The sequence below is a fragment of the Pinus tabuliformis genome, chromosome 6, assembly GCF_031772625.1.
Source record: "Pinus tabuliformis cultivar Carrire ecotype Pingquan chromosome 6, CPIR1, whole genome shotgun sequence".
In the NCBI taxonomy this organism is placed as follows: Eukaryota; Viridiplantae; Streptophyta; class Pinopsida; order Pinales; family Pinaceae; genus Pinus; species Pinus tabuliformis.
In genome coordinates, this window is record NC_142292.1 from 1,666,663,988 (window position 1) to 1,666,736,076 (window position 72,089).

A 72,089-nucleotide genomic window follows, 5' to 3' on the forward strand; every position below is an offset into this window, starting at 1 on the left:
GATTTTGATTTCGTTGACTGCATTGTGAAAGTTATCTATAGAGGGTCAAAGTTTCACATTGTCTCCTAAATGGTGCATTGGTTCTTAGGTTGTGAAAAAAATCCTATACTATTTGATAGAATGTAGTTCTACTAATCCATTTGGTTTTGATCATTCTATGACCATTTTTAATGTGTATTTGAATTACTTTGGGATGCAAGTTGTAATTCACAATATAATGAAATATGGGTGTTAGGTTACTAATTTTCCAATTGGGTTGTATTTTTTGTCATATTTATGTTAAGGACACCCTTTCTCCTCTAGTTCAATTCCCTAGTAGTTATTTTCTTAGATGAATTTTAAATCTAGGGTTTCATTGAAGAGAATGAATTGCAAAAGTTTTCTTTAGGGGTTGAGATCACAAACCATTTTCTTGGGCATCACTAGACGGTGCATTGATCCCAAAAATGTCAAAGCACATGTGTGTCATATGACATTATTTTGTTTTACTACTCCATGTGGTATTTATGCACATGAGTTGGTCTTTGCATGTGTCCTTGAATGGTAGTTGGATGTGAGTAGTAACTTGTGATATGATAGAAATGAAACACCATATGGATGAGTCATTGGTTCCATTTGACTTTGTAAATCATAATTATGTTAGAGGAACCCTTCCTCCATTGGTTACATGTTTTGACAATTGTCTTTTTGGATCGGTTTTGGATATAGCATTTCATTAAATAGGTTGCATTACAAAAGTTCACTTTAGGAGCCATATTAGCAAATCGGTTCCCCAAACATTGATGGAGGGTGTGTTCACCATCAAAATTTCCAAATAAATGAGTGTGAGTGGATGTAATATTGTTCTTATTATTCTATTTTAATGCCCCTAAGATTATTTTTGCATTAGGAATGTGTTCCCTATCATTTAATGCAAATTCCTAGTATTGGGAACAAGATCCACTATTTGAGGGATTTTGGATGGGAAAGCTTCCTCCTTTCAAGGAGAATGATTCCCCATCAATTTGTATAAGTACCAATTCGAATTTTCCTCTAGGGGCCAGTATTTCTTAGTATTTTGGTGGAGAAAACTTGTATTTTTGCAGCTCCACTTTCATTTCTAGTAGGGATGTACTTGGATTGATTCAAATAATGAATTTTAGTGGCATTTTTAGCTTTTAAAGCTTGGTTCCCTTCATAGGACTCTTGAGTATCCTTGGGCTTGACCACCCTAGGAGCCTCAGATCCCTTTTGTATAATTTTCTTTTCTTATTTTCACTTCTTATTGACATGCATCTCTTATTCTTGTTTTTCCTATTTCTGCATTTAGTATTGATGCTTCTTTTTTTGTAGAATTGGGTTAAATGATTAAAGTAAGTTATTTTTCAGGTTTGTTTCCATCCCATTTGATTTTTATTTACTTGTGGATTTAGTAAGATTGTCACTCCTGTAGCATTATAGGCCTCCTATAGCAATCACCTGTAGCAAACATGTAGCATCACTTTCCTTCTCCAGTTTTGATCCCCACTATAACTTTGAATTCGTCCAGATGAATAATGACCGATAGACTCTCAATACATGATTGGGGAAGAGAAAATACATCTTATGATTTTCCATTTTACCCCTGCAACACATCTCAACAATTTGGGTTAATGGACATATTTGTGAATTGGATAGCACAATAGTGATTTCCTTGATTGCCCCGTGCAATATATAATGAAATCTTTCAATGGATCTAACCTCTTTGGAATTCAGTGATTGATTACATTATCTTTCCTTCAAGCATGTTAGATTAGTTTACTTTCTTTATTCTAAAATTAAGACTAGGTTCCCTTTTCAATGCAACTTTCACATCCTGCAATTAGGCTAGTGTTTGATTTCCATTTCTACAATTAGGATTAGTGTTTACATTTGAGAAAGTAACATTTCCATTTCTATAATTAGTTTAGTTTAGATTTCATGATATTCACTCCATTGCATCATATTAATGAAAAAAGGACACATTGTATGTTGCACATATAGTGTCAACACCTCTTAAGTTTGTACGAACCTCAGGTTGATAATTTAAGTTGGTAGCCTTGGGAGTTGCAACATTCTTGTTGCAATACTAAGGCACATAACAATGTATTACAAACAAATGAAAAAACATTTTCTAATATTGTTTTACTAATTATAGGGTTCAAAAATTTGATAAATCAATAAAAAATTGTAAGAAATCACATCACAAAGAAGCATAGACGACATAGAACAATGAACTAGTTACACATTACAATCAAAACATAGTAAAGAATGCTAGTAAATATAATAGTACAAATGTCAATACTCGAGGAGCGGGGGGGGGGGAGCAGGGGCATTTTTTAGAGTGCGGAAGAAAAAACAACTGGGTGGGTGGGGAAACAAATCCTCCTCTACACCTTCACACAATGTATTAATGTTAACAATTCCATGAACTATGCAAACATGTCGAAACTAGAAGGCATATTGTAACTGTATGCATGGGATTGGAAATGTAAAATCTGAGTTTCAAAAATAGGAAAGTGAAACATATTGTATACTTTATTTACATGTTTTTGTTTTTAAATTTTGGGAAACTGAAAACAAAATAACAATGTAATATGGATAGCTTTGATTTTGTGGTGTAAATTTTGGACACTTTAAGTTAAACTGGAAAGAAAAAAAATTATTGTCAAATATTATTAAACATAACTTTTGCTTTCTAAAGATGTTAAACAAGTACTAAAGATTCATATAAACTTTAAATATTCAAATATAGATACTCTTGACATAGTTTTTTGCTAAAATAAACTATGTGTGAAGGAAATATGTTTTTTAATATTGCTTGACTAATTATAGAATTTGCAAATTTGATAAATCAATAAAACAATATAAAAAATATGACTACAAGAAAGTATACATGACATAGCACAATAAACCAACTACACATTGCAATCAAAATACACTATATAATCTTAGTAGATAGCATAGTACAAAACATAGAAATTAAACGAACAAATTTATTGAAATACGTTTTTGTACAATCTTAATAGCTACAAATTATGTAACCACAAGATGAAATCAAACAGCACTTACTTGTTAAAAAATCATCAGCATTGCTCAAAGTCTTGAACCATAAATTAGAAGACGATGTTAATATTGGAAGTACGAATATGCGGAAGCATGAAAATGTAGATAGAACTCTACCTCTCACCAATAGTCAATGGGAATTCAGTCTTACTAGTTACCAGTAAGAGAGATATCTACATTTTCCATAGAACACCTCTTGGTTTTGACAACTTGAAAATAACACCATCTCCAAAATACAAATATTGTATTTCTTGACAGTGTAAGAAAACATAATAATAGATCATCTAACCATAATATAAAATCAAATCCCAATCATCTAATAAACCAAAAAAACTATATGGCAATAGTCAAATTCTTCACGCAAAAATTATAAGGTAATGTTTATATTTATTGATAATGCAAGAAATAAGAATTGTACCATCACTAGATTCCTCAACAATGTAAATAAAGAAAACCATCATTGTATATGTATAATCACATTTTTATGGTTTATTGTAAATGTACCATGTATCTTGAAACTAGACAACAAATCAATAATAGTTTATATGTCCACACAATATTTCTCATAGGAAAAATTTTGTAGATTAGGTAATACTTTCTCTAGATCCACACCTATTAGAACACAATATATTTTAGTCTTTTCGTTTGCATGTATGATACACTTTAATCGATGGATAAAATAAGTGATAGTCTTCATTGCAAATGTTACAAGAAACCATAATTCCATTCAAAGTTCTAGTAGTTGTAATTGGAATACTACATTACACAAATACATTCTCAAATAGATTTGTATATGCAGTAACTGTTGTCAGGTGTCCTTAGAAGTGTTGTAAAATAGATATAGAAAACTGAGGCATAGCAACTTGAAATAAAATTACTTCTATCCTTGTTTACACACACACACACACACATAGACACACACACACCCATAATAGTTACAATATATGAAAGTTTACTGTGCATATTCCACTCACTAAACAACATAGTTTTCTTATATTTTTGAATTTCTTTTATGTTTTCAATGAACACATGAACATTGATTTTGAAGTCTGGAAAACTCTTTCTTGTTTTCTGATTATATTTTTAGAAAGATGAGTGAAAAAACATTCTTGCAATTGTCTTTGAATTGAAAGATATGTTGAAAGAAGTTTGTCATGTACTTGAGCCTATTACATATGTGGTATTTGTAAAACAATGCATGCAAACACTATAACAGATGGACAATAACTTTGTAGCAATGAAACATTCAAATAAATGAAAGATTATTTTTTCCCTATCCATTTTTGCATTGTCATCTTTGATTTCTAGTACAAATTACACTATTGTCTATTTTGCTGAAATTGCAATGACACTGATTGTGCCAACTGGAAATAGATATTGACTATGGGACAAATTTTCAATCATCGTATTTAGAAAGAATTGGTCCTTTGTGGAAAAAAGACAAATGTTTTCTTAAATGCTAAAGATATTTAGACAAATAGTTTTTTACAATCGCCATTATCCTATTTATGCTTTGGAATTATTTCAAATTTTCTAATAGAAACACTAGTATTTGCAATAATTTTTCCCTCATGCTATTCGATAATTTGTGTTCGCACAAGTAATGTTATCATCATTCTGGCTTTCTTATCCATCAAATTTGCATGGAGTATTTCTTTTGTCTTATTTTCTTTGTCCAATTTTTTTTAAATGTAACTAAGAAAACACCATGAAAAATGCTCCTTGTTATATTGTTACAGATATCTTAGATCAATAATGGCATAGACTCAATTTCTTTTTTCCTATTCATGAGCATTGAACTGAAATTAATTCAATAAAACAAAAAAAAAATCCGATGTATAGTGAACTAAACCTGGACAAAGCTACCTTTTTTATTTTTTTCTTCCCTATTTTTTGTTACTTTCATTTTATCGCATGAACTATTTGTTTTCATAATAGTTCTCACTACCATCTTGACTCCCTTGTCCATGCCTACAGTCACATCATTTGAATCTAATATTTTTTTCCTGTTCACAAATAATGCATTGTAATCACTGCTTAAAAGGACATTATAATTGATACTAAGAAAGAAATTACTCATGAAGATAGAACGAGATAGCGCAAAGTCATTGCTTATGTATAGTCTAATATCAGGTTCATAGTTACCAGATAGAGTTTGATTTGTATGCATATAGGTAAAATACTAAATAGATTTTAGTTTCAATAGAAAAAATGTTTTATATAAATATTCAAAGTACCTTTTTCGTTGCAATTGTGTTTCTTGGATCTTAATCTCTAAGTTTTTTAATGTTTGTGGAAAAACCTATGAACAGTTTTTGAAACCAACGTTTCGGACTAGCTTAGTGAGTCCATCATCAGGGAAATGTGATTTGTATTTTGAGAAGAGAGAGCGTGAAATTATGGAGCTATTAATAGTTATTTGAAAAATATAGGTTTCTAGCTATTAATCTCTAAGTGTTATATGTTTCCTAAAAATTGAAAAAACCTTCTTTGTAGTTAGAATACATTAAAAAAATATAGTAGAAAAAACATAGAGTTGTATAATGTAATAATTATAAAATCACAATAAATAACACATAAATGCGCCTCTTAGCAAAGTTATCAATGTCTTTAACTATATCTATTGTACTTGTGTTCATTTTCCCTACTTTGACGATATGAATTAGATCAAATATATAGAAATATGAAAAAATGAGGTTCTAATTTCATAGCACAAAAGAAATTCAGACGTAACAGCTACACGATAGTAACATATCTTGTATAAACCTATTTAGAACTCTCACATTATCCAATTTTTTAACTCCACACCTAATTGCTATAGGGTTGTAACGTATATTGTATAAACACTTTATTTGCTCACATATAGAAGAAAGAATGAACTATTTACCTAGAAAAAATTCTACATGTTTTGCACCTTTGTTCGAAATGAGCTTGTAGAGAAAATTACTCACACCATGCAACTACCAAAACAACACTGCACAACCTAGACAAGAAATATATTTGTAGTACAAAATAATCGATAACCAATGAACTTTTACCATAAGGTGACTGCTATAATAGAAGAAAAAAATGTACAGCCAATATAATTTGACCACAAAGCGAATGATACTAATAAAAATTTATTATTGAATAAAAAACTTGATTTTCTCATATTGTTAAAGTTAAATTTAACTTTGTCATAGTTAATGTTTCATTGTGTGAAGTTTTCCTTGTGTGCAACTTTCACTGTACAAAGGAAGCTTCCTCTGTACCATGAAATCTTTCATTGTAAGCTCAATGTGTATTCTCCACATTCACTTTGACATTTAAATATTTAATTATTATATAGATATTTAAAGCATTGATAGCATTATATATATGTGTAGAGAGAATATGTATATACAAAGTCTAGCATGAGTTCTTTAAATTCTTATTTGTTTTAAGAATAGAAAATGTACATGTGTATATGTAAACTAATTACAAAGACTAATTTAGATTGATAAAATTTATTATTAAATAAATTTGATTTGCTCATAAAGATAAAGTTAAATTTGATTTGGTCATAGTCAATGTTTCATTTTGTAGAGCTTTCCTTGTGTGAAGCAAAATATATTAATGTGCTTATATTATTGTGTGTAGGTGTGGAGAAAATAACATTAATACATTGTGTGGAGTGATTAAAGATTATATGAAACCTTAATACCTATTTAATGTCTCTATAAAGCAAAAATTATGTTTAATAATATTTTACAATGATCATCGTACTTTTCAATCTAACTCAAAGAACCTAAAATTTACATGGAAAAATCAAAGATAACAATGTTACATTATTATTTTGTTTAATTAGGATGGTTTTGTGATATGAAAAGGAAAGAGGAAGCTTGTGTGGGAAGTGTGATAGAAAAGTTGTGTGAAGAAATTGGGAAAAAGTATGTGAAAGTAGCTTTGAAATATTAATGTAACATGAAATATTGGAAAATGAACACAAGTAGAACATATACAATTAAAGGCAATGATATACAATGATAATTGTGCTAAGAGATGTTCTTTTATTTGATTTATTCTCATTTAATTATATTACTTTATAGAACCCTATGGATTTTTCGCTATATTTTTTATTTACTCTGTGATATGTAATGTTGTATAGAGAAATGCATACAAAAATGTATACAGACATACAAAACAATATGGAACAATGTTTCTATTCCCTACCCCACCCAAACATTCTTCAACACCAAAAAGACATTTCACTTAATATTGCATAAAATTGTCAATAAAACACCATCATTCCACTCCTAACAGGTAATAGAAAATGTAAAGTTTTTTGTTTGAATCTATTATATCTAGTGACTTTGCATTTATCAAACAAACTAGGCAACTATATTAAGGATCAATATAATCTTCAAGCACTACACAAAGTGTATCAACGTTACTTGTTCAAACCTCTGCACAATAATATAAGCACTTCCATATAAGTCATAATATGATATAATTTGAAACGTGATATTCCCTAAGAACTTCCTCTTGCTAAATAAATTTCTCCTTGTAAATGTTAAATTATCATTATGCGGAATGCGGAGGAAGAAATCTCGATTTATATAGTCCCTTCTCCCGCACTTCCTGCACACCCTTTATCTACAAAAAAAAATAATAGCAATTAGCTTCCCCCCCACCCCCCTCCACCCCCTCATTTACATAAGGGACCTACAACCCCATCATTTTTGGCATCTTTGGACTCTTTAAGCACTCTGCAAAATGCATCAATGTTACTTGTTTCACACCTCCGCACATTAATATAAGTCGTAATACGATATTAATTTAAAATGTGATATTCTCTGAGACCTTCCTCTTGCAAAGTAAATTTCTCCTATAGTGTTAAATTAGCCTTATGCATAATGTGGATGAAGAAAACTTGAATTGATATAGTCCCTTCTCCCACACTTCCTACACACCCTTTCTCTCGCACTTCTCACATATCTTTCTCTTGGAGGTAGATATGGTTATGAAAGGTTGGATATACTTAAAATTTGTGACAGTAGGAGACACCAAAGTTGTGGAAGAAAATGTTTGGCACATTGATTCCTCCCTAGAATTTTTAAATTTTAGTCTTAAGGAGTGGTCAGGTTTTTTTCCCCTTTGGGTTTGACTTCCAGGCTTTCCTTCGGATTAATGGGTGGATGAGATCTTTTAGGATGCTAGGAACACCATTGGCTCATATTTCGCTTATCATTACTCATATATTTCGATGAGAATTATAATTATGGCTCACATTCTGGTCAAGGTGGATCTTAGAGTCCGTCTTTCTAAAGAAATTGATCTTAGGGGTGGGGAAGGGTATATGCAGGAACTTGATTTTGAAGGAGTACCCTTGTTTTTCCATATATGTCATCGATATGGCCACTTGGTCAAAACTTGTCTAGTGGTATAGTCAACTTTGGTGAATGAGGAAAATCCATTTTGTGAAGATATTGTACTTCTCAACAATATGCCTTCTTTGATTTGGGACAATGGTGTTCCTCCTTGGTTCTCGGAAGATCTAGTTTATAAGGATGTCACACCTCAGCTAGATCCTACACACGTGGATGGTGGTTCGATGGACCCCCTGGAGTATTGTGTTCATGGTACCTCTCTTGCTTCCTCCTTTGCTTTTTCTTGTGCTTATAATATTTCTACCTCTATGGAAAATACTTATAGTTTTCCTTATACTACATCTATATGGGCTCCTCCTCTATCCTTAACTTCTCTCTCTACCTCACAGTATCATGCCGTCTGCTCCCTCTCTCTATCTCACTACGATTTATCTTCTCCTGTTACCACCCCTTCAAAATCCAAGTCCTCCTTATCTAGTGATGATTCCTCTACAACCTTCATCCTTGCACTAATGGTCAATTTCAAAATCCCTCTGATTTAGGGTTAGGACAATTTCAAATCTCTCGATCATATTCTAGGGGTTGAGGAAGAAACTCTAATATCATGAAAGTGAAAGAGCATGCCAAGGTTGATAAGGCCACTGGTAAATAAGCATAAATTCATGTGGCTCTTTGAGAAATTGGAACCCCCTCTAATGTGCCATTATTAAAATCCTCTCCTCCAATTGTAGGGGCCTAGCTATTCTCCCCAAAATACTGGAATTAAAACATCATATTGACCCTAAGCCTCCTAGTGGTATCTTCCTCCAACAGGCCCTGGGTCTTGGATCATCTATTGTTCAATGTCTTGATAAACGTTTGTGGGGATGGATCTTTCAGAGCATTGATGTGGCAGGTCACTTGGGGGGTTTGGTGGTGTGTTGGCTAAATCATAGCTATAAATTACTAAATGCATGAATCATGGAGGTAGGCCTTGGCATTAAAAAAAATTCTGAGGAACTTTATTTCTCCTTATCCTTAATGTTTATGGACCCATCCAAAATCACAAACAATTTTGGGAGAATTTTTTCTATAAATTTGTTCTAAAACAGCCTTTCATCATTATTGGGGGAGATTTAAATATATCTATGGGAGCCTATGAATCCTAGGGGGAACATGAAAATATTGATCCTTTGTCAGACTTCTTTATTAATCGATTGGTCAATCGTTCCTTTACTAATGTGGAGCCTCTCAAACTTCACCCTACATGGTGAAACAAGAGGATGGGTTCAGACCATATTTCTAAAGGTATGGAATGATTCCTTTTTGCATAAGTTATCATTGACATCTCTATTAAGCAATGCATTGGCATGGGGGGATCTTAGACCACACCCCTATTCTCCTCAAAATTAAAGGTTCCACTCATAATCTAACTAGCCCCTTTAAGATGAATTCCTCCTACCTGGAGGATGCATCATTTATGGAGATGGTGAAAGAGCAATGGTATTATTTTTCAATTCTTTCTGTAATATCAACTGGAAAACATTTTGTGGAGAACCTTAAGAAAATAAAATAGAAGATAAAGGAGTGGGCTTTGGAGAAGAAACAAGTAGAGTCCTTAGAACTCACAGATACTAAAGACAAACTTAAGGTCATTGCATCATAAGAGGCACAAGGTTATGATTTGGCTTAATCTAGAGACCTCCTCTTTCAATTAGAAAAAAGGAGGAAAGCTTTCCTAGAAATTGAGAGATGGAATGGAGGTTGAAGAGTCAAGTTGTCTAGTTGGAATGTGGGGATAAAAATACAAAATTTTTCAAGCCATTTTCTAAAGTCGTAAGGTGACTAACACGATTTGGTCATTAAAGGACCATTCGAGAAGTGACGTTTCTTTCGTTCATGGATTTGGCCATGTTTGGTGTAAGACACTTCGAAAATATCTTTAAAGCCCAAGAACATGCCAGAATTGTTGAAACCATCCATCTAGATTTCCCATTCCCTAGGTTTCTAAAAGAGAATGAAAATAATGAACTGACATCCAAAGTTTCTAAGGAATAAATAAATATTGTTCTCCATAGCTTCCAAAAAGACAAAACTACTAGCTTGGATGGTTGGGGCATCATATTCTTCTTAGGTATTTATGAAATTTTGGGGAATGATTTATTAGCTGTGGTGGAAGAATCTCCTAGAATCCATCATATGCTTCCTGCACTAAATTCTACAATTCCCCAACCTACTTGTATGACTTTATACCTGTCTCTTTGTGAAATGAATTTTACAAAGTCGTCTCAAAGGTGATTTCACTTTGTCTCAAACTGATTTTTTTTCCTCCATATCTAAAGAAAAAAATCATTTCTCGAAGGTAGGCATATTCATGAAGTGATTAGGGTAGTGCAAGAAGGCTTTTATAGTCTAAAGATGATGAAAATCAAAGGGGAAATATTCAAACTTGATTTATCAAAGGTTTATGATTGGGTAAGTAGGATCTACCTCCATTTAGTTCTAACTCATTTGGGTTTCTATCTTGATTTCATAACATGGGTTGTGAGTTGTATTCAAACGATATCCTTTCTTGTACTAATTAATGGTGTTACTTGACCTTTCTTTCATGCTTAGAGAGGTATTATTTAGAGGTTCCCCCTATCTCTTTTATTATTACGTGTGGTCCCTGAGGGTGTCTGCAAGATCTTAAAGGAAGAAAAACTCAATGGGGATTTACAAGGGTGATTGGTTACTCATGCCCTTGCAATATCACACCTTTTTGTGGATGAAATTATGATATTCTGTATTGGAGACCCACATGAGGTGGAAGTATTAAAGAGAATTATATCATTATTTGGGAAATCCACTGGAATATTAAAAAACATTCAAAAATCCTCACTTCTTGTTTCAAATTTGGAAGAGGCTAAAATTCAACGAATCATTGAACTTCTTCTGTTAGAAATTTATCAACTAGATGAAGGTCTCAAATATTTGGGATTCCTCCTGAAAGAAAATACCTAGAGGATGATGGATTGGTATTGGTTTGTCTTTAAAGTAGAGAAGTCAATCAAAATACATTGTCACTTGTGGCTTTCTTAGGTTGCTCGACTAGTTTTAATCAATTATGTACTCAAATCAATTCTTGTATATTTGTTGCACCTTGCTTGGATTCCTAAAGGTGTAGTGGAGCATATAAGATGGGTGTGATATAGATTATTATGATCTAGCTCGAATACTAATTCCACCCTCCCCTAGGTGGGGTGGGACAAAATAACAAAACTAAAATCCTTAGGCAGATGGGGACTAAAGAACATATTCCTATTTTCACACACCTTTGCTGCAAAATGTGGCTTTCATCTTCTTACCACTCAGAGCCTTTAAACTACGATTATAATTGGTAAATACAGAACACCCACTACAAGAAAAAAGGACATTGGTGAGGGGCAAAAAATGTCATCATAAGCTCATTGGTGATGGTCAAAAGAGCCTTCATCACCAAAAACTGAACGTCACCAAAGGTGGCGCCGCCAAAAGTATAGGTGTTGTGGTGACATTCAAATTCCGTCACCAATAATGATTTATAATGATGGATAGAGACCGTCACCATTTCATATGAGCAATGTTCATGGACCATAGCCTCCGTCACCAAAAATTGAACGTCACCAAAGGTGGCATCGCCAAAGGAATAAGTGTTGTAGTTACATTTAAAGTTCGTCACCAATAATGATTTATAATGATGGATAGCGACTGTCACCATTTCATATGAGCAATGGTGACGGACCATAGCCTCAGTCACCAAAAACTGAACGTCACCAAAGGTAGCGTCGCCAAAAGTATAAGTGTTATAGTGACATTCAAGGTCTATCACGAATATTGATTATAGTGACGAATAGTGACCATCACCATTTCATATGAACAACAACAATTTATTTTGATGGATCTTTCATGGCCATCACTATTGGTGCATATATATGGTGACGTTCGTTGACCGTCACCAAAAGTCGCATTACCAGAAGTATAGGTGTTGTGGTGACATTCAAGGTCCGTCACAAATAATGACTATAATGACAAACAACGACCATCACCATTTCATATCAACAACAATTATTTATGGTTACGGGCCTTTGAGGGTCATCACAATTTATGTGTATATATGGTGACGTTAATTAACCGTCACCATTTCATATTTTGGTGAGGGTCGAAAAATTTCACCAATAGTGATGGCCATGAAAGATCCATCACAATAGAATGAGTGGCCCCAAAGTGGCAGTGTGCAGCTCATGGCCAGAATAGATGGTAATTTTGGGGTTCTGGGCAAATCCTCCATGACGCGTAACAGGTGTAGTGAAGACTGTCTAAGGAAGAATATCACCAACCTAACGAAGGTTTCATAGAATGCAGCTCCAAGAACTAGACCAAGCCAAATGACCGAAGCATAGGGATAGAGTATCGGGTCGTTAACATAGCACCTCGGGTTCTGGTGGACCATCGGATCCAACGCTTTGATCGGATGGTATCACCAACTACAGATGGCATCCGATTGAGAAGGGACCATGCAGATGGCAGCCATTTAACCGCAGGCTAGCCGGACAAGGTCTAGAAGTATTAATGCGTGCGCTACATATACAATGAATGCTAACCCAAGAACTTTTGTACCGTGTACAAATATGTCAGTCTAAAATGTTACATGTGTAATATAAAAGAGACAGAGTATGACATAAATATGTGAATTGATTATACTCACACTTTCGTAGTTATGATGTCCACTTTTCTATTAATTGTATTATTGTAGTTTGATTCATAATAATGACTGCTATCATCAGATCATGGTAAAACATTTTTTTTTATTATTATAATTATCTATGCACATTATTAATTAATGAGTAGGTGTTACAATTTGTATCAGAGCCTTCAGGTTACTACACTGAGGCCTGAATGAATGATATTATAAATAACAAAATAGTTATGATGCACAGAGGAGCATCGAATGCAACAGGAGACAAGGAGTAGGATCCACCCCTTCCAGTGGAACTACAAGGTGTAACCCAGAAGTATGGTTATAGCTAGGAGAAGCAAATGCAAGTACCAATGTTTCTTTATTAGAAACAGTACAGTAGTTATGAACATAGATGCAGAGTCTGCGAGCTGATAACGAAAGATTACATTTGGAACAAGAAAAGATTATGAAAAGTCTATCAGATAGATAGAATCAGAGGAATCGAAACCCCAGTTGAGGAGAAGAGAACATGACAGAATCTCGTAGACAACAAGAGGAATGTCTGAAGTCTAAAGGGGAACAAACCAGTAATGAGGAAGAATCAGATAACATCTCCAGTAAAAAGGGATTAAAAGGGCAGAAGACAGAACTTCAAGGAGAGTTCAAGAATATCAAACCATCAATCTGTAACGATGAGGTAGAAGAAGCGGCAGAGACCTGGTTAATTAGTATGAATAAATATTTCCAAATATATGAATATGATGACAATTTGAGGTCAAGGTTAGAAATTTATCAGTTACAAGGAAAGACCACCCTAAGTCAGGAAGAAATCAAAACAGTTAAAGAAATTAATGACTAGGAGGTCACTTGGGAACAATTTCAAAGGCATTTCAAGGATAGATATTTGACTAAGTGATTCTACGACGATAAAGCAAAAGCGTTTCATGACTTGAAACTAATACAACAAACTATAGATGAATTTATAACCAAGTTCACCTCACTATTAAGATATTTTCCCTACATTCGTGAAGAAAAGGCTAAAGTCCAGTGCTTTATCAACAGCTTACCTGCCTTCATGAAGGAGGAGTTGGAGTTTGATAATCCAAAAATGATGGACGAAGCAGTTCGAAAATCTCGGATCTACTAACAACAAATCAAACAGAAGGGTGAAGTTAATAAAAGTTGGCCAAGTGAGAAAGGGCAATTTTCTTTTACAAATAATAACAACATGAAGAATACATATACCAGATATCCAGGATGAAACGGACCAAATGGATCTACTAACTAAAATCAACAGAGGTACAAACCTCAGAACGAAATAAAACAAAATGAAGTGTCAAGTAAGTTGGAAACTAGTCAGATTCCCAAACCTCCTTTGCAATGGTGGGGCTTTGGGGAACCCCATTACTACATGAATTGTCCTCATAGAGGGAGAGCGGAACCTGTTGTAAATGTTCATGAAGCTTCTACTGTCGGTGATATGGCATGGAGCATACCCGAGATTAACACAGCATTGGAAGATCGCCAAGCATATTATCAATCCTCGATGGTGGAACTCAAAGGTAAAATATCCAATCATCCTATTTCCATTTTAATAGATCTAGGTGCTAGCTTGAGCTATGTCAATCCTAGAATAGTTTATGTATGCCACCTAAAAGGTTTTTAAGAAAACCGTGGCTAGTTCAACTAGCCACAGGTGCAAAAATAAGAGTTAGTGCAAAAGTAGAGGACTGTGAAATAAAACTGGCAGGACAGTAGATTAGGATAGATTTAAATATATACCATTAGGTTCCTATGATGTCCTGATAGGCATGGACTGGTTGGAATGACAGTGGGCCTTATTAAACTGTAAGGATAAGACCATTGATTTTCTGTCAAATGATGGTACCAGAATAGAAATTCAGGGTGTTAAAAGAGAAGTCAAGTTACGACATGTTACAACCCACCAGCTAGCAAGATGTATGGGTAAAGGTTGTCAAATATATGAGGTTCAAGTGGGATATACATACTCCAAAGATAAAATTCCAGTCTTGGAGAAACTACCGGTAATCCAAGAATTTAAGGACGTCTTTCCAGAATATATCCCTGGACTACCACCCAAGAGGAACCTTGATTTTACCATATAATTGGTCCCTAGAGCTACCCCAGTTTCCAAAGATCCCTACAGATGAGTGTTCCTAAGTTAACTGAACTAAAAATATAGCTACAGGAATTGTTAGATAAAGGGTATATCCGACCCAGTGTATCACCTTGGGGAGCCCCGTTTTCTTTGTAAGGAAGAAGGATGGTACTTTGCGGTTGTGCATAGATTTTAGAAAACTGAACAAGTTAACCATTAAGAATAAGTATCCCTTACCCCGAATTGATGACCTCTTTGATCATGTTAAAGGAGTGGTGGTATTTTCAAAAATTGATTTAAGATCTAGATATCATCAAATTCAAATTAAGGATGAAGACATATACAATGCTGCATTTAGAACATGCTATGGCCACTACGAGTTTGTAGTCTTGCCATTTAGACTCACTAACACTCCAGTAACATTCATGAGTATGATGAATGGGGTTTTCCATCCTTATTTGGATAAATTCATTCTTATATTTATTGATGACATTCTGGTGTATTCTAGAGGTATTGAGGAACATAAATAACATCTTTGGATAGTGTTACAAACTTTAAGAGAAAACGAACTCTTCTCCAAATTCAACAAGTGTGACTTCTTTAAGGATCAGATCCAATATCTAGGACATGTCATATCCTCTGATGGTATAGCGGTTGATCCAAAGAAAATTAATACCATCATGAACTGGCCCGTCCCAACCAATGTGGTGGACATACGCTCCTTTATGGGTCTTGCAGGTTGTTATAGAAGGTTTATAAGAAGGTTCTCTAAAGTCACTTATCCAACTACTTCCTTACAGAAAAAGGGAATAGCTTTCAAATGGTCTAAATACTGTCAAGAAAGTTTTGAAAAGTTAAAGCAATTACTTACCACATCTCTGGTATTAATAATTGCAGATCCTAAAGAAGATTTTATAGTCTGCACAGATGCATGCAAAGAACGTGTAGGTGGTGTTTTAATGTAGAATGACAAGGTCATTGCTTAAGAATCTCATAAGTTAAAAGAGAATGAACATAAATATTCTGCTTACGATTGGGAGCTAACTATTGTGGTTCATGCCTTAAAGGTATTGCGGCACTATTTATTGGGGAAACGATTTTTGATCAAAATAGACCACAACAGCTTAACTAGTTTCTTTAATCAGCCTACCTTGAGTGCGTGCTAAGCTCAGTGGAATGCATTCTTAAGTGAATTTGATTTTGAAATCAAAAATTTGAAGGGAAAAGAAAATAGGGTGGCAAATGCATTAGGTAAGAAGCTACACCATATCTATGAGATTTCATTTACTCAAGTTGAATTCATTTTTTTTTATCAACTAAAAGAAGCAACTCGAAAGGAACCTGAATACAGCTACCTTTGGCAGCAAGTAAAATTTGCACAAAATTTGGCGAAGCAGAGAGAGTATAGTATTAACTCTGAAAATTTATTGATGTTCAGAAATCATATTTATGTTCCTAATCAACTCTCATTAAAACAAATCATGTTAGATGAATTTCACAGAAGTCCCTATGTTGCTCACCGAGGCTATCAAAATCTTTTCTCCTCTATCAAGAAAAAATATTATTGGCCTGGTATGAGAAAGGACATTGTTGAGTATTTAGCCAAATGTATGGAATGTGAGCAAGTCAAAGCTGAGCACCAAAACCCTGCTGAGTTACTTCATCCTTTACCTATCCCTGAATGGAAATGGGATACAATAACTTTAGATTTTATAACTAGATTATCTCGGTCTAAAAGAAAAAATGACTCAATTATGGTTGTGGTAGATAAACTAAGCAAGAGATCTCATTTTATACCTGTCAAATCCACGTACCAAACAACCCAAATACAGATATATTTATGAAGGAGATTTTCTGACTGCATGGTATGCCTCGAGTCATAATATCTGATCGGGATGTTAAGTTCAACTCTTCTTTTTGGAAAGCATTGTTCACTAGGCTAGGTACACAAATCCACTTTAGAACAACTTCTCACCCCTAGGCCAATGGGAAAACCGAATGAGTGAATCAAGTGGTAGAGGACATGTTGTGCATGTATGTGATGCAACAACGTGGAAAATGGGAAGAGTATCTAAATTTGGTAGAATTTGCTTACAACAATGGTTATCATGAATCACTTAAAATGAATCCTTTTGAAGTACTCTATGGAAGGAAATCTACCATCCCTGCAAACTGGAATAGTCCTAAGAACAAGATGATATTGGGATCGGATATGCTGGAGGAAATGGAAAGAACCGTGAAAAAGGTTCGACAAAACTTGAAGGCCGCTCAAGATAGGCAGAAATCATACGTTGATAAAAAGAGAACCTATCGGGTGTTCTAGGTAGGAGACCATGTGTATGTGCGAATTAAACCTAAGAGAAGCACATTGAGATGGGGAAAATGTGTCAAGTTGGCCCCTCGGTTTTGTGGCCTTTTCCAAATTCTAGATAGAATAGGACTAGTGGCCTTTTAATTAGCCCTACCCAGCGACATTCAGGTTCATAATGTATTCCATGTTTCCCTTTTAAAGAAATATGTGTATGACCCCAGACATATCATAAACTAAAAAGAACTTCAGGTAATATATATATATATATATATATATATATAGATATATATATATATATATCTATACATATAGACAGAAAAATCTATTTACTTTGGGATATAGTGCTTATGTGCATGTCAGTTATATAACAATTGTGTTTATGGCAGGTTGAACGAGAAGGAGAATTCCTAATCGAACCCCTGCGCATACTCGATCAGAGAGAAGTAAGATTGCGGAGGCGAGCTATCATCCAGGTTAAAGTGTAATGGAAGCACTTCAGCCTAGAAGAAGCCACTTGGGAGGATAAAGACTTTATGCAGGAGGAAATCCTGGATTATTTTAGGAGCAGATGGAAGAATGAACACCGGGGATAGTGTTCCGTTAAGGATGGAAAGATGTGACATCCTTAGACCTTTAAGTTATTTTATGGACATTTTTTTGTTTTTACTATTACGGTTGATTAAAACGGATAAACACGGTGGTTTTGTGGTGTTAGTAATTTTGAGTTTAATTAAGTAATTTTTTAGAAATATTAAAACTATCTCTATGAAAGGTCTAAAGAATTAGTGATGAACCTCATTAACACTCTTTTCACCTGGCAGTTATCAGTTAAGAAGCCGTTATTCCTTACCTACCTTTCTCTTACAAGAGGGAAGAGAGAAGGAGGAAGGGGGGAGAGAGAAGAAAGAAAGGATTCCTTGAGCTGAATGGAGTTTTAGTGGGAAAAACCCTTGAGGGAGACTTCCTGGAGGAAGAAGCATTCATTTTGCAGGCTAGATCTGGAGTCCTCAGGCTGAAGCAATAGAACCGTTGTCTTGAAGAAAACTGATCAGAGGGATAAAGAGGATCTTGGCGGGAGAATATTGGACGTAATTGCCAAATTCTCATTGGAAGGGTGGAGAGGTTCATCTAACAGTGAATTAGACTTTTAATGGAAGATAAGTGTATATGCATGTCTGTGTTTATAATTTTCTATCTGAAGGAACTTAGGCAAATAAATAAGAATTCAAACTTGCTAATATTGTCTGGGTAGAAAATGAATTTACATGGCACTCATGATTGTATGTTTCTCTATTTTCATTTGTAGCATGAAGTGAATGGAACGAGAAATATAGCCTTGAATTGCACACTGTCATTGTGATGCATGTACTTATGAATAGTTAATATAGGTATCTAGTTTGTAGTAATGCTTACAGGTTACTATATTCCAACATAAAGATCAAAAGGTGTAGGATAATACAACCTCTATTGCCTGAGCATGATAACTACGTTTACCAAATCAAGAATCTGTGCATGAGTAAAACGATACAACTAAATGAGTTATGAAATAGCCCTTTGCTATATAAAAAAAAATAAGAACAGATATATAAACAAGAAGTTTTATGAGTAATTCAGTTACGTTGCCATTTCTAGGCAGAAATGTAGAATAAGTTCTACCTGCAGACTAGTATTAGGTATAATCCAACACTCTGTATTAAATTGAAAACCCCCACATCAAGATTATTCCATTCAAAAGAATATGCCAAATTTATTAGTGAAGAACGAGAGTTCTAATCACATATCCTAGAAAATCAAACGATGTTGTTAATAAGCAACCATTAAGAACTTGCACATAATATTTCTTCAAGAAAACGACATATATATAATGCGGGGGCTTCCAGTGAGTAGGAAGACATTCATTGCAAGAACTACTAAATGTTAATCCTTCTCATAACCTAGAATTAATAGCGAAACTGGTACATTATAAATAAATTAGTTATAGAAACTAAACAAGGAAATTTATACACGAAAGGAAGCAAGGATACCAATGACTTAAGGGTGTTTTCTTAGCAACATGAGTTCCAGGACAGTTGTAGTCATGGTACCTGCAAAAAGGAACCCTTAGTAAACCCTCAACAAAGGAAATACAAAATATCTGTTATCAATCTACCACTAAAACAAAAGGAAAACGACACAATTCCTCGCATGACATATTTACTTGTATAGAATGAGTGGCCATGAAGCAGCAGTGTGCAGCTCATGGCCAGAATAGTTGGTAAGTTGGAGTTCTGGGAAAACCCTCCACAATGCGTAATAGGTGTAACGAAGATTGTCTGAGGAAAAATATCACCAACCTAACCAGGGTTTCATAGAACACAACTCCAAGAACCACACCAAGCCAAATGACTGAACAATGGGGACAGAGTACCAGGTCATTAGCATAGCACCTTGGGTTCCAGTGGTCTGTCAGATCCAACGCTTCGATCAGACGGTATCGGCGGCTACAACTAGCATCCAATTGAGAAGGGACCTGGCAGCTGGCGACCATTCAACCCCAGGCTAGCCGGACAAGGTATAAAAGTATTAATGCGTGGGCTAGGTCTAAAAATATTAATGCATGGGCTACATATACAACGAATGCTAACCCAAGATGTTTAATACCGTGTACAAATATGTAAGTGTAAAATGTTACATGTGTAATATAAACCAAACAGAGTATAACATAAATCTGTGAATTGATTATACTCACACTTTCGCATTTATGATGTCCATCATTTTTCTATTAATTGTATTATTGTAGTTTGATTCATAATAATGAGTTCTACATCGATCATGGTAAAACAATTTTTTTGCTGGTTATAATTATCTATGAACATTATTATTAATGAGTAGGTGTTACAACTTTATTACTATTTCTTTCATCTATGAGATATTTTGTGCAGGAACTTAACTTAATATTTTATATGTTTCTTAAAAGTTGAAATGGGTTAATCACTGCAATTTTCTTTTTTCCATTGGAACGTGGTTCATAAGGAAGACTCCGGCCATCCAGGATTGAAAATCTGTGTTTTTTTTAAATAAAAAGGAGAGCTGCTTATAAATAGTAAGACTGCCATCCAGAGTTTATCAACTCACACGTTACATATAAATTTAGCAAATTCCCATGCAATGGTAATCTGCCATCGCACAATTAAAGAACCGAACTGCATGTGGGAAGCCCATTGCACATCGATTTATCGATTGCAAATCAAATCAAATATTTAAAGTGAAAGTATGTTGAAAAGTAAGTTGGTGTGTCCATTTTGTTTTAAAAAAGATACAAGGCGGCCATGATGTAGCATATGATTTATTCAAAATATTTGACCACACCCATGATAACCTTAAATCTGTCCTGATTCATATATATATAAAAGAAGTGGCCATTATTGTTTGTTGTGATTTTGAGCACACTCCACTCAACATTGAATATGCAGCAATGTTATCACGTCTATTAATTTATTTTATATCTTTAAAATTTGGAAATATCTTCCATGCTAGATAACAACACTGACTATTCAGGGTCAAAGGCTACCAACTTAGACCATTATTATAACTTTGTAACACCTAACTAGTCAACAATTCAGCGAGAGATGTGAATTTAAATTAGGGGTGATTGACAGCAAATTCAATCTTTATGCTTATCGTTATTTTCTTTTTCAAATTTCAAAATATGTGATGCTAATATTTTTTAATGGTACAAAATACCACAAAAATTCAATGTGCCCAGGAATATATATTTTTACATTATACAGATAAATATAAAATTAAGACGAAAGGATATGTATACATAGATCAGATCCTATCTTATTCCCCAAAGAAATGGGTATGGGAAGAAAGTCATAATATTCAGCCTTGGACCAAAAACTTAGCCTTGTAACATGAACACTAGTAACTTTATGGTGTAACATGAACAATAACTTAGCCTTGTAACATGAACACTAGTAACTTTATGGTGTAACATGAACAATAGAGTTAATCTCATTGGTAAAAAGCTATTTTAAAATAAATGTTTTACGTATAATTAAAGTTGTGATTTTTAAACAAGGAAACTCGAATTCTAATTGGTTTTTATCATTATTGGTTTTTTTCAGGTAAAATTATTATAAGAGATAGTTCTTTTTATTTTTTTTAATTGATGGTTTGATATCTGAATTACAGTTAGTTTTTTTATTATTAGAAAAAATAAAATAAATAAATAAACATATCTATACCAATTTATTAAACAAAATATATTATAAGAAAATTTCATTATATTTTTTTTAATCATTAAATATATTAGAAGAAACACTACGTTGCATTTTTTAATACTAATAATCAAGAAACAAATTTATTTGGGGCATTAACATTTCCTAAAGGTTTATCATAAAGAAACCTCTAATATTATTTGGTATCATAATATTTCTTAAAGTTACGTTTCATTAAGTTAGTATATTGACATTTTATAAACATGTGTTTTTCATTATACTAGAATGTTGAGAAATAGGAGAAATGTCGTGAAAAGAATATGAATTATTTAAAAAATCATTTAATCTAAAAAAATTCAATTCAATAAATATAAATAAAAAATATTATGCCAGGGATAAAGCTATTTATTTTTTAAACTTCTAAATAGAAATAAATATTTAAGTTTAAAGGTAACTAATATATTACATGATAAAGCTTTAACACGATTAATTTTTATTTTTTCAAAATCTTTTATCCAAATCATTTTAGAATATATCAAAGCTTTTAGTGGAAAAGTTTTATAATCAAGGTTCAGATCAATAAAGGCTTTTACAGGACCTTTAACAGAATGAATTAATAAATCATCAATGTACTTTTTCAGGAATTCATCCATTCCTTCAAAAGTCTCATCCATTATTTTCTGGAAGGCTGAAGGAGCGTTGATTAGACCGAATGGCATGATGTTCCATTCATAATGTCCTTCAGGCACAGAGAATGTTGTTTTCGATTTATCTTCTTCTTTAATTCCTACTTGCCAAAATCTAGATTTTAAATCAAATTTGGAAAATATTAGAATGAATTAATAAATCATCAATGTACTTTTTCAGGAATTCATCCATTCCTTCAAAAGTCTCATTCATTATTTTCTGGAAGGCTGAAGGAGTGTTGATTAGACCGAATGGCATGATGTTCCATTCATAATGTCCTTCAGGCACAGAGAATGTTGTTTTCCATTTATCTTCTTCTTTAATTCCTACTTGCCAAAATCCAGATTTTAAATCAAATTTGGAAAATATTTTTGATTTTGATATTTGGGCAAGTATGGAGGATGGCTTTGGCAGAGGATAAGAATCATAATCTAGTACACTATTTAGAGGCTTGTAGTTAACAACCAACCTTGGCTTACCTCTAGCGAACGCTGCATGCTTATTGACATAGAATTGAAAACATGCTATTGGGCTCTTGCTCTTTTTGATGAGTCCTTTCTTTAGGAGATCCTTGATCTCTGCTTTACACAGACAAAATCCACTCAAACAATACTTGGCTCTGATACCACTTTTACAGGACCTTTAACACAGATATGATAAAATAGCAAAGTTGCGGAAATTCTGAACAAGATTTATATTATCTGAGGAAGAGATTTTCCCTCTGTAATATTTTCCCTCTGTAATATCTGCATCCATAAATAATATAAATCTTGTTCATAATTTCTGCAACTTTGTTGTTTTATCATATCTGTGTTAAAGGTCCTTTAAAAGTGATATCAGAGCCAAGTATTGTTTGAGTGGATTTTGTCTGTGAGATATTGTTTGAGTGGATTACGAATTCACTTGAGTTCTAAATAGCGTTTGTAGCCTGTTGTTACTGAGTGTTGGTGTTGAAGGTGTTGAAGACGTTGGACGAGAATTCGTACTTCGGTACCGAAGGAAGCCGCATTTTCTCCTACAGAAGAAAGCTGCAATTCTTCTTGCTATCATTCTGCAAGTCTTTGAATGGGTATTTATCTTTCTTAAATCTTCTAGATGGATTCCTCTAGTAGTTCTGAGTCTATGGGAAAATTTGGTTCGAAATATTTTGATGCAATGCAAAATGAGCATGAATTAAGATCTGGAATGTATGATGTATGCCATAATGAAGAAAGTTCTGGAAATGAAGCTTGCATTAATGAAGAAGAAGATAGTCCCACAGTAGATTGGAAACTTCCTTCTGTTTCACCTACTGATGTATATAAAAATCTTGGTCCTTTTAATTTCCGAGCCCTTAGTCAAATCAAAATAAAAGAGAAATCAGTCAAAACAAAGTTAAGCTTAAATGTCATGATGACTGTCCCTCTGCTTGAACAAAAACATATCCAAGTTGCTTTGAAAGCAGGGTACCAGTATGCCCATCTCGGGATGGTGAGAGTGGGTCTGAATGCTTTACACAGAAAAGGACAGAAAGCATTTGTCTTCTCAGCCCTGTTTGATAATCGATGGTCAACTTTTGTCCAAGCCATGATAGGAGGTATTGAGACCAGTCTCTCAGATGGTCCAGTACAATATGATGTATTCCCGGATTTCTCTGTAGCCCTGGATGACCCAAATATTTTGAAATGTCTAACCCTTGGAATCCAGACTAAAGGATATGAAAATTTTCATGGAAAATCAAAAAATTTGACAGTTTTTTATATTACCTATGTCTGGTTTTATAATACTACTATACCTGCAGTCTTGCATTCCCCTGGAAAAGACTCAGGAAGAGTCACCCTTGTACAGTACGACTCCTCTTGTAATCCAGTGGCCCCTGTGTATGTTTCTCGAAAAGATCTGTGTCCCCCTGATGATTGGGTTACCAACTGGGGAAAACCTACCAAAAGATCTGTTGCTGCTGCTCAGTCTATTATCACTGAAACCGATGGTAGGGTTATCACCAGGTTTCCCAGAGTAAACACAGTTCAGCATGGTGGATCCTCATCCACAGTAACCACAGTTCCAACAACAGTCAGCCAATTACATCCTGCCCAAGCCCAAGCTCCTCCGCAGTTTGTAATTGACCAAGCAGTGTATGATTCTATCAGAAGATTATTTTCACAGCCAGGCCCTTCTCAGCCATTCAGCTCAGTCTGTGACCATCCACACTGCTCTAAGACATTTTGCCAGTTTTCTTCAAAACCACCTACACCACGTGGTGAGTCTCCAGATCGTCACAGAATCAATATGATTAGATTCACTCCTTCCTTTGACTCTACTGAAGAAAGCTATAAAAAATTTGTATTCTTTAACCCACAGGAAGAATTGATTGTACATACAGTTTCTGGATCTTCTACTTGTGGTTTAGGCTATGTTGATTCTTCACCTATTCCTGCATATAGGAAGAATCCCATTGACAAAATTCCAAAACATGTAGAAATACCTTCTGATTCAGAGATAATAGCCTTTTTAAAGGTTTTTAAGGGAATTAGACCATATGATCCAGAAGATCAGTGGAAGAAGAAAATGTTCACTTGGGACATGCTCACGTATGAAAAAGAACATTTATACCTCGAAGAAGTAAGACTTCTTCCAAAAGAAGATCGTCCTGCCTTTAATAGACAGAATGTTGAGAGATGGAAAGAATGCATGAAGGTAGAAAACCAATGGATATCATTCTATGAATGGTATTATCCTTCTTCAAATATAATTGAACAGTCCTTGATAAAGCAGTTCAAAAACCAAGCTAAACAAAAAAGGATCAAGGATTCAGAGAAATTTGTAAAAGAAAAAATGAAAGAAAATCCGGTAGTAATTCCTCCGCCTCTGAAAGCTCATGTTTTCCAGCCAAAAATTCAGAGTATGATGAATATCTTGGGTATACGACCAAATAGTCCCACATTGACTAGAAGTGGGGAGGATCATGGGTATATAAGGATGGAAAAATATCTCCATTGGTATGAGGCCTTTTGGGGTAAGTCCAAAAGCAAATCCATGAGGGCTTAGGCCCAAAGTGGACAATATCATACCATTGTGGAGATATGTGGTGTCCAGAGTCCTTACAAGTGGTATCAGAGCCATGCCCCGAAGTTAGCCAAGTGGATGAATCCTCGGAATGTTGAACGAAGGTGGTGGGCCCCGGTAATATCATGATGGGATCCGTGGATGAGCTCGGTTAGACAGGCGGTGTGCTCCGGATTCTTCATGGACGTGTCCTGGCCCCAACACGGTGAAGAGGAGTTGACCTGGGATAGAGCAAGCTCTCGAGGTAGGTGGTGCTCCATGTAAGGCGTGTGCTTCCAACGCATTGGAGCAGAGAATCCTGGTTGGTAGAGAGTGGCCGGATGGATAATCGTTTGAGGGGAGGCTCGATGGTCCTTTGTTCGAGGGGAGGATTGTTGGGTATACGACCAAATAGTCCCACATTGACTAGAAGTGGGGAGGATCATGGGTATATAAGGATGGACAAATATCTCCATTGGTATGAGGCCTTTTGGGTAAGTCCAAAAGCAAATCCATGAGGGCTTAGGCCCAAAGTGGACAATATCATACCATTGTGGAGATATGTGGTGTCCAGAGTCCTTACAGAATAAACCCAATATTCCCAGGACTCCGATTGCTGTCCAAACAGAAGGTGAGAAATTACTAAGAAAAATTTGTTCCCAGCTCCATGTAAATATGATGCGGACTGGAACCCCAAATAAACACAAGTGGGAACTCCTTGATGGAAATATATTAGAAACAGATACAAAATTTCCCCCTTGGAAGAATTTTGTTCTAAGAACTCAAGATGGAAAATTGTATAAATTAATTCCATCTCATTCAGATGAATCAACTTTAGCAGCAAGAGATTCAGTCGCTGCTACCAACTGGACTAATTTAGCTTTGTCCAGTCTTGAAAAATTTGTCAGATCTAAATTTGATAAAGTAGAAACTGCTAATTCAGAGATGAAACTTATGCTTGAAAGAATCTTGCAGAAACAAGATTATAATACAATCTGTTTGAATAGTAGTGTAACTAAACATTATATAAAAAAATTGTCATCATTCAATATTAAATAAATAATTATTAATTATTATCATTCTTCTCAATGTCAATTATATATATATATATATATATATATATATATATAACTTTTATCTACAGAAAAAATACTTAATTATATTAAAAAATTAATAAACAAAAGTTAAACAAATACTTATATAACTCATTTTACAATTTTATTATTGTTTAAAATACATACAACACATCATAATATAAATCACTTTGTTAAATTAAATAATGAATGTTTACATCTAAAAATGAAAACAATTTTTAAAATCTACATAATGTTACTAATTCGCACCGAATTCATTTCATAATCTATAATAACACATCCACAAGAGTAGCGGATGGTGTATAAACCATTTAAAACAAATGACATGTATAAGGAGTTTAAAACAATTCATATTAATAAAATCTTTCATAATTAGGAAACATTATTTTGGTAAACAAAACATCCATTGTTCAAATCTTTCAATTTGGTTTTTGGCAACTTAAATTTCATTTAAATATACTTTTTCTTTACTACATTGAATTGGGCTGGAAAAAAATACATGGAATTAACATTGTTTTCCCGAGAACGCTCATCTCTAACTGGGATGTTTCGCTTTACTTCCAGTAACCATCTTTTTAATTAAAAGCATCAGCAAACCTTAAAATATATGTAAGACATGAATGAATCATCAAATTGTAAGATTGAAACCCATACAAAGTTTTAATAAAAACTTCAACAACTCATTATTAAGAAAGATTGAACTTGCCTCATTCTAGATTCGTCAAAGCGATGAATGGTAAAAGGGACAGAGGTGAGTAGTCTCTGTAGTTTTGGAAAATAAGAAGGGGAGATAAAATCCATGAAGATATTGTCTAATCATTAGAATTTTTGGAGGTCTTAATTGGAATTTGGTGATCTTTTTGTCAAATTTTCATTTTTGCTTTTAAATTGGGTTCTTAACTGTTTATATGAAGTCTGTACTTCAAAAAACTTATGAACATTTGGATTGTGGGGAGTTTACAATTCAAACTTGTGATTCCAGCCAATCCCTAAGAGATTCTCAGTAATTTCTACAGGAAAAGATGCCAGAAACCCCTCCAAAAAGTTTAACAAATAACATGCCCCTAAATTAAAGTCAGTGATCAATATTTCAAATACAAATATAATACATGTTTAAAAAGTTTTATTATTGAAAAATACTTGAACATTGGTCACAATTATAAATATTTAAATTTATAAAAAATAAAATAAAATAATAATAATAATAAAAATAAATATTAAAATCAATTTTAAAATTTAATCTCATCTTTGCATTTTTATAATAATAAAGAATATTCATTATTTATCAAATTTGAATCATTTACTTAATATTTATTATTCAAATGATTTATATTTTAAAATCCCAACTTTAAAATAAACAGAACTATATATAAAACAAAATATATCACTATGTAATAAATACAATATATTTTTAAGGTTATAAATTAATCTAAATTTGACTATAAAATGTAAATATATATTAAAATCAGGTTTAAAGTTTAATCTTATTTCTCTATTTTTTACAATAATAAAAAAATAATTTAATATTTACTAATACAATCTCATTAATAAATATGGTTGATATCTTATGTTGTAAGTGTTAATTTAAGATATGCTATATTACTATATTAACATATCAAATCTTAGATTAATATAAAAAAAAATTGATATTATAAAATTAAGGAATTCTAAACACAAGGGATTATTAATATTATAAACCCAAGGAATTAAATAAACCAAGGAATTAATAAACCCAAGGAATAAATATTGAAAATCCAAGGAAATAATAATAAACCAAATGAATTAATATTAAAAACCTCAGATATTATTAATATTACAAACCCAAGCATTAATATTCCTAGGGTTTAATAGTATTCCCTTGGGTCTACAATATCAATCCTTTTGGGTTTATTAATATAAGGGTTCATATTCCTAGGGTTTAATATTATTCCCTTGGGTTTATAATCCATTGCGTTTTTAGTACTAATCCTAAAAAACTCTAAGATTATAACCCTAATATATTATTATACATATGAAGGATTAATATTATTCCCTTGGGTGCCCCCAATCGTGATGAGTGTGGTGTCAGAAGTGCCAAGAATGAATGGACATGGGTTGGACAATGAAAATCAATGCAGCCGCACCCCACATGCTCAAGGCAGGGAATGTGGTGCCCTTTGCCTTGATTGCATGGAAGGTGGGCTGGTAAGGTGGCGAAGGGCGACATAAGGGAAGGTGGCGAAGGGGGAAGGAGTATTGGAAGTGCAGGGAAGGTAGAAGGTATAGCAGGGAAGGGAATAGCAGCAAAGTGGAAGGGAGGAGAAGGAGAGAAGGCTGAGGGCAAGCATCATCCACCAGGTATGTAGACTGGCCCTGGCACTATTTACTTAGTACGCTCTAGTTGGGTTCCAAGGGAAATCCCATGAGTTGGAGCAAGAGATGCTCAGAAGGGGGGAGAGGTGCATGGCCACCCGAGAGAGGCTTAGATCAGCCAGGGAGAAACCAGGGTAGACATGAGGGAACCTTCGCTTAGCTCTACGTAGTTTTGACTCTGCTCTTGAGTAGAAGCGATAATTATGAAACGGTGGGTACCGGGAGGATCCTCGATGTAAGGCCAATCTGAAGTGACTATCCTACATGTTGGGAAGCTATCAAGGGGGGTAATGGGCTGAGTGAATCTGAGCGAATGGCAAGGCAGGACCATAGGGGAATTGCCAGGGATCTCGGGGGGCAGGAGAGGCAGAGAGGTGAGCTGAAAGAGGACTGGAACTGGCAGGCAGAGGCAAGGATCGATGGATGTGGGAGCACTAGTAGCACCTGGCCACAGATGGGTCTGTGAGCTAGGAAATAGCCACATGAGGGGAAGGGCGTGAGGCAGGAAGATAAGCCCGGGGACTCCTACCTGAATTACATAACCATTGGCCACCTGTGGGCACAGGGGTGTCCCTACCCGATACAGGACAGATATGGTAGTGAAGTCTGGGTATCGTATTTGTACTGTGTTGCAATGGAAGAGGTAAGCAAGCTAAGGATGTCGAATTTTTTACAAGTCATAAGCTGGTAGGGTATGGCTCCAATACGACGTGGTTGCGACCAGGGCAAAAAAGGCCAGGAACCCTAGGCAACCAAATGCCCAAGCAGGATGGATAGCCACAAGGGTCACAAGGCCGTCGAGTGCATCATAGTTGAGGCAATTGAGAATTACAAAGAGGAAGTGGATGAGGGAATCTGAAGACTGATAGATGGCTGGGAAGAAGATGTGAAGAACGAGTTGGAACCGGATGATGAAATTGAGGTATGGAGAACAATGGTGCCTGACCCAGGAACCACAAGAGGGCGAATAACTCAATTCAAGCACACCCTATATCTGTATTTTCTGATGAAAAGTCTGTTAAGCAAAGCACTTGAACAAATCTCCATGGGGATGTCAGTCGCCATGGAGGGCCTCCCCAACTACAAGAGAGATATGGAGAAGATCCTATTCTAGCTGCGTAAACAAGATGTTAGGATGGACCGGATTGACAGGAGAATCCCATACATTGGGGAGATCTTTCGAATGCTAGAAGCAACTACAGATGATCCTTCCCCAGTAGCCTCGGACACTGAGGAGCAGAACGACAAGCAAGATTAGTCTACTAATTCTTAGTTTTCGTTTATGCGGCTAGCATTTAAATTTCTTGGTACCTATGTTAGACGTCATAGTTATGTATTTTGTTATCATGAGACTGAAACATACCTAGCTCTGCTAGAAAGACTGAAGAAGTTATGTTTTTGGATGGCCTATAATGCTGACCGATGGCCAACAGACTCGGTTTCCCCTCGGGGCGAGTTGAGGCCACCAGGTAAAACTGTGTGGTGTTAATTTGCTTCATATACATAAAAGAAAATTGAAGGCCATACCAAGCATTACAAAAAAAAAATATTGTGCCCTTGGGTTTATAATATCAATCTCTTGGGTTTATTAATATAAGGGTTCACATTCCTAGGGTTTAATATTATTCCCTTGGGTTTAATATTGTTCCCTTGTGTTTATAATCCCTTAGGCTTTTAATATTAATACTAAAAACCTTAAGATTATAAACCCTAATATATTATTATACATATGAGGGATTAATATTATAAACTCAAGGGATTATAAACCCTAGGATTAATATTATAAAACAAGGGATTATAAACTCTAATATAAACATGGTTGATCATGGTTGATTTTCATATTGAGACAGTCCTCATCACAATGCAACGTTGGACCATGGTTGACTATGGTTGATTTTCATATTGAGAAAATCATTGAAAGATTGTGATGTTGGACCATGGTTGAACATGGTTGACCATGATTCACCATAGTTAACCATGATTGACCATGATCGTCCATGGTTGACCATGATTGAACATGGATGACCATGATTGATTTTATAAAACATGGTTGACCATGGTTGACAATGATTCACCATAGTTAACCATGATTGTCCATGGTTGACCATGATTGATATTATAAATCCAAGCGAATATTAAAACCAACGGATTAATACGAAAAACCCAAGGAAATAATTTTAAGCCCTAGAAATATGAACCCTTAGATTAATAAATGTTAGGGAATAATAATATCATAACTTGAAATGATTTATAATAATATTATCATAGGTTGTCTGTCCTAAGCTTGAAATGATTTATAATATCATAAATTTTAAGGATTCTTATGCATGTTCACAATGCAACGTTGGATCATGGTTGACCATGCTTATCCATAAAAAAAAAATTATATTGAGACAATGTCTGTCACAATGCAACGTTGGACCATGGCTGACTATGGTTGATTTTCATATTGAGAAAATCATTGAAAGATTGTGATGTTGGACCATGGTTGACTATGATTGATTTTATAAAACATGGTTGACCATGATTCACCATAGTTAACCATGATTGACCATGATCGTCCATGGTTGACCATGATTGAACATGGATGACCATGATTGATTTTATAAAACATGGTTGACAATGGTTGACCATGATTCACCATAGTTAACCGTGATTGACCATGATCGTCCATGGTTGACCATGATTGATATTATAAATCCAAGCGAATATTAAAACCAATGGATTAATACTAAAAACCCAAGGAAATAATTTTAAGCCCTAGAAATATGAACCCTTAGATTAACAAATGTAAGGGAATAATAATATCATAACTTGAAATGATTTATAATAATATTATCATAGGTTGTCTGTCCTAAGCTTGAAAGGATTTATAATATCATAACTTTTAAGGATTCTTATGCATGTAAATTTATGTAAGATGAAAAAAGGTTCAATGAGTATTATAATGTGTAGATTTATGTAAATTTATGTAATTGTAAATAATGTTTTTTGTTTTTTGTTTTTTAATTGGATGTAGATTAGGTAGTTAAGAGAAATGTCAGCTTTCTTATTTATGTTTAACTTTTACTTGTGACATGTTGAACTCGTAATAAGTATATTCTTATAATGATTTAGAGGAATAAAACTTGTATATTCCTTATAAATAATATAATTATATTTATCAAAATATATATATATATATATATATATATATATATATATATATATATATATATATATATATCTATATATATATATATATATTTTAATTTTATGCAAATAAATTTATTAGGTCCCTATAATACTAGTGTATCCCCCTTATTGTTATTGTTTTGCCCATGTATCCCCCATATTTTTATTGTTGTGCCTTATAGAAACCCACTATCGTTGTTGTTGTGCCCTCACATTATTATTGTTATGTAGGCTCTCATTATATTGTAACCCCTTAGACTCTTATATATAGAAAGGAGGCCTTGTCATTTGTTTCATCCAAGAATTGTTCATTTATATAATGTAAAGGACATCCCCCCCTTGAAAAGGATAAGTTATAATTCTTTGATCTATCTATTTGTGAGTTGGTTGCATAACATTTGGTATCAGAGCTTTGGATTCTAGGGTTTTGCTGCTTTAAACAGGTCATCATGGCATTTTCGCTATAATTTTTTTTTCTATGAAGCTTCAGAAGATGAAATTCAAACCATGTGGAGCCAAAATCTTGATGAACATTGTTTACAAATTTCAGATCTTGTCTTGCTATATTTTCGGCGATATGATCTGCGAAAGTTAGGGTTTTTGTAGGCTCCAGAATTCCATCTCAAACAGGTGACCTATGAAAAATCCTCATAACTTTTTATCTGAGCATTGGATTTGAATTTCTTAAAAAGTGACAGAAACAGGATGGACTGTAATTTTTTTGGTATCATTTTCAGGGGCGAAGGTCGAAACAGTGAAACATGGCACAACATACACATTCTCTCTACTGAACTAGTCTATAATCAAGTCATCGTGGGAGATTGGGCATAAATCTTTCTTGAAGAATCCAATATTAGTCTGACTTTTTGGGTTGGGAAGAAGACTCATAGGGACACTACAAGAAGGAATTTGCAATCTTGGAGATTTACAATTACATAGATACAATAACTGCAATATCGAGCTCCTAAAAAGCAAGAAAAAGTGTGTATTTTTTTTTAAATCTTTACATAACGTTCATTTCAAAATTCAGTTTGAAGTGATTCAAGGGGAATATTGAAGCATAGATTTCATTTTTTGATTCCAAAATGCCCTGAAACAAAAAAAGGGAGAAACCTAGTAAGCAACCATAAATCTCTTCTATGGCGCATCAAGAAGAGGAAGAAATGCAGCATGATATATCAAATTTACAAGACCAAGAACAACAGATTTATCTCTCGCAAAAAGTACAAATAATGAATTGGAAGTCATGATTAATGTTAATATAGATGGTATAAAAAGGGGCATGGGAGTTAAGATAGATGGTATAAAAAGGGACGCGGGATTTTTGAATGATGGTTTAAAAGCAGACATGGAAGCAATGATGAATGTCAAGATAGAGGTGTTGAAGGAAGGTTTGGCAAGGTTGTTAGAAAAAAGGCTTCCAAGTGGTGACAAAGCAATCCACAAAAATCATGATAAAAATAAAAGGAATATGAATTACGATTTTAGAGACTCCAATGTGTGATTTAAGAACCACATCCCAAAGATGGATATAAGGAATTTTGATGGCAAGGATACACTAACTTGGATACTACACATGGAGCAATATTTTGATCTAAAGGATGTGAAACCCGCACAAAATGTACGTATTTCATATTAATATTTAGAACCCAATCATTTTGTATGGCATAAATGGATTTTTTATCATAAACCACTTTTCATCCGGTCAACTTTTATGGAGGAAATGATAACACATTATGAAGATACAAAGAGAAACACCTTCTTTAGCCAATTGATGAATCTTAAACAAAATGGCTTAATGTCGAAGCACATTGAAGACTTCCAAAAATTTAATATTAGGGTAAATGATATTCCAGAGGACCATAAGATTGATGTCTTCATAGGGAATTTAAAAGATAACATCCAACATGAAGTTTTCCTTTAGGAACCTAATTCATTGGAGAAGGCATTCAAGGTGGCAAGAAAAGTTGATAGCAAAATTATGGCAACAAGGAAGTCTACCACTCAAAGCTATAAATATGGAGATGTTGTTGCTCCTAGTCTTCCACAACCTACAAGGTTGGCACCACAATAATTGGAGGAAAAAGGAGCAAACGAGCTTTGTTATAGTTGTGATAGCAAATACACTAAAGCTCATAAGTGTGTTGAGAAGAAATTATTCTACATAAATTGTGAATAGGAGGAAGAAAAGGAACAAGAAACATCAAAATAGGAGGATATACACTAGGAACCAACCCCATAGAAAGAAGAAATAAATCCGACCATATCTTGTAATGCATTGGTAGGAATTATCACTACTCAAACTCTCAAGATAGAAGAATATATCAACAAGAAAAAGGTGATAGTGTTGAATGATTCGGGTAGTACCCATAATTTTGTTTAATATAATATAGCGAAGGAATTGAATTGCTTCCTATATGTAGCACCAGAGTGTCAAGTGATGGTTTCAAATTGAGAAACTATAAATTGCTATGGAAAGTGCCATAATATCAACCTAACCATGGGGGAATATGTATTTAATAGTATAATTCTTTCCATTCCAATGGGTGGTGTCGATATTGTATTAGGAGTCCAATGGTTTCAATCATTGGGGGTGATAGCTTTCAATTTTTAAGAACTTTTCTTGAAATGTTTTGGGGAAGGAAAGGAAGTTGAATTAAAGGGTATCGCAGGGAAACCAAGAAAGATAATCATCTCTAATGGACTGGAAAATATCCTGAAGAAATAAAAAGAGGGCATAATTGCACAATTATGCTCACTAGGGGTTCAAACTTCGAAATCATCTATTTCTCCACATCTCCAAAAACTCTTGGCCAATCATTCCAAGGTGTTCGAGAATCCCAAAGGCCTCCTGCCTATTCCTGATCAGGATCATGTGATTCACTTGATTCTAGGAAGTTTTCCTCCAAACATCATACCTTACAGATATCCTTATGCCCAAAAGAATGAAATTGAATGTATTGTTGTAGAAATGTTAGAGGCTACTATAATTCAACCTACTCAAAGTTATTTCTTTTCTCTAGTAGTATTGGTGCACAAGAATGATGGATCATGGCATAGTGTCCAAATTATAGGGAGCTCAACAAGCTCACTATTAAAGATAAATTTCCCATTCCTGTCATTGATGAATTTTTGGATGAATTACATGGAGAAATTTGCTTCACCAAGCAAGATCTTCGTTGAGGATGTCATCGAATTAGAATGAAGACTAAAGACATTACAAAAATAGGATTCAGAACTCATGAGGGTCATTATGAATTTTTGGTCATGTCTTTTGGCCTTACTAATGCACCTTCAACATTTCAAGGTTTAATGAATTTTATTTTCCAAACCCTCCCTTAGAAATTTTGTGCTAGTATGTTTTGATGATATACTAATCTATAACATGTCTTGGAAGGATCATGTTCAACATGTTGATAGGGCACTCAAACTATTGTCAAAGAAATAAGTATATGAAAAAACCTTAAAATGTTTCTTTGGAGTGAAAGATGTGGAATATTTGGGTCATATTGTATCTCATGAGGGTGTTAAGGTAGACCCTAAAAAAATTACATCCACTAAGGAATGGAAAATCCCCACAACCCTAATGCATATTCAAGGATTTCTCGAGTTGATAGGGTATTATCGCAAGTTTGTTAGGAATTATGGGAGAATAGAAAAACCTCTAACATAATTACTCAAGAAAGATACATTTTCTTAGGCTCTAGAAGCAACAAAGGCCTTTGAACATCTTAAAGAGGAAATGTGCCAAGCACCGGTCTTAGCTACGCCATACTTAACAAAAACTTTTATTGTGGAATGTGATGTTTCAGGAAATGGAATTGGTGTTATTTTAATGAAAGAAGGAAGACCCATTTCTTTTGAAAGTTGTCTAATCAAAGTAAAGTATTTACAAAAACTATTTATGAGAAGGAAATGTTGGCAATACTACATGCACTAAAGAAATGGCGACCTTACCTAGTCGGAAGGCACTTCAAGGTAAACACAGATCATGATATTTTCAAATAATTTTTGGAACAAATATTATCTTTAGAATAACATAAAAAATGGGTGACAAAGGTGTTGGGTTATGACTTTGAAATCATCCACAAAAAAGGGAAGAAAAATGTTGTTGCAGATGCACTCTCAAGAAAGGATGAGGATGTGGAAGAATTACTTTGTGTTATTTCCATTATCCACACTGAGTGGATATCTAAAGAAAGGGATGAATGGATGAATGATGAAGAGGTGTGGTCACTCATTCAAAAGTTACAGCAAGATCCAAGTACATTTGATACATTTAGCTGAAAAAATGACTCATTATGGTACAAAGGTCATTTATATCTTTGTAAGAATTCCCAACTCAAACAAAATATTCTTTTGGAATTGCACACCTCTCCATTAAGAGGGCACTCGGGATTTTTAAAAACTTACGATAGGGTCAAGAAGGATTTTTTTTGGGATGGCCTTGAATCTAATATTCAGAATTTGTGGTAGAATGTTTGGTTTTCCAACAAATTAAAGTTGAGGCAGTTAAGACCTCAGGTCTACTACAACCTTTAGCCATTCTAGGTCAGCGTTAGAAGGAGGTACCAATGGATTTTATCATAGGTTTACACAAATCTAAAGGAAAGAGTGTCATCATGGTGGTAGTTGATAGAATTACCAAGTATGCACACGTTTGTGCATCATCTCATCCTTTTAAAGACAACACAGTTTCTACTTCATTTGTGGAAACAATTCAAAAGGTTCATGGAAATCCAAAGATTATAGTAAGTGACAGAGATCCCATTTTCACTGGAAATTTTTGGAGGGAATTATTTTCTTGTCTTGGTACTCAATTAGCTCATATCTCATCTTATCATCCTCAATTTGATTGGAAAACTTAGATAGTGAACAAATGTTTGGATGGATATATTCATTGATCTGTATCTGACAAACAAACAAAATGGGTCAAGTGGTTACGTCTAGTTGAATGGTGGTATAACATTTCCTTCCATATTGTAGCAAAAATGACCCCATTTATGGAACTTTATGGATGTCATCCACCATCCATCACATCATCTTTAAGAGAAAATTCTAAAGTTCAAGCAGTGGAAGATCATATCAAGCATCAAAAATAAGTTCTCCAACTCTTAAAGGATGACCTCACTCTAGCGCAGAATCGAATGAAACAACATGAAAATCAACATCGCAGTGAAAGAAGTTTTGATGTAGGTGACTGGGTAATAAGATAAGAAGGATAATAAATTATAACCCAAGTACTACGGTCCTTACAAGGTGTTACAAAAGATTGGTACTATGGAATACAAATTGAAGCTACCTACATCTTCCCTTGTACACCTAATTTTCCATGTTTCACGCTCTAAGAAGGTTATAGGTGACAAGATTATAGTTCAAACAGTGTTTCCAGAACTTGAAGAAGGAGGAAAAATCATATTTGAGCCTAAAGAAGTCACGAAAACAAGAACCCGACAACTACAGAATCGATCAATTTCATAGTATCTCACTAAGTGGAAGAACTTATCGGTTGAATATTCCACATGGGAGGATGAGAATTTTATATAGAAGCATCTGAAACTACTCAAGCACTGAGGACACCACTTTTTGAAGGAGAGGACATGTTAGGTCCCTATAATAATAGTGTATCCCCCTTATTGGTATTGTTGTGCTCATGTAGCCCCCATATTGTTATTGGTGTGCCCCATAGAAGCCCACTATTGTTATTGTTGTGCCCTTACATTATTCTCGTTATGTAGGCTCTACTTATATTATGACACCTTGGACTCCTATATATACAAAGGAGGTCTTGTTATTTGTATCATGCAAGAATTTTTCATTTATGTAATGTGAAGTAGGTTTCCCGATCAAAGAGGATAAGTTTTAAGTCGTTGATTTATCTATTTGTGAGTTGGTTGTATAACAAAAAAAATTATATATATATATATATATATATATATATATATATATATATATATATATATATATATATATAATCCCTATGTCCAAATTTAACCCTCTCATTACACAATCAATATTTCTATGAGGGAATGTAACTATATATATATAGTTACATTCCCTCATAGAAATATTGATTGTGTAATGAGAGGGTTAAATTTGGACATATGGATTTAGGGATCAATTTTGTAATCATTGCCCTAAACACCAATGAAGTATGTGATGCAAACTAAAATTCCAAACATGTGTGAGAAATTAAATGAAATATCATTCATTTTGTTGGTTTTTTAATCTCGAAATGTTTTTTGGACGTGCCATTAAACTCATAATAAAATAAAAATTGAGTGTTGGATAAATAATACATTATTTCTATTAGACTTTGGACATCATAATTATGTTAGGGGTACCCCTCTTCCACTAATCACATGGTTTGAAAATAGTTTTTTTATAGTAGCTTTTTTGGATGATTTCCTTGAATATAGCTTTTCATTTCATTGAATGCATTGCGAAAGCTATGTATAGAGGGTCAAAGTTTCACATTGTTTCCTAAATGGTGTATTGGTTCTTCTGTTGTGAAAAACTCCTACGCTACTTGATAGAATGTAGTTCTACTATCTTGGGTTCATAATGTATTCCATGTTTCCCTTTTAAACAAATATGTGTATGACCTCAGACATATAATAAACTGGCAAGAACTCCAGGTATATATATATATATATATATATATAACACAGAAAAATCTATTTATTTTTTGTTATAGTGCTTATGCGCATGTCAATTATATAATAATTTTATTTATGGGAGGTCGAGCCACAAAGAGAATTCCTCTTCGAACCCCTACGCATACTCAATCAGAGAGAAGTAACGTTGCAGAGAAGAGCTATCATCAAGGTTAAAGTGCAATGGAATCACTTTAGCCCAGAAGAAGCCACTTGGAAGGATAAAGACTTTATGCAGGAGGCGTATCCTAAATTATTTCAGGAGCAGATGGAAGAATGAACACCAGGGACGGTGCTGCTAAGGGGGGGAAGGTGTGACATCCTGAGATCTTTAAGTTATTTTATGGATATTTGCTTGTTTTTACTATTATGGTTGATTAAAATGGATAAACAAGTTGGTTTTTTGGTGTTATTAATTTTGAGTTTAATTAAGTAAAGTTTAAGAAATATTAACACTATTTCTATGAAAGGTCTAAAGAATTACTGATGAAACTCAGTAACTCTCTTTTCACCTGACAGTTGTCAGTTAAGAAGCAATTATTCCTTACCTGCCTTTCTCTTACAGGAAGGAAGAGAGAATGAGGAAGGGGGGAGAGAGAAGAAAGAAAGGATTTCTTGACCTGAACGAAGTTTTAGTGGGAAAAACTCTTGAGAGGGACTTCCCTGGAGGAAGAAACATTCGTTTTGCAGGCTAGACATAGAGACCTGAGGCTGAAGAAATAGAGCTGTTGTCTTGAAGAAAACTAATCAGAGGGATGTAGAGGAGATTGGGGGGAGAATATTGAATGTAATTTCCAAATTCTCATTGGAAGGGTGGAGAGGTTCATCTCATAGTGAATTAGACTTTCAATGGCAGATAAGTTTATATTGCATGTCTGTGTTTATAATTTTCTATTTGAAGGAACTTAGGCACATAAATAAGAATGTAAACTTGCTAATATTGTCTAAGTAGAAAATGAATTTAAATGGAACTCGTGATTGCATGTTTCTCTACTTTCATCTGTAGCATGAAATGAATGGAATGAGAAAGATAGCCTTGAATTGTAGACTATCATTGTGATGCATGTACTTCTGAATAGTTAATATAGGTATCTAGTTTGTAGTAATTCCTACACGTTACTATAATTCAGCATAAAGATCAAAAGGTGTAGGACGATACAATCTTTGTTGCCTGAGCATGATAACTATGTTTACCAAATCAAAAATTTGTGCATGAGTAAAACAATACAACCAAATGAGTTATGAAATAACACTTTGCTATCAAAAGACAAATAAGAGTAGATATATAAACAAGAAGTTTTATGAGTAATTTGGTTATGCTGCCATTTTCAGGTATAAATGTAGAATAAGTTCTACCTACAGAATGGTAGCAGGTAAAATAAAACACTGTGTATTAAATTGAAAACCCGCACATCAAGATTATTCCATTCAAAAGAATATGTCGAATTTATTAGTGAAGAACCAGAGTTCTAATCACATATCCTAGGAAATCAAACGATGTTGTGAATAAGTAACCATCAAAAACTATTTATGCACATAATATTTCTTCAAGAAAACGACATATATATAATGTGGGTAGCTGCGGGGGCTTGTAGCCTGCAGAGAGGCATTCATTGAAAAAATTGCTAAATGTTAATCCTTCTCAGAACCTAGATTAATAACGAAACTGGTTCATTATAAATAAATTAGTTATAGAAACCAAACAAGGAAATTTATACCCGAAAGGAAGCAAGGATACGAATGATTTAAGGGTATATTCCATATTGGTTCCCTTGGTCAGTCCTAGGGTGGACACCAAGGAACAACATTGTGATAGAACGTGATTGACTTGGTTGAAAGGACTGTAATTAACCAACGTGAATACCAGACATAAACATAGTGATTAAAGGACAACATATTCTGCGAATGATAATTACATATCAGAAAAGAAACCAGATCCTTGAATCACTAAACAAAAAGGTAAAACAAAGGAATTGCATAAATACACACTTAATAATCCCAGATAGCAAAAATTGTATATACAACTAAGAGGACGGGTAAAACCTTCAACTAGAAGGTTGGTCCTCAAATATATTACGAAACAATAGCCTCTTCAAGAGTTCCACTTAATACAGACAAGGGTATGGTAACCCAAAAACAAACCCTAAACAGAAACCCTCATGTAGATGCTTAAAGTTTAACTCAAAATGAGTCCGAGACTTAGCAAGCGGAAGGAAGGCCCTCATATCCATGCAAATTGCTGTAAGGAAATGCGGATCTTCCAGTAGCTTGGCACCCGCATGCAATCTCGAGTGGGCTAAGGCCCTCCTGCATGAGAGTACTGTAACAGGTTAAAAATGCGTGGTGAAATAAACTAACTGTCACAAATAAAGATAATAATTATACATTTAACATTTTACCAGATGGGAGGTGAGGATAATGGTGGTTCTCAACAACATGAGTTTCGGGAATAGAAGTAGTCGCGGTACCTACAAAAAGGAACCCTTAGTAAACCCTCAACAAAGGAAATACAAAATATCTACTATCAATCTATAACTAAAACAAAAGGAAAATGACCTAATTCCTCACATGATAGATTTACTTGTATAGAATGAGTGGCCATGAAGCGATAGTGTGCAGGTCACGACTGGAATAGCTGGTAATGTTGGAGTTCTAGGCAAACCCTCCACGATGCATAATAGATGCAACGAAAACTATCCGAGGAAGAATATCACCAACCTAACGAGGGTTTCACAGAACGCAGCTCCAAGAACCAGACCAAGCAAAATGACCGAAGAACATGACATAGTACTAGGTCGTTAGCATAGTACCTCGGGTTCCGGTGGATCGTCGGATCCAACGCTTCGATCAGACGGTATCACCTACTACATATGGCATCTAATTGAGAAGGGCCTTGACAGCTGACATCCATTGAACTGTAGGCCAGCCGGATAAGGTCTAGAAGTATTAATGTGTGCACTACATATACAACGAATGCTAACCCAAGAACATTAACACTGTGTACAAATATGTCAATCTAAAATGTTACATGTGTAATATAAACCAGGTGGCTTACGACATAAATCTATGAAATGATTATACTCACTTTCACAGTTATGATGTCCACTTTTCTATTAAGCGTATTAGTGTGGTTTGATTCATAATAATGACTGCTATCATCAAAACATGGTAAACAAAACAATTTTGTTGTTGTTATAATTATCTATGCACATTATTAATTAATGAGTAAGTGTTACAACTTTATTACTATTTCTTTCATCTATGAGATATTTTGTGTAGGACCTTAACTATATGTTTCTTAAAAGTTGAAATGAGTTAATCACTGCAATTTTCTCTTTTCCATTGGAACGTGGTTTATAAGGAAGACTGCGGCCATCAGGATTGAAAATCTGTGTTTGTTTAAATAAAAAAGAAGGCGGCTTATAAATAGTAAGACTGCCATCCAGAATTTATCAACTCACACGTTACATATTACATGTCTTAATTGATATATAAATTTAGCAAATTCCCATGCAATGGGAATCTGCCATCGAACAATTAAAGAACAGAACTGCATGTGGGAAACCCATTGCACATCGATTTATCGATTGCAAATCAAATCAAATAATTAAAGTGAAACTATGTTGAAAAGGTAAGTTGGTGTGTCCATTTTGTTTTAAAATATACAAGGCGGTCATGCTGTATGATATGATTTATTCAAAATATTTGACCACACCCATGATAACCTTGAATCTGTCCTGATTCATATATATAAAAGAAGTGGCCATTATCGTTTGTTGTGATTTGAAGCACACTCCCCTCAACATTGAATATGCAGCAATGTTATCAGCTCTATTAATTTATTTTATATCTTTAAAATTTGGAAATACCTTCCATTGTAGATAACAACACTATCTATTCAGGGTCAAAGGCTACCAACTTAGAACATTATTGTAACTTTGTAATACCTAACTAGTCAACAATTCAGCGAGAGATGTGAATTTAAATTAGGGGTGATTGATAGCAAATTCAATCTTTATGCCTAACCAATTATTTTTATCGTTATTTCTCTTTTCAAAATATGTGATGCTTATTTTTTTTAATGGTACAAAATACCACAAAAATTCAATGTGCCCGGGAATATATATTTTTACGTTATACAGAAAAATATAAAATTAAGACGAAAGGGTATGTATACATAGATGAGATCCTATCTTATTCCCGAAAGAAATGGGTATGGGAAGAAAGTCATAACATTCAGCCTTGCACAAAAAACTTAGCCTTGTAACATGAACAATAGGAACTTTACGGTGTAACATGAACAATAGAGTTAACCTCATCGGTAAAAAGCTATTTTAAAAATAAGTGTTTTATATGATAATTAAAGTTTGTGATTTTTAAACAACGAAATTTGTAGTATAATTGGTTTTTATAAATATTATTGTAAGAGATAGTTGTTTTTATTTTTTTATTTGCTGGTTTAACATCTGAATTATAGTAAGTTTTTTTTTTTGTCAGCTAATGTAGGATCCTTGATTTTCTATTCATCCATATTGAAAAATGTACAAACATTTGGTGGCCTCAACCCGCCCGGGAGGGAAACCAGGTCTGTTGGCCACCTTAGGTCATTATATGCCGACCAATAACAAAGAAAACTAAGTCTATACATCCAGGCCAAATATATTTCACTATCCCAAAAGCTAATTTGATTTACTATGACCATAGTCCACCTAAAATAGAACAAAAAGGAAAACTGGTTCTCAAAGTAGTAACAAAGCAAAACATTTACACAAACAGAGAGATTTGGTCTACCATGATCTCAGGCTTCATATCCTCCTCACGTGGCGTTGTTGCTATCTTCTGCAATTGTTGTTGTATTTCTTCCAGTTTACTGTCCTGCATCATTAAGGTTAGTTGGAGGTTTTTCATCTCCCTCCTCAGATTCGAAATTCCTTGAGCAATTTCTGCCATGTCCAGTGCGACTTGCTCCATTGCTTTAGCTAATAACTGCTTCACGACCCAGTAAACATGAAGGGCCTGTTTATATAAGGACAGGCGACCCCTTGTATTCCCTGGGTCAGGGATCATGTTTCCCCAATCCTTCATCTCTGGATCTGAATCATCCTACATGGCTATGTTCTCCAATTCCTGGATTATTCTACGTATATCTGCATCGGTTCCTTCGCTATATGCCCTCTCTGCCTCCTGCACTAACTGTTTCATTGTTTTTCGACCCTTTCTCTGTCGGGTTAGCGAAACAGCTTTGGGGTCTTCACTGCCGGTTTGTCTTATGCCCCTTCTTCCCCTGCGTCCTCTTCCTCTGCCTGAGCTAGGCAGTCTGCCCCTGTTGTTTGTCTTACTCCCCTGCCTGATTTCAAAAGAGGTCTTCCTTTTTAATTCCTCGCTGTCGAACTCTTTTCCTTTTCTGTCCCAGACTAATCCTTCTCCTTGCTGCTCCTTTTCAAGCATTGCAGCCAGGCCCTCTCTTCCCTTTTTAGAAGAGAATTGATTTGTCTGTTCCTGGGGTCTCTCCTCCTCCCAGTCACTTTGATTTTCTTCCTCCCACTAGCCCTGCTCCATTTCAACCCGTGCACTTTGCATGGCTTTGTCTTGCCACGTTTGCCTTCTTGTCTTATTCATGTCGTCTCCCTCCCTTCTCATCTTCGCAACTTTTACCACCCGTTTCCCTCTGAGACAAGTAGCGAGAACTGTCTGCCAACTGTTTATATCCTTCATCTCCCTCCCACGCTTCATATCGCCTTCATTTCTTCCCTTACCTGCTTTTATCTTTCTGATGCCACCTACCCACTGTCCCATCGCCTGCTCGCCATCAATCCTTACTCCTTCTTTCATGATTCCTCTGTCTCCTCGTCTCAGGTTTCTTCCATACCTGCAGGCCGCCTCAACGTCTTGTGGGGTGATTAAGTTGCGAGCTGAGCTAAATTGCCACCTTCCCTCTGCCATCATGGTCCCACATGTCACCTTTTTGTCCACTCCGATCAGAGAAATTATAGTAAGTTTTTTTTATTATTAAAAAAAATAAAAATAAAAAATAAACATATTTATACCAATTCACTAAACAAAATATATTATAGGAAAATTTCATTACATTTTTTTAAGCATTAAAATATATTATAAGAAAATTTCATTACATTTTTTTTAGGAAACATTACATTGCATTTTTTTAATACTAATAATCAAGAAACAAATTTATTTGAGACATTAACATTTCCTAAAGATTTTTCATAAAGAAACCTCTAATATTATTTGGTATGTTATCTTAATGTTTCTTAAAGTTGTGTTTTTTCTGAACATGTGTTTTTCATTATACTAGAATGTTGAGAAATAGGAGAAATGTCGTGAAAAGAACGGGAATTATTTAAAAAATCATTTAATATAAAAAAAAAAAAAATTTAATTCAATAAATATAAATAAAAAATATTGTGGAACGAATAAAGCTATTTATTTTTTAAACTTCTAAATAGTAATAAATATTTAAGTTAAAACCTAATATATAATCAGATAAAGTTTTAACATGTTAATTTTTTTTTCAAATTCTTTTATCCAAATCATTTTAAAATTATCAAAGCTTTTAGTGGAAAAGTTTTATAATCAAGGTTCACATCAATAAAGTGAGTAGAGACTTTTTAAAAAAAGTTTTTTTTTTTTGGTCTTTGTGCAACATGGGTTATTCATATATATTTTGCAAGTGTTCAAAATTTAGAAGATATATAAAATTGTTATTTATTTTATCATTAAATCATAAAAATGACTAGTTACATTCATATATATTTTGCAACTGGTCAAAATTTAACTAATTCAATTATAGATAGTAATGTTGCTTATGCTTTATCTACCACAATATCTCATGGTATGTTATTGTATACCTTATTGTTAAGTTTTTGATGTTGTATTGCTATAACTTGTTAATCAAGAATTATGTTTCTTAACCAATAATGTTAATGTTTTAGTTTATAATTATTTTTCTTAATTAGATGATTATTAAATCAATTTATTAGTAAGTAAATATAAAATTTTATATGCATTTTTTCTTCTTTGAAATAAATAATTATCTTAAAATTTGCAAGGCAAAAATAAGGAAATTTAATGAAAAAGAAAAAGAAATAACAAAAAAACCATATTTTGTTAATTGTTTCTCATTTTTTATTATATTAAGCAACAATTAGATTTTAAATTTATAAATTAAGAGAAAATACATTTAAAAATAAAACTTATATCACATAACTAGATACACTTTATTATACTTGTAGTAGTTTTTGATTGACTTGCTTTTAGTTTTTCTTTGACTAAAAAAATGTAAAATCTATCCAAAGTTTAACACTGAAATTAAATTTATTATTTCTAAATAATATTTATTTCTATTTATCTCAAATATGATTGGTTGAAATGTCTCCCATCTTATTGTGTAATGATGCCAATAATTGACTTTTGTGTACTCTAATATTAAAATATGTACTATATCACTAATTACAATAAATATAAATAATTTGAAAAATAACATTATATATTAATTACTATGTACCATAAACACAAATGGTTTGTAATTAAATTCAAAAATTTCATTTTTTCATTGATGTAAAGTATTGAATAGACAATTTTTATGGGTTTTATTTTTTAATTTACAAAAAAATAATTTAAAAAATATAAATTTGAAAAAAATATGTAAAAATAACATGTGTACAATTTGTACAACTCTCATTATATCAATCTATACTCTAATGACATGACATGTGTACTATAACATGAGAATTATAGAAAAAATAGTCATCATTCAATATTAAATAAATAATTATTAACTTGTTATCCCTCTTTTCATTGTGAATTATATATATATACCAAAAAAACATATTTAATTATATTAAAATTAATAAAATAACATTAAACAAATATTTATATAATTCATTTTACAATTTTATTATTATTTAGGGTACATACAACACATCAAGACATTAAAATATTTTATTAAACTAAGAAACAAAAAATATTGACCATACAATTTTATTTACATCTCAAAAAAATAAAAACTATTTTTAAAATCTACATTGTATTCATAATATTACTAGTTCTTCTACATTATTTTTGGCACCGAATTGATTTGATAATCTATAATAACACATCCACAGGAGTAGCGGATGGTGTATAAACCATTTAAAACAAATGACATGTATAAGGAATTTAAAACAAATCATAATTTAAAACAAATCATATTAATAAAATCTTTTGGAAACATTATTTTGGTAAACAAAACATCCATGGTTAAAATCTTTCAATTTGGTTTTTGGCCATTTAAATATTCTTTTTTATTCCTTCATTGAATGGGTCTGGAAAAAAATACAACATGGAATTAACATTGTTTCCCCGACAACACTCATCTCTCACTAGATATTTTCGCTTTACTTCCAGTAGCTACCTTTTTAATTAAAAGCATCAGCCAACCTTAAAATATATGAAAAGACAGGAATGAATCATCAAATTATAAGATTGAAACCCATACAAAGTTTTAATAAAAACTTCAACAACACATTATTAAGAAAGATTGAACTTGCCTCATTCTAGATTCGTCAAAGCGATGAATGGTAAATGGGACAGAGGTGAGTAGTCTCTGCAGTTTCGGAAAACAAGAAGGGGAGATAAAATCTATGAGGGTATTGTGTAATCATTAGAATTTTTTGGAGATTTTCATGGCAATTTGGTGATTTTTTTGCATTAAATTTTTCATTTTTGTTTTTAAATTAGGTTTTTAATTGTGTATTTGAAGTTTGTACCTTAAAACACTTAGGAATTTTTGGATTATGGGGTAGTTTACAATTCAAATTTGTGATTCCAGCCAATCTCTAAGAGATTTTGGGCAATTTTTATAAGAAAAGGTGCCAGAAACCCCTCCAAAAAGTTTAACAAATAACCTACCCCTAAATGAGAATCAATTATCAATTTTTCAAATACTAATATGATACATGTTTATATAATTTTATTATTGAAAAATACTTGAACATTGGTCACAATTATAAATATTTAAATTTATAAAAAATAAAATAAAATAATAATAAAAATAAATATTAAAATCAGTTTTAAAATTTAATCTCATCTCTCCGTTTTTATAATAATAAAAAATATTCAATATTTATCAAATTTGAATCATTTACTTAATATTTATTATTCAAAAAATTTATATTGAAAATCCTAACTCTAAAATAAACAGAACTATATATAAAACAAAATATATCACTATAACTCTAAAATAAACAGAACTATATATAAAACAAAATATATCACTATAACTCTAAAATAAAGAGAACTATATATAAAACAAAATATATCACTATGTAATCAATACAATATATTTTTAAGGTTATAAATTTAATCCAAATTTGACCATAAAATGTAAATATATATTAAAATCAAGTTTAAAGTTTAATCTTATTTCTCTTTTTTTATAATGATAAAAATAATTTAATATTTACTAATACAACCTCATTAAGTGTAATTTTTTTTTTTTGCTAAGGCAAGAGCGGATCCTTATATTCAATTTAAAAAAAAAAAAGAGAAATAGTGTACAAAAGGCGACCGCAATGGTGAGGCCCACCAAAATGACAGGCCTACCGCAATTCATGGTCTCATGATGACAAAGCGAACCCAAAGATGAAGGCCCACCAAATCAACAAGCAGTGCAAAACTGACCGTTGGATCTTGAGCTGAAGATTCAACAGATGTAAAACATATCGGGTGGCCAACAAGCACACATTTTAACAAATAATTCGCAACCGATGAACCAAATAGACCATAATCTATAATCCTATCGGGTCCATTTTTTACTTACCCTTCGATCGCTTTAACCACTCGAAATCCACCATTTGTGTGCGATCTTGGAGAGGTCGTGTGAACAGCTCTAAACATAACCACTCTTTCGAACCCACCAACATGCATGCAAAATCTTGGCCATGCATTAGCCTCGCTAGATCCAACGGTTAAGGATCATATCACGTGGACTAAAAGCACCGATAGTTACCGCGCGATGAAGGCGGTAATTCCTTCCCATCCTTAGCCACGTGTCGAGTGGTGAGTGGAATTGCTCCCGATTGTGAAAAACCATTTCCGACTTGATGAGCATGCGATATACTAGAAACCACCTGAGGGTAGTAAAGCTATTCATAGGAATAAAAGCTGGGGTTTTGCGTTTACCAAGAAAATATGGGCTCTGACGCATGGGCCAAAGGGAGACGAAGATCCCTGCTTCCAGCCATCCCCCTGAGACATCTGGTTTGTCGTTACCTGAGTTACTAAGGCCGACATAGACCTGCATCCTAAAACACTTCATAATGAAACCAGATCAACTAGACCCCGTCTTTGTGGCTCTGTGTCAGCAAATACTGTCTCTTTATTTTTCTGATACTGTTGTCAGTTGTTGAGGGCCTTGGATGAGCATCCCTCCTTCGATCTGTCATCTGTTATCTCCTCCCACCAATAGCATAAATCGATATGCTTGTTTCGTACCCCCTCATTGGCAAGCTAGTCCGCAACTTTGTTGGCTTCCCTATGAACATGAACTAACCTGAGGGTTCTCAGCATTCTTAGGTGCACTTGGATTCTTTGGTAGACTTTCAGAAGCTGTTAGTGTTCTGAGATTTTCTCAAGCGTAGTGCTAGCATTTATCCTCTTCACTGAGTTAATGATTAATTCTGAATCAGCCTCAATGATGACATTTTGAATGTTGTACTTGAGCAGTATTTCCAGGCATAATTCCATCGCCATGAACTCAGCCATATTGTTGGTTGCTTTGCCTAGATAACTGTGGAAGATGACTTGTATGTTTCCCTCCGCATCCCTCAAGACCCCTCCACAACCAGCTTCTCCCGAATTCCGTTTTGAAGCCCCGTCTATGTTGAATTTTAAAAAGCCATGAGAAGGGGGTTGCCAAGAAGACTTTTCTGCTAAGGTTTTCTTGATAATCTACATAGAACCCTGAGGGGGATTAACCTTGAGCTCTAACTTCTCCAATATTATGGCCTCTCTTTGTCCAATGGGTTTACCTATAGCTGCACCTCCCAGGATATGAACAGTTTCTTTGATTTGTTTAAGGACTAGCGTGAGGATGTTGCTCACCAGGCTCACTTTCTCCTTGAAAATCTTGTTGTTGCGCTCCTTCCAGACATTCCAGATTAAGAATCTTGTGGTCAGCATCCAAGCGAAGTTTATGAACTTATTATCCGAGAAACTTTTCCTCCAATTCTTCAAAGTAGTGATGATGTCATTAACATCTCTGTCTGTCTGTTCGAAGACTTCTCCAACCCAATTCCAAAGTGTTGTGGTGAAAGTGCATCTATTCAGGAGATGATTTGTAGTTTCTTCTTGTTGTCTACATAATTAACATCTTAAGCGGCCAAAAAAGCCTCTTTTTTTAAGATTATCCCATGTCAGAATCTTGCACTGGTGAACCAACACTTGAATAGTTTGACTTTCATCCAATGAGGATTTTCCCAGATTTCTTTCCACATCTTATCTGTGTTTGAAACGTTAAACACTACATCTATCCTTTTGGCTTCCTTGAGGTTGAAGAGACCTGCCTTGTTCTTTCCCCATGTTAGTTGATCATTCATTTTTGAGTTTAAGATTTGTCTCTTATCTAAAATACCTTTAAGGGATATAGCTTGAGTATGTAGCATGCCCATTCCTCTGAAATCTGGAAGTTTCCATGTTCTTCATTTCGCATTGTTCCTTGATTCGTCCCAGTAGTCACTTACCCACCTTAATCCTTTGTTGGTGGTATCAGTGTAAATGTCTACTAATTCTTCACTTCAGAGATTGTCCTCCTACTGCCAATTATCCTCCCAGAACCAAGCCAAGTTTCCATTTCTGATCTACCAGAAACTGTGATTTTGGACTAGGGCCCTGTTCTCCCATGCCTTATTCCAAATTGCAGAACCTTTTACTTGTCATGTCATTCTGATTAGATTCTTCTCGTGCCATTCACTAGCATATTTTTTCTTCCAAAGTTTTGTCGAGGGGGCTTGTATTTCTTTTAGCCATCTCCACCAAATTTTGGCACCAAGAACTCTATTAAGAATTCCTGGGTCATGACGACCCAAGCCACCATGGGACTTAGGTTTGCACACTCTGTCCCATGCCACAAGGGCCCATTTCTTCTTTTCTTCATCTTTCCCCCAGAGAAAGTCTCTCTGAATGTTTCATATATTAGTAACTACACTAGTTGGTGTTGGAATGGCAGATAGCATATAAATAGGGATAGTTTGGAGGATAGCCTTAGTGAGAATCAGTCTCCCTACTAGATTTAGTGCTCTATTTGTCCATTTGCTAATCTTGTCTTTTAGCTTATTAAGAACATGCTCCTAGATATCTTTGTGAAGCGGTTTCTTAGTGAGAGGAACTCCTAGGTACTCCATAGGCAATGACTCCCTTTGAAAGCCCAAAATTCTGGAAAGATTTCTTTGTATTGAAATATTCATATTGAAAAAAGAAAATCTTTGATTTAGTAAGACTTACCTCTGAGCTTGCTGCCCTAGAAAACTCACTCAGAATCTGTTTGAATGCTTTGGCTTCCTTGATGACAGTGGGTGTTCCTTGAAGCATGGTATCATCCACAAATTGCTGATGTGTCACCGTGTCCCCACCTTCAATGAGTCTTAGACCCTGAATTCTACCTTCCTCCTTAGCAGCTCTGATAACTCTCCCTAACCTTTCCATCATTAGAATGAAAAGGAAAGGAGAAAGAGGATCTCCTTGCCTGAGACCTCTAGAAGGCTTGAAGGTTCTTGAAGGAAAGCCATTGAGAAGAATTGAACAGCTAGCGGTGGTAACTAGTGCCATAACCCATTTAATCCAATTGTGATCAAAACCATAGGCTTTTAATATTGCTCTTATATATGACCAACTAAGCTTGTCATAGGCATTTTCTATGTCCAGCTTCATAATCATTCCTACCTGTTTGTTGGTAATGAGTGAATGAACCATTTCATGTGCTTGAATTATATTATCTAAAATTTGTCTTCCTTCCACATAGCATGTTTGCTCCTCTGACACTAGGGTTGGGAGTAGAGGTTTGAGACGGTTGGCGATGACTTTGGATATAATTTTGTATATCACATTTCATAATGCTATAGATCTAAATATGTTTGGGGAGGTGGCCTTTTCCTATTTGGGGATTAAGGCTATGAAAGATTCATTGAGCGCCTTTAAGACTGTCTTAAATCTTCGAGAGTCTTCCACTACCTCCAGGATGTCCTGTTTCACTATCCTCCAACAAGCTTTGAAAAAGTCTACATTAAAGCCATCCAGGCCTAGTGCTTTCCCATTTTTCATTTCTTTCACGGCTTCCTCTATTTCTTCCTCTGTGACTGGTCTGTTGAAGTTGAAATTATCTTCTCTAGTAACCAATTTAGGGATGTACTGAGTAAATCTTTTCGTGGACTAGTATCTGTCTTCCGAGGTTTCCTCAGCAATTTTCTGAAAATGCTGGAGTAGAACCTTCTCCATCTCTTCATGAGTGTTTCTCTCTATTCCATGCTGGTCTATAAGTTTCACAATTCTATTGTTATTTCTGTGAGCTATGGTGGATCTATGAAAGAATTTGGTGTTTCTCTCCCCTTCTTTAATCCATTATACTCTGGATTTCTATCTCCAAAATATTTCCTCTTGAAGACATATTTTGTCCCACTCCTGCTTGAGTGACTCTACCATCTCTTTCCTTTCTTCTGTATAGCCTACAGTGATAAGAATCTGGTTTATTTCCTTTAGTTTCTTTTCCACATCTTCTTTAGCTTTGAAGATGTTACCAAATTCTTTTTTATTCCACTCTTTGAGTCTGCCTTTAATGTGTTTGAGCCTGCTATGTAGAAGGATCATTTTTGTACCTTGAAGGTGAAGCTCTTCCTTCCACCATTTTTTAATGTTTGTGAGGAAATCTGAATGTGTGAGCTAAGAATTATCAAACCTAACGGGGGGTTCCTTGGTTTTCCAAAGAGGGAAGCTTCCAATTGGATAGGCCAGTGATCTGAACCTCCAAAAGGTAGAATGAGTGCAGTAATGTTGCCTCCCCTGAGAAGAAGTTCCTCTGAAACAATAAATTTGTCCAATTTTGAGGCTACTTGGGTAGGTCCCCCTCTTTTGTTATTCCATTGCTTGTCTCCATATCAACCAATTTCATGTTGGTGATGAAGTTATGGAAGGCAACTAAGTCTCTACCAAGTGTTCTAGTTCCTCCTTTCTTCTCCATGAGTGATTTTGTTATGTTAAAATCACCTCCAAGAATCCAGGGTAGAGCTAGGTATCTCTTCTTCATATCCTCCAGTGTTGTGAGGAGTCGAAGTTTGTCCTCCATTGGCTGCAGACCATAGACATTGGTGATCATGTAACATTGTCTATCACCCACTGGTTGGAAAATCAGTGGAAGGTGATGTCTGGATGCCTCCGCATCAATCACACCGAATTTTTGTGGATCCCATAGAGTGAGAATGCCACCAGCGGATTTATTTGCCTTAACTTCAAGGAATTCATATCTATTTAACCATTTGATATGTTTTTCGCGGATCCTCTCCACAGAACATTTTGTTTCTCGTATGAATACTATGTCAGGTTTTTCCTCTTTGATCCTTTCACCTAGATTCCTCTATTTTCTTCTGCTCCCTAGTCCTCTAATGTTCCACGTTGTGATTTTCATTGAGGTTGGGTTTTAAAGGAGTAACTAGAAAGGTATTTCATCCTTCCTGAGTCAATCATGAGTTTTCCACACTCCAGTAGTAGTTCTTTCTGTCTTTCTCTTCCCCTCCTCTTGCCTGGATTCTTTGTTAGTTTTCCTGTTATTAATCCTATTGAGGAAGTCCCTTTGTTTTCCTAGTTGTCATGTCCTATTTTGACTCCTACAACTGTTTGGTGTGACTTGTTAAGGAATATCTGTTGGACCTTTTCCACATCCTCCTGAGGGATGGAGTTTATTCCTAGGTTTCCTCCCTGTTTTAGAAACTTTTCCAGCTCTAGGTTTTCCCTTTCTAGCATCTCCTGTAAGTCTTGATCCTCTGTGCCACTTTCACTTTGAGACATGTCTTGGTCTTTTTCTATTTCCATGGTACTCAAAGGATCCTTTGTCTGTTCGTTCTGTTCTTGAGTGAACTCCATGCTGGTCACTCCCCCTTACTATCTTCTTCTCTGTACTCTCTTGCTCCCCTCCATCTGCCTCTTTTTCTCCTAAGATCTCAAACCTGTTGTAAATTTTCATTTTATCATTCCCAATAGGGTTCTTTTGTGTCTTCCTTCCCCCTCCTTTTCCTGTTCCTTCTACGTTGGTGAAATCTGTCTGGTCTTTCCCTTTGCTAGTATTTAGGTTTTCCTCCCTTCTATTAAGAGGACAGTCTCTAGATAGGTGCCCATGCTCATGACACTTGTGACATCTGAAAGGGATATTTTCATAGTCAACTGTTTGAACCCATTCCTCATCATAGACTTCTAGAATGACCTCATCTGGAAGGACTCCTGATAGGTCCATCTCCACACATATACGGGCATAGGATGTATATTTTCCCAGAAGAGTTGCCTATGAGATTTTTAAGAAATGACCTAATTTATTGCCTATAGCTTTTAAATACTCTGGCATCTAATAATCTAAAGGTAAGGAGTATAGTCTAATCCATACAGGTACCGAAGTGAAGGTTTCTCATTCTGGCACAAAGTTCATTATCCATGGCTGCATATAGAGACCAGCAACTGCAAAGAAGTATGGCCCTCCTTCGAAAATCTTGTCTCTATCTTCCAGGTTCATAAACACCATAGTAAAAAACCCTTTGGATCCAAGATATATATTTAACTCCCCCTTTGGTTTCCATTTGCACTTTATCCAGGTGTACAATGCTTTCTCTAATGGCCAAATTCCCATAAATTTGCATATGATGGCATGGTTTGCCATGTGATCCATGTGTGCTTGCAGAGCTAGATCATTCAGAGTAACTCAAGGTTTAGTTATGGTTTTGGGTTTACAGCGCCCCATCTTGGTCCTGTTCTCTGATCCTTGACCTCTATCTTCCTCTTTTTCCTCCTGACAGTCTTCTACATGGGCCCCTTGATCTGCATGGGTTTTGCTGCCTTCCGCCTTCTGAATTTCAGTATTTTTTGTCTTGATCTCCAAGGGTTGTGGAGATTTGTTCTTTTTCCCTCCTCTTTCTCTGTTTGCTACTATATTACTGTAGGAGGGAGTAGCTCCCTCCTCCCTATGTCTCCATGGGTGTCTGTTTCCCTCCGTCCCTCGCTCAGTAAAACCCTAGAATTAGAGCTCCGTCGCTTTTTTTTCTTGTTAAGCGTAAATTTAGGATATGCTATATTATAAATTTAATATGCTATATTAATATATTAACATATCATATTTTAGATAATGTAAAATATTTAAGATTATAAAGTTAAGGAATTCTAAACCCAAGGGATTATTAATATTATAAACCAAATGAATTAAATAAACCAAGAAACTAATAAACCCAAGGAATAAATATTGAAAATCCAAGGGAATAATAATACAACAAATGAATTAATATTAAAAACTCAAGATATTATTAATATTACAAATCGAAGAATTAATATTTCTAGGGTTTTATATTATTCCCTTGTGTCTACAATATCAACCGCTTGGGTTTATTAATATAAGGGTTCATATTCCTAGGGTTTAATATTATTCCCTTGGGTTTATAATCCCTTGGTTTTTTGTATTAATCCTAAAAACTCTAAGATTATAACCCTAATACATTATTATACATATGAAGGATTAATATTATTTCCTTGCGTTTATAATATCAATCTCTTGGGTTTATTAATATAAGGGTTCATATTCCTAGGGTTTAATCCCTTGGGTTTTTAATATTAATATTAAAAACTCTAAGATTATAAACTCTAATATATTATTATACAATAAGATAAACTCAAGGGATTATAAACCCTAGGATTAATATTATAAAACCAAGGGATTATAAACCCTAAGATTAATATTATAAAATCTAGAGATTATCTACCAAAAAAATGTTTAATTATATTAAAAATTTTAATAAAAAAAATTAAACAAATATTTATATAATTCATTTTACAATTTTATTATTGTTTAGAGTACATATAACACATCATGACATTAAAATATTTTATTAAATTAAACAACAAAAAGTACAAACTATAAAGTCTTATTTACATCTACAAATAAAAACAATTTTTAAAATCTACACCATATTCCTAATATTGCTGGTTCTCTCAACAGAATTGATTTCATAATCTATAATAACACATCCGCAGGAGTAGCGGCGGGTGTATAAACTATTTAAACCAAATGACATGCATAAGGAATCTAAAACAAATCATATTAATAAAATCTTTCATAATTGGAAACATTATTTTCATAAACAAAACATCCATTGTTAAAATCCTTCAATTTGGTTTTTGGAAAAGTAAATTTCATTTAAATATTCTTTTTTATTCCTACATTGAATGGGGCTGGAAAAAAATACAACATGGAATTAACATTGTTTCCTCGAGAACACTCATCTCTCACTATGATGTGTTCACTTTATATGATGTGTTCGCTTTAATTAAAAGCATCAGCCAACCTTAAAATATATGTAAAAACATGAATGAATCATCAAATTGTAAGATTGAAACCCATACCAAGTTTTAATAAAAACTTCAACGACACAAAAAGATTGAACTTGTTAGGCTAAACAATGCGCAGCAGAAATATAATAAACAAACATACACAGCACATTAAAAAACACAAAACCATAACACACAGATTTAATGTGGTTCACCCAACCAATCTGGGCTATGTCCACCAGAACAGAGGCATCGGCAATCTTATTATTCAAAGGAGATTACAATAATTCTAATTCTCACACATACTCTCAGCTCACCCTATTTTCTCTACACTCTACCACAATCCTCTACGGGATTACATTTCTTATAGCTGGAGTATAAAACTGAATCATAAATTCCCTCACAAAAAATATAGGATGCATTAACTCCTCCTCAAAAAATATTGGAGCTAATATAGCAACTAATCCTATTGTTGTCACATACATGAGATTTTTGCCAAATTTAATTAAAACAGAAAATCTCAACAATCTCCACCTTGACAACAATTAGCCTGATACCCTGTTCATTTATTATTTTTATCTTTTCTGCAAGCCAAGAGAAGCCAAACACCAACGTAGCTTCTCTAACAAAACTGGTTTCGTGAACATGTCTGCACAGTTTTCCTTCGTATGCACCTTTTCAAGAGAAACACCCCTTTCAGTGATAACCTATCTTACAAAATGGTACTTGATAGGTATATGCTTAGATTTACTATGATAGGCTGGATTCTTAGCCAAATGAATTGCACTTTGACTATCACAAAATAACTTGATGTTGTCCTGTAACCTACCAAACTCACCAATCAAACCTTTCAGCCAAACCGCTTCTTTGCAAGCATGCGAAGCAGCTATGTATTCTACTTCAATAGTGGATAAAGCAACAATATTCTGTAGCTTTGACATCCAGCTAATAGCTCCACCTACAAGAGTAAAGACATACCCTGAAGTTGACCTTCTCTTATCCAAATCACCTGCAAAATCAAAATCAACATAACCGCAAACAAATTCACTACTTCTGTTATAAGTGATACAATAATCACTTGTGCCTCTCAAATATCGAAGCACCCATTTCACTGTTGACCAGTGTTCTTTTCCTGGATTTTCCATATACCTGCTGACAACCCCAACTGCATGTGAAATATCTGGTCGAGTACAAACCATCGCATACACTAAACAACCTACTACATTGGCATATGGAATTCGAGACATATATTCCTTTTCTTCATTTGTATTAGGACATAAACTTGAAGAAAGCTTAAAATGGGAAGCTAAAGGGACTGAAACAGGCTTCACATTGTTCATACCAAACCTCAAGAGTATTTTCTCAATATACTTCTGTTGTGATAGCCACAGCTTACCATTGCTCTTGTCTTTGAAAATCTCCATGCCCAAAATTTGTCTTGCTGCCCCTAGATCTTTCATATCAAATGTCCTAGCCATTTGAGCCTTTAACCTGTTGATCTTTGTTATGATTTTGCTTGCTAAAGGCATATCGTCAACATATAACACTAAGATAATGAACATGCCATTACTTAATTTCTTAAAGTAAAAAAAATGATCATATTCACTTCTTATATAATTTTGACTCAACATGAAAGAATCAAATTTCTTGTACCATTGTCAAGGCGACTGCCTCAGACCATACAATGATTTCTTGAGCCTGCAGACAAATTTCTTGTTGCGATCTTGAACAAACCCTTCCGGTTGTTCCATGTAAATTTCCTCATCTAAATCTCCATGTAAAAATGAAGTTTTAACATCTAGTTGCTGTAATTCTAAATCAAGTAAGGCAACTAATGCTAATAGAATTTGAATTGAAACAATTTTTACAACTGGTGAAAATATCTCATGAAAATCAATGCCTGCTTTCTGAGAAAAACCTTTCGTGACTAGCCTTGCTTTGTACCTGTCCTTTGAACCATCAACACCCCTTTTCAATTTGTACACCCATTTACATCCCAGAGTTTTTCTGTCTTTAGGAAGTTCTACCAGATCCCATGTGTCATTCTTGTCTAATGCCATCATCTCGTCCCTCATAGCTTCTTTCCACTTTTCACTTTTAGAACCTTCTATGCTTCTTGATAGCACAAAGGTTCATCATCATTAGCGATTATTTCAACTGAAGTAACATAATCATCATACCTTCTACTAGGACGTTTAATTCTCGTGGACCTCCTTAAAGATGTTTCTGGTACTTCCACAATTTGCTGATTATTATCTGTAGGAACTTCTTCATGATCAGCATCTGAATCATGTTCATGATCTACATCTGAAACTTGTTCATGACCTGCATCTGAAACTTGTTCATGACTTACATCTGAACCATGTTCATCTTGATCATCATCAATATTTGGACTGGTTTCAAATTGAATGTGTTGAAGCTTAGATACATTATCCTATTTCAATTTATCATCTACATCTGAACTTTCAAGCGACGATTCATTAAATTTAACATATCTGTTAATGATGATCTTGTGAGTAGTAGGATCCCACAATCTATATCCCTTAGTCCCATCACCATATCCAACAAAGATATATCTTTTTGATTTAGGATCTAATTTAGAATGCTGATGTTTTGGAACTAGAGCATATGCATCACAACCAAAAACTTTCAGTTTAGAATAATCACAAGGATGACCTTTCCATACCTCTTGAGGAATTTTGCATCCTATTGCAGTTGATGGTGATCGATTTATCAAATAGCAAGTTGTAGCAACCGCTTCTGTCCACAATTCCTTCTACAAATTGGCGTTACTCAGCATACTTCTTGCTCTCTCTAAAAGAGTCATGTTCATGCATTCAGCAACTCCATTTTGCTGAGGAGTATACACAGTGGTTTTATGTCTTTTGATCCCAGCTTCCTTGCAATAATTATCAAATTCCTTTGAAGTAAACTCACCACCATTGTCAGTTCTTAAACATTTAATAGTTCTTCCAGTGATGTTTTCAACTAATGCTCTAAACTATTTGAAAACTGTAAACACATCAGACTTCTTCTTTAACATGTAGACCCACAATTTTCTAGAGAAATCATCAATAAAAGATACAAAATATGACGAACCTCCATATGAGGTTGTAGGAGATGGACCCCAAACATCAAAACGAATATAATCAAGGATTCCCTTACTAGTATGTTTTCCAGTTTGAAACCTCTGCTTCCTTTGCTTCCCAAACATACAATGTTCGCAAAAATCTAACTTAACCGACTTTAGACTAGGAAGTAACTTACGATCAGATAAAATCTTTAAACCTCTTTCACTCATATGGCCCAACCTTTGATGCCATAAAAGAATAGAATTACTTTCGTTTTCAGACACTATAGAAACATAATCTGACTCTGTTCGTCCTTCTAACTAAAAAAGATTTCCAACCTTCTTTGCTTTCATTACTAGTAAAATTCCTTTATAAATTTTCATTTCTCCACCTTGAATAAAGGTTTTATATCCATTTTTTTCCAGTACTCCTAATGAAATGAGGTTTTTCCTTAGTTCAGGTACATGTCTTACATCATTTAAAATTTTATTTGTCCCATCAAACATTTTAAGCTGAACAGTTCCAATTCCCACAATGTTACATGTGACATCATTTCCCATGTAAACTACTCCATCATTGATTGGTTTATAAGTTTTAAACCATTCCCTATGAATACACATGTGATTTGATGCACCAAAATCTAATAGCCAATGTTGATCATGACTAGACAAATCAACTGATAACACTTCATCACTCATACCTGTCTTGGATGTCGAACCTGTATTTGTCGTGTTTGCTTCTTTCTTCGCTGGTGAAGAGTCTTCTTTGGATGCTTGCTATCTCTTCCAACAGTCCTTCTTCAAATGTCCCGATTTTCCACAAAACCAGCACTTTACCTTACTCTTCTTCCCTTTCGATTTTGAACGCGAGTCGTTGTGCTTACTGGAGCATCTTTCTCTAGAACGACCTCTAGCCATCATTGCTTCTGATGTAGAGGTTTCGGAATTTGACCTCTTCCTTGTCTCTTCGGACAACAAAGCTCCAACAACATCATCAAATTCAAGGGTTTCTGATGTACTAAGACTTATAGAAGTAACAAAATGATCCCATGACTCGGGCAACGAGCATAATAAAGTTATAGCTTTATCTTCTGATTCAAATTTTACTTCTATATTTTCTAATTGTACTAGGAGAGTATTAAAGACATTCAAATGATCAGTAATAGCTGTACCTTCCTTCATGCGCAGACTATACAATTGTCGCTTCAGAAGAATCCTATTGGTCAAGGATTTTGTCATGTACAGCTTCTCAAGCTTTGTCCACAAACCAGCAGTAGTTTTCTCTGACACGATGTTAAACAAAACATCATCCGCCAAACACAATTGAATACCGCTCAGAGCTCTTCCATCCAATTCATTCCATTCATCATCTGTCATGGTGTAAGGTTGTTTAGTTTTTCCCAACAGCGCCTTCGCCACGCCTTGTTGCACAAGTAGATCATGCATCTTCACTTTCCAGATTTCGAAGTTATTTTTGCCATTGAACTTCTCAATCTCAAAACGAGCACTTTGAGTTTTTTCCATGTTGTAACCAACAGAATCTCCAATTCCAACTTAATAAGTAAAGTTAATATCTAACAAAAAATGCCTTTGCCTTCTATTGTGCCGACTTTACTTTATCATACAATCCCTCTGCTGTACAAACTGCAGATTACAACTAAAAAACAAATAACAAAATTGCAGTTTTACCAAAGCGATTCTCGCTTGGCACGTGGGCGCTTCCTTGAAAATAGACGATCTGCGCTGGAACAAAAACAATGTAAGTGACAAAATATTGGCGCACTTAAACCCGTCGATTCTGCGCCAATCGGGATACTGGCGCTCTGACGCGAGTATTAAACTCGGATCCACGCCACTGGCGTGTCTATTCCAAAATAAAATGCGCCAACCCGATCTTTGTCAGAAATTGGCACGACTGTCTCTGTCGAAACCGCGCCAATCGCCAAAACTCCACCTTCAGTAGTTTTGTCACACGCACCAGCTCCACAACCAAAGACCTGTATGTTATGGGCCCTCCATGCTTCCGCTGCGTCGCTCTGATACCACTTGTTAGGCTAAACAATGCGCAACCGAAATATAATAAACAAACATACACAACACATTAAAAAACACAAAACCATAACACACAGATTTAACGTGGTTCACCCAACCAATCTGGGCTACGTCCACCAGAACAGAGGCATCGGCAATCTTATTATTCAAAGGAGATTACAACAATTCTAATTCTCACACATACTCTCAGCTCACCCTATTTTCTCTACACTCTACAATCCTCTATGGGATTACATTTCTTATAGCTGGAGTATAAAACTGAATCATAAAATCCCTCACAACAAATATAGGATGCATTAACTCCTCAAAAAATACTGGAGCTAATATAGCAACTAATCCTATTGTTGTCACATACATGAGATTTTTCCCGAAATTAATTAAAACAGAAAATCTCAATAGAACTTACCTCATTCTAGATTCGTCAGAGCGATGAATGGTAAATGGTACAGAGGTGAGTAGTCTCTGCAGTTTTGGAAAACAAGAAGGGGAGATAAAATCCATGAGGGTATTGTGTAATCATTAAAATTTTTGGATATTTTGGTTAGAATTTGGTGAATTTATTTGGGTCAAATTTTCAATTTTGTTCTTTAAATTGGGTTCTTAATTGTGTATATGAATTCTTTACTTCAAAAAAATTAGGAACGTTTGGATTGTGGGGGACTTTATTCCAGCCAATTCCTAAGAAATCTTAAGCAATTTTTATAACAAAAGATGCTAGAAATCCCTCCAAAAAGTTTAACAAATACCCTACCCCAAATAAGAATCAGTGATCAATATTTCAAGTACAAATATGATACATGTTTATATAATTTTATTATTAAAAAATACTTAAACATTTGTCACAATTATAAATATTTAAATTTATAAAAAATAAAATAAAATAATAATAAAAATAAATATAAATATTAAAATCAGTTTTAAAATTTAATCTCATCTCTCTATTTTTATAATAAAGAAGAATATTCAATATTTATCAAATTTGAATCATTTACTTAATATTTATTATTCAAAACATTTATGTTTGAAAATCCAAACTCTAAAATAATCACAACTATATATAAAACAAAATATATCACTATATAATAAATACAATATATTTTTAAGGTTATAAATTTAATCTAAATTTGACCATAAAATGTAAATATATATATATATATATATAATATATATATATTATATATATATATATATATATATATATATATATATTAAAATCAAGTTTAAAGTTTAATCTTATTTCTTTATTTTTTATAATAATAAAAAAATAATCTAATATTTACTAATACAATTTCGTTAATAAATAAGGTTAATATCTTATGCGGTAAGTGTCAACTTAAGATATGCTATATTATAAATTTAATATACTATATTAATATATTCACATATCAAATCTTAAATTAATATAAAAAAAATTAAAATTATAAAATTAAGGAATTAAATAAACCAAAGAATTAATAAACCCAAGGAATAAATATTGAAAATCCAAGAGAATAATAATAAACCAAATGAATTAATATTAAAAACCCAAGATATTATTAATATTACAAACCCAAGCATGAATATTCCTAGGGTTTAATATTATTCCCTTGTGTCTACAATATCAACCTCTTGGGTTTATTAATATAAGAGTTCATATTTCTAGGGTTTAATATTATTCCCTTGGCTTTATAATCCCTTGGGATTTTAGTATTAATCCTAAAAACTCTAAGATTATAACCCTAATATATTATTATACATATGAAGGATTAATATTATTCCCTTGGGTTTAATATTGTTCCCTTGGGTTTATAATCCCTTTGGTTTTTAATATTAATACTAAAATTCTAAGATTATAAACCCTGGGATTATAAACCCTAATATAAACATGGTTACAATGGTTGTTTTTAATATTGAGACAGTCCTCGTCACAATGCAACGTTGGACCATGATTCACCATAGTTAACTATGATTGACGATGATCATCCATGGTTGACCATGATTGATATTATAAATCCAACCGAACATTAAAACCAATGCATTAGTACTAAAAACCCAAGGGATATAAACCCAAGGGAATAATGTTAAGCCTTAGAAATATGAACCCTTAGATTAATAAATGTAAGGGGATGATAATATCATAACTTGAAAGGATTTATAACAATAATATGATTTATAATAATATTATCATAGGTTGTTTGTCCTAAGCTTGAAAGGATTTATAATATCATAAATTTTAAGGATTATTATGCATGTAAATTTATGTAAGATGAAAAAAGGTTCAATGAGTATTATAATGTGTAGATTTATGTAGATATGTAAATTAATATTATTGGTTTTTATATACATTTATGTAATTGTAAATAATGTTTTTTCTTTTTGTTTTCAAATGGATGTAGATTAGGTAGTTAAGAGAAATGTGAGCTTTCTTATTTATGATTAACTTTTACTTGTGACATGTTGAATTCATAATAAGTATATTCTTATAATGATTTAGAGGACTAAAACATGTATACTCCTTATAAAGAATATAAATATATTTATCAACTTGTCCTGACGATGAACCACACTAGTTGGTTCGAAACGCGTCGACAAATGATTTTCCATGTGATTTTCGCCGAAATCTTTCTCTAACAAAATAAAATGTTTTTTATAATTTTGTGCAAATAAAACTGTTAGGTCCATATAATACTAGTGTATCCCCCTTATTGTTATTGTTGTGCCCTCACATTATTATTGTTATGTAGGCTCTGATTATATTGTGACCCCTTAGACTCCTATATATATATATATATATATAAAGGAGGCCTTGCCATTTCTTTCATCCAAGAATTGTTTATTTATATAATGTAAAGGAAGTTCTCCCCTTGAAGAGGATAGTTTTTAAGTCGTTGATCTTTCTATTTGTGAATTGGTTGCATAACGTTTGGTATCATAGCTTTGGATTCTAGGGTTTCAACGCTTCAAATAGGCCATCATGGCATTTTCATTATAAAATTTTTTCTATGAAGCTTTAGAAGATAAAATTCAAACCATGTGGAGCCAAAATCTTGATTAATGCTTTTTACAAATTTCATATCTTGTCTCGCTATATTTTCAGAGATATGATCTGCGAAAGTTAGGGTTTTTGTAGGCTCCAGATTTCCATCTCAAATAGGTGAGCTAGGATCAATCCTCATAACTTTTTCTCTAAGCATCGGATTTGAATTTCATAAAAAGTGACAAAAATAGGACGAACTGTAATTTTTTTGGTATAATTTTCAGGGCCAAAGGTCGAAACAGGTATACGTGACACTCTGTACACATTTTCTCTACTGAACTAGTCTATAATCAAGTCATCATGGGAGATTGGGTATAAATCTTTCTTGAAGAATCCAATATCGGTCTGACTTGTTGGGTTGGAAGGAAGACTCATAGGGATACTACAAGAATGAATTTTCGATCTTGGATATTTAAAATTACATAGATACAATAGCTCCAATATTGAGCTCCTAAAAAGAATGAAAAAGTGTGTATTTTGTTTTAAATCTTTGCATAACGTTTGTTTCAAAATTCAATTTGATGTGATTCAAGGGGCATATTGAAGATTAGATATCATTTTTTTATTCCAAAATGCCTTGAAACAAAAAAAATGGACACACCTAGTAAGCAACCAGAAAGCTCTTCTATGACGCATCAAGAAGAGGAAGAAATGCAACATGATATAGGCAACAAAGTTCTCTCTCATAGAAAGTAAAAAATAATGAATTAGAAGTCATGATTATGTTAAGATAGATGGTATAAAAGGGGCATGGGAGTTAAGATAGATGGTATAAAAAGGGACGCGAGATTTTTGAATGATGGTTTAAAAGCAGACATGGAAGCAATGATGAATATCAAGATAGAGGGGTTGAAGTAAGGTTTGGCATGGTTGTTAGAAGATATGCTTCCAAGTGGTGACAAAGCAATCCACGAAAATCATGATGAAGACAAAAGGAATATGAATTATGATTTTAGAGACTCCAATGTGGGGTTTAAGAACCACCACATTCCAAAGATGGATATAAGGAAGTTTGATGGCAAGGATCCACTAACTTGGATACTACACATGGAGAAATATTTTGATCTAGAGGATGTGAAACCCTCATAAAATGTACGTATTGCATATTTATATTTAGAACCCAATCAATTTGTATGGTATAGATGGAAATTTTCTCATAAACCACTTGTCACCTGGTCAATTTTTAAGGAGGAAATCATAACACATTATGAAGATACAAATAGAAACACCTTCTTTAGCCAATTGATGAATCTTGGACAAAATGGCTCAATGGCAGAGCACATTGAAGACTTCCAAAAATTTAATATGAGGGTAAATGATATTCCAGAGGAGCATAGGATTGATGTTTTCATAGGGAATTTAAACGATAACATCCAACATGAAGTTCGCCTTTGGGAACCTGATTCATTGAAGAAGGAATTGAAGGTGACAAGAAAATTTGATAGCAAAATTACGGCAAGAAGGAATTCTACCACTCACAACTATAAATATGGAAGTGTTATTGCTCCCAGTCTTCTACAACCTACAAGGTTGGCACCAGAATAATTGGAGGAATAAAGAGAAAAAGGGCTTTGTTATAGTTGTGATAGCAAATATACTAAAGGTCATAAGTGTGGTGAGAAATTATTCTACATAGATTGTGAAGAGGAGGAAGAAAAGGAACAAGAAACATCAAAAGAGGAGAATATACACCAGGAACCAACCCCATAGAAAGAAGAAATAAATCTGACCATATCTTGTAATGCATTGGTAGGAATTACCACTACTCAAACTCTCAAGATAGAAGGGTATATCAACAAGAAAAAGGTAATAGTGTTGAATGATTCGGGTAGAACCCATAATTCTATTTAATGTAATATAGCCAAGGAATTTAATTGCTTCCTATATCCAGCACCAAAGTGTCAAGTGATGGTTGAAAATTGACGAACCATAAATTGCTATGGAAAGTGCCATAATATCAACCTAACCATGGGGGAATATGAATTGAATAGTATATAATTCTTTCCATTCCAATGGATGGTGTTGATATTGTATTATGAGTCCAATGGTTTCAATCATTGGGGGTGATAGCTTTCAATTTTCAAGAACTTTTCTTGAAAAAAAATTTGGCAAGGAAAGGAAGTTGAATTAAGGGGTATCACAAGGAAACCAAGAAAGATTATCATCTCTAAATGGTTGGAAAATATTCTGAAGAAATAACAAGAGGGCATAATTGTACAATTATGCTCACTAGGGGTTCAAACTTCGAAATCATCTATTTCTCCACATCTCCAAAAAGTCTTGGGAAATCATTCCAAGGTGTTTGAGAATCCCGAAGGCCTCCCTCCTATTTGTGATCAGGATCATGTGATTCACTTGATTCTAGGAAGTGTTCCTCCAAACATCATACCTTACAGATATCCTTATGCCCAAAAGAGCGAAATTGAATGTATTGTTGCAGAAATGTTAGAGGCTGGTATAATTCAACCTACTCAAAGTTGTTTCTTTGCTCTAGTAGTATTGGTGCACAAGAAGGATGGATCATGACGTATGTGTCCAAATTATAGGGAGCTCAACAAAATCACTATTAAAGATAAATTTCCCATTCCTGTCATTGATGAATTGTTGGATGAGTTACGTGGAGAAATTTACTTCACCAAGCCAGATCTTCATTTAGGATATCATGAAATTAGAATGAAGACTAAAGACATTCTGAAAATAGGATTCAGAACTCATGAGGGTCATTATGAATTTTTGGTCATACCTTTTGGCCTTACTAATGCACCTTCAACATTTAAAGGTTTAATGAATTCTATTTTCCAAACCCTCCCTTAGAAAATTTTTGCTAGAATGTTTTGATGATATACTAATCCACAACATGTCTTGGAAGGATCATGTTCAACATGTTGACATGGCACTCAAACTATTGGCGGAGAAATAATTATATGAAAAAATCTTCAAATGTTTCTTTGGAGTACAAGAGGTGGAATATTTGGGTCATATTGTATCTCATGAGGGTGTTAAGGTAGAGCCTAAGAAAATTACAGCCATTAAGGAATGGAAAATCCCCACAACCTTAAAGGATCTTCAAGGATTTCTTGAGTTGACAGGGTATTATCAAATGTTTTTTAGGAATTATGGGAGAATAGAAGCACTTCTAACATCACTACTGAAGAAAGATACATTTGCTTGGACTCTAGAAGCAACGAAGGCCTTGGAACACCTTAAAGAGGAAATGTTCCAAGCACTGGTCTTAGCTACGCTAGACTTAACAAAAACTTTTATTGTGGAATGTGATGCTTTAGGAAATGGAATTGGTGTTGTTTTAATGAAAGAAGGAAGAACCATTGATTTTGAAATTTGTCTAATCAAAGGAAAGTATTTAGAAAAACCTATTTATGAGAAGGAAATGTTGGCAATAATACATGCACTAAATCAATGACGACCTTGCCTAATGGGAAGGCACTTCAAGGTAAACACAGATCATGATATTCTCAAATAATTTTTGGAAGAACTATTATCTTTAGAATAACATAAAAAATGGGTGGCAAATATGTTGGGTTATGACTTTGAAATCATCCACAAAAAAGGGAAGCACAATGTTGTTGCAGATGCATTCTCAAGAAAGGATGAGGATGTGGAAGCATTACTTTGTGCCATTTCTATTATCCAACCTAAGTGGATATCTGAAGCAAGGGATTAATGGAAGAATGATGAAGAGGTGTGGTCACTCAACAAAAGTTACAGCAAGATTCAAGTACAGGTGATACATTTAGCTAGAACAATGATTCATTATGGTACAAAGATCGTTTATTTCTTTGTAAGAATTCCCAACTCAAACAAAATATTCTTTTGGAATTGCACACCTCTCCATTAGGAGGGCACTCGGGCTTTTTAAAAACTTACCTTAGGGTCAAGAAAGAATTTTTTTTGTATGGCCTTGAATCTGATATTCAGAAATTTGTGGAAAAATGTTTGGTTTGCCAACGAAATAAAGTTGAGGCAGTTAAGACCTCGGGTCTGCTACAACCTTTAGCCATTCCAAGTTAGCGTTGGAAGGAGGTATCAATGGATTTTATCATAGGTTTACATAAACCTGAAGGAAAGAGTGTCATCATGGTGGTAGTTGATAAAATTACCAAGTATGCACATGTTTGTGCATTATCTCATCCTTTTAAAGCCAACATAGTTTCTACTTCATTTATGGAAACAATTCAAAAGGTTAATGGAAATCCAAAGATTGTAGTAAGTGACAAAGATCCCATTTTCACTGGAATTTTTTGGATGGAATTATTTTATTGTCTTGGTACTCAATTAGCTCATAGCTCATCTTATCATCCTCAATTTGATGGGAAAACTGAGATAGTGAACAAATGTTTGGAAGGATATATTCATTTCTTTGTATCTGACAAACAAACACAATGGATCAAGTGGTTATGTGTAGTTTAATTGTGGTATAACACTTCCTTCCATATTGTACCAAAAATGACCCCATTTATGGAACTTTATGGATATCATCCACCATCCATCACATCATCTTTAAGAGAAAATTCTAAAGTTAAAGTAGTGGAAGATCATATCGAGCATCAAAAACAAGTTCTCCAACTCTTAAAGGATAACCTCACTCTAGCATAGAATCGAATGAAACAACAGGAAAATCCGCATCGCAGTGAAAGAAGTTTTGATGTAGGTGACTCGGTAATAAGCTAAGAAGAATGTTAAATTATCACCCAAGTACTACGATCCTTACAAGGTGTTACAAAATATTGGTACTATGGCCTACAAATTGGAGCTGCCTACATCTTCCCGAGTACACCCAGTTTTCCATGTTTCATTCTTAAAGAAGGTTATAGGTGACAAGATTACAATTCAAACGGTATTTCTAGAACTTGAAGAAGAAGGAAAAATCATATTTGAGCCTGAAGCATTCACGGAAACAAGAACCTCATAGCTACGAAATCAATCAATTTCAGAGTATCTCATTAAATGGAAGAACTTGCCCGTTGAAGATTCCACATGGGAGGATGAGAATTTTCTATAGAATCATATGAAACTACTGAAGCATTGATGACACCACTTTTTTGAAGGATAGGACACGTTAGGTCCCTATAATACTAGTGTAGCCCCCTTATTGGTATTGTTGTGCTCATGTAGCCCCCATATTGTTATTGTTGTGCCTCATAGAAGCCCACTATTGTTATTTTTGTGCCCTTACATTATTATTGTTATGTAGGCTTTGATTATATTATGACCCCTTGGACTCCTATATATACAAAGGAGGTCTTGTCATTTGTATCATCCAAGAATTGTTCATTTATGTAATGTAAAGTAGGTTCCCCTCTCAAAGAGGCTAAGTTTTAAGTCATTGATTTATCTATTTGTGAGCTGGTTGTATACCAAAAGCAATTATATATATATATATATATATATATATATATATATATATATATATATATATATATATATATATATATATATATATATATACACACACACACATATATATATATATATATATATATATATATATATATATATATATATATACACATATATATATATATACATATATATATGTATATATGTATATATATATAGATATATATATATATATATATATATATATATATATATATATATATATATATATATATATATATATATATATATATATATATATATATATATAGTTACATTCCCTCATATAAATACTGATTGTGTAATGAGAGGATTAAATTTGGAAATAGGGATTTAGGGATCAATTTCATAATCATTGCCCTAAACAACAATGAAGTATGTGATGCAAACTAAAATTCCAAACATGCGTGGGAAATTAAATGAAATATCATTCCTTTTGTTGGTTTTTTAATCTCAAAATGTTTTTTGGACATGCCCTTAAACTCCCAATAACATAAAAATTGAGTGTTGGGATAAATAATACATTATTTCTATTAGACTTAGGACATCATAATTATGCTAGGGGTACCCCTATTCCACTAATCACATGGTTTGACAATATTTTTTATAGTATCTTTTTTGGATGATTTCCTTGAATCTAGATTTTGATTTCGTTGACTGCGTTGTGAAAGTTATCTATAGAGGGTCAAAGTTTCACATTGTTTCCTAAATGGTGCATTGGTTCTTAGGTTGTGAAAAAAATCCTATGCTACTTGATAGAATGTAGTTCTACTAATCCATTTGGTTTTCATCATTCTATGACCATTTTTAATGTGTCTTTGAATTACTTTGGGATGCAAGTTGTAATTCACAATATAATGAAAAATGGGTGTTAGGTTACTAATTTTCCCATTGGGTTGTATTTTTTGTCATATTTATGTTAAGTGACCCTTTCTCCTCTAGTTAAATTCCCTAGTAATTATTTTCTTAGATGAATTTTAAATCTAGGGTTTCATTGAAGAGAATGAATTGCAAAAGTTTTCTTTAGGGGTTGAGATCACAATCCATTTTCTTGGGCATCACTAGACGATACATTGATCCCAAAAATGTCAAAGCACATGTGTGTCATATGACATTTTTTATTTTTACTACTCCATGTGGTATTTATGCACATGAGTTGGTCTTTGCATGTGTCCCTGAATGGTAGTTGGATGTGAGTAATAACTTGTGATATGATAGAAATGAAACACCATATGGATGGGTCATTGGTTCGATTTGACTTTATAAATCATAATTATGTTAGAGGAACCCTTCCTCCATTGGTTACATGTTGTGACAATTGTCTTTTTGGATCGGTTCTCGATATAGCATTTCATTCAATAAGTTGCATTACAAAAGTTCACTTTAGGAGCCATATTAGCAAATCGTTTCCCCAGACATTGATGGAGGGTGTGTTCACCATCAAAATTTCCAAATAAATGAGTGTGAGTGGATGTAATATTGTTCTTCTTCTTCTATTTTAATACCCCTATGATTATTTTTGCATTAGGAATGTCTTCCCTATCATTTAATGCAAATTCCTAGTGTTGGGAACAAGATCCACTATTTGAGGGATTTTGGAGGGGAAAGCTTCCTCCTTTCAAGGAGAATGATTCCCCATCAATTTGTATAAGTACCAATTCGAATTTTCCTCTAGGGGCAAGTATTTCTTAGTCTTTTGGTGGAGAAAACTTGTATTTTTGCAGCTCCACTTTCATTTCTAGTAGGGATGTACTTGGATTGATTCAAATAATGAAGTTTAGTGGCATTTTTAGCTTTTAAAGCTTGGTTCCCTTCATAGGACTCTTGAGTATCATTAGGCTTGACCATCCTAGGAGCCTCATACCCCTTTTGTATAATTTTCTTTTCTTATTTTCACTTCTTATTGACATGCATCTCTTATTCTTGTTTTTCCTATTTCTGCATTTAGTATTGATGCTTCTTTTGTTGTAGGATTGGGTTAAATGATTAAAGTAAGTTCTTTTTTAGGTTTGTTTCCATACCATTTGATTTTTATTTACTTGGGGATTTAGCAAGATTCTCACTCCTGTAGCATTATAGGCCTCCTGTAGCAATCACCTGTAGCAAACATGTAGCATCACTTTCCTTCTCCAGTTTTGATCTCCACTATAACTTTGAATTCGTCCAGATGAATAATGACCCATAGACTCTCAATACATGATTTGGAAGAGAAAATACATCTTATGATTTTCCATTTTACCCCTGCAACACATCTCAACAATTTGGGTTAATGGACATATTT